The 63,300-nt window shown below is 35.1% G+C and overlaps 6 protein-coding genes across 13 annotated transcripts; 3 read left to right on the top strand and 3 right to left on the bottom strand.

Annotated features, from left to right (window-relative positions):
* Window positions 1-4,907: 4,907 nt before the first annotated feature.
* On the bottom strand, window positions 4,908-5,429 carry LOC110104415. Its single transcript, XM_020833516.1, has one exon. The coding sequence runs from the start codon at window positions 5,427-5,429 to the stop codon at window positions 4,908-4,910; it is 522 nt and encodes a 173-aa protein (XP_020689175.1).
* A 3,224-nt stretch (window positions 5,430-8,653) lies between these two features.
* LOC110104413 lies at window positions 8,654-11,876 on the top strand. Of its 7 annotated transcripts, none has more exons than XM_028697167.1 (6): window positions 8,654-8,922; window positions 9,008-9,267; window positions 9,359-9,532; window positions 9,703-10,023; window positions 10,671-11,057; window positions 11,150-11,876. In XM_028697167.1, exons 2-6 carry the CDS (start codon window positions 9,013-9,015, stop codon window positions 11,744-11,746), a joined length of 1,734 nt encoding a protein of 577 aa, XP_028553000.1. In that variant the 5' UTR covers window positions 8,654-8,922; window positions 9,008-9,012; the 3' UTR covers window positions 11,747-11,876. The 7 variants fall into 7 exon arrangements, with proteins under 7 accessions (XP_028553000.1, XP_020689169.2, XP_020689168.2 ...); XM_020833510.2 differs by having other exon boundaries at window positions 9,043-9,267; window positions 9,775-10,023; window positions 11,150-11,863; XM_020833509.2 differs by having other exon boundaries at window positions 9,043-9,267; window positions 10,686-11,057; window positions 11,150-11,863.
* A 3,124-nt stretch (window positions 11,877-15,000) lies between these two features.
* LOC110104412 (protein FAM133B) lies at window positions 15,001-21,562 on the top strand. Its single transcript, XM_020833506.2, has 6 exons — window positions 15,001-15,273; window positions 18,213-18,288; window positions 18,402-18,464; window positions 20,789-20,833; window positions 21,049-21,105; window positions 21,277-21,562. The coding sequence occupies exons 1-6, from the start codon at window positions 15,068-15,070 to the stop codon at window positions 21,367-21,369; spliced, it is 540 nt and encodes a 179-aa protein (XP_020689165.1). The 5' UTR covers window positions 15,001-15,067; the 3' UTR covers window positions 21,370-21,562.
* A 4,488-nt stretch (window positions 21,563-26,050) lies between these two features.
* Window positions 26,051-26,914, bottom strand: LOC110104397. The gene has a single exon (XM_020833480.2). The coding sequence runs from the start codon at window positions 26,775-26,777 to the stop codon at window positions 26,241-26,243; it is 537 nt and encodes a 178-aa protein (XP_020689139.1). The 5' UTR covers window positions 26,778-26,914; the 3' UTR covers window positions 26,051-26,240.
* Window positions 26,915-33,011: 6,097 nt separating this feature from the next.
* On the top strand, window positions 33,012-34,750 carry LOC110104427 (dnaJ-like protein MG200). 2 transcript variants are annotated; one of them, XM_020833532.2, is made up of 4 exons: window positions 33,012-33,181; window positions 33,276-33,327; window positions 33,476-33,543; window positions 33,787-34,750. In XM_020833532.2, exons 1-4 carry the CDS (start codon window positions 33,038-33,040, stop codon window positions 34,315-34,317), a joined length of 795 nt encoding a protein of 264 aa, XP_020689191.1. In that variant the 5' UTR covers window positions 33,012-33,037; the 3' UTR covers window positions 34,318-34,750. The 2 variants fall into 2 exon arrangements, with proteins under 2 accessions (XP_020689191.1, XP_028552900.1); XM_028697067.1 differs by having other exon boundaries at window positions 33,273-33,327.
* Window positions 34,751-36,772: 2,022 nt separating this feature from the next.
* LOC110104426 (probable acylpyruvase FAHD1, mitochondrial) lies at window positions 36,773-57,219 on the bottom strand. Its single transcript, XM_020833531.2, has 7 exons — window positions 57,008-57,219; window positions 56,697-56,862; window positions 48,464-48,516; window positions 46,194-46,256; window positions 45,372-45,422; window positions 45,147-45,264; window positions 36,773-37,003 (listed from the first exon to the last, which is right to left on the bottom strand). The coding sequence occupies exons 1-7, from the start codon at window positions 57,104-57,106 to the stop codon at window positions 36,891-36,893; spliced, it is 663 nt and encodes a 220-aa protein (XP_020689190.1). The 5' UTR covers window positions 57,107-57,219; the 3' UTR covers window positions 36,773-36,890.
* Between the last annotated feature and the right edge of the window lie 6,081 nt (window positions 57,220-63,300).

Raw genomic sequence — 63,300 nt, 5'->3', positions numbered from 1 at the left:
ACTCTAGAAAAACTATAAACAGAGCCCTCATTCTTCATAAGAGGGGGGGGGAAGTGAAGAGAGAGAAGAAGAAGAGAAGAAGGAGGAGAAGGAAGAAGCTCCTCCTCGACCACGGCCTGAAGACGCCGGAACTCTGCCGGATTTTCGGGAAACGCCAGGAATTTGCAGAACTTTGTAACTTTGTGAGAAGTTGATTGTAAATTGACCGTCTTGATTTGTAAGACGGATCAACCTTTGTACATCAAACAAAAACTAGTGGAACTTTGCAACTGGGCGAGGCCCCGTGGTTTTTTCCCTCTTTCGGGTTTTCCGCGTAAAAACCTTAGTGTTCACTTCTCTTTTTTGCTTGTGTGTTGAATACTCGTACAACGCTAAGACGCAAATTTACAAACTCTACCGCCGCATATATTCTAGCACGCAACAATAATTATGGTTGATATCTAATTTTCTAACTTATATCTAACCTCTATGTATATTATATTTTTGCTCTATAAGATGATCATTGGTATGTCATCCAAAAAATTATCTTGATTGGGCACGAATCTCAATGCAAAATCAAGTTGTAAACTTCCGAAATTAAAATTGGGACCATTCAAACTCCGATTTCAGCAAACTTATAGTCGAACTGAGCATCTCGAGAATACGAACCCAACGACACCAAATCCAACCCAATTCGAGCCCAAACAGGTCCAAATCAAGAGTTAAAAGCGTTATTGGAAGGTTTGAACCACAATTTGGATTACCAAATGGTTTCCAAACATAATGTGCTTATAGTCAAATCGAGCGGCTCGACGAGACGAATCCAACGAGCCTAAGATCACCAAAATATGACATCACTAAGACATTCAAATGTCCATCAACCAATCCATGATCAATGGATTCATCATTGGTCGTCCATCCAACCACTCTCGATTTACCCTTGATTTTTCACTTATTTACGGGCCATGCCACTCCAAAAATCTATAAATAGACCCCTCATTTCTCTTGAAAAGGGATCCAAGCAAGAAGAGAAGAGAAAGAATAAGAGAAGGAAGAAGCTCATCCTCGACCACCGTCAGAGTTTTGCCGGACCACCACCTGAGGCCCTCGCCTTCGCCGGACCATCACTTGAGGCTCTCGCCTTCGCCGGACCACCACCTAAGGCCCGAAGTTCTTTCAAATCACCACCTGAAGCCCGAAGTTCTGTCGGACCATCACCTGACACCCGGACTTTTGTCGTACAATTATTACTTGTAACCTGATCGCCCTTGGAGGCGAGTCAGCCCATTGTAACCAACTCAAGTTCTAGTGGAATCATTTTCAACTAAGCCAAGCCCCGTGGTTTTTCCCCTTTCCAGAGCTTTCCACGTAAAAATCTTGTGTTCTCTGTGTGTGAGCTGAATATCCGTGCAATGCTAAGACGTAGTATTCTAACTCTATCGCCGCATATATTCTAGCCCGCAGCTGTTTAGCGCCGTCTGTGGAAACGCCAGTCGCACTATCCTAAAAGCACCACTGTAATGGCCAACAAGCGCAGTAATCGTATCTTGGGAGCCTCCCACTCCAATTCACATCAATTCCGGAATCAGTCCCTGAATCAGGAACGCCGGACATCTGCCTCTTTTTATCCCGTTGGCCAAAACCCTGCCGAAGAAAGGACTTCAGGACCGTCCCTGGAAGATCGTATCAGAAAGTTTGAGGAGTCTCAGAATGAGATCCTTCAACTCTTGCGAGAGACTCGAGGACCGGCAATAGCACCCCAAGAAGATATTCTTCTCCCTCGAGATCCATCAGGATTCAAAGATGTTCTTCATGTCGAGATTCCCCTTCCGCCACCAAGGATGCGCCCTCCAACACATCCAGAGAATGAGCTTGCTGACACGACAAGCTCTACCCATCCTTCGCGTGCGGGTCACTAGCATCACATTCCTCTAGACGTCCCCGAGGACTTAGCTCAACAACACATCACCGAACTCCCCCGCAATGCCCTACGGCATGAATTACGAAGACTAGTCCGAGAGGAGTTCCCATTTGGAGATATAAGACAATCTCTTCGTCAACGAGACTTTCAGGAGTTGTCACCCCTGACTGAAGCCATCCTTAATACCCTATTCCAGCAAGATTCAAACTACCGAGTATCGATTTGTACAACGGGACATCTGACCCATACAAACATATCGATCACTATAGGATCATAATGCACATCCAACGAGCCTCTAACGTGCTCCTATGCCAAGTCTTTCCAGCTACCCTCAAAGGGCAAGCTCGAACATAGTTTTATTCACTCCCCGCCAGATCCATTCTAACGTTCGTCAAATTAGCCAAAATATTTGTCGAACAATTTGTTGCTAATCGAAGGATGATTAGAGACTCTTCCCACCTCTCAGGAATTCGTTAGAATGAAAATGAGTCCCTCAAGGAGTATTTCCAATAATTTTTTACTGAGGTCCAGCAAATTCCAGGGATAGATCCCGAGTTATTTAGAGGTGTATTCCTCGGAGGGCTTCGTCCTAGCCCCTTCTACTCAGCACTCATGCGATATACGGTCCATTTTTTACGAATCTAATTCATCGAGTAAAGGCTCAAATCTCTGCCAACGAAGCCATTAACGCTCATAGGAAACAATTTGAGCAAACAACTAAAAAGTCAAAGCGCAGCACATTTGGCAAATTTTAAGTGGTATCCGGACCTAATACCTTTTCCCTTTTGTGAGGCTTTTTTTTCTTTTGAGCCATGAAAAAAAAGAAAAAAAGTCTCGCCCTTTTTTGTTGTCCTTGTCTAAGGGACATGTCAGATGGGTCACGAGGCTTGCGGCTGGATAAATGAATGAATCGTTTTCTTCTCCTTGAATCGGCCATGTCTCTATTCAATCCGAAAACAAACCCTTCGTCAAACGGTTGATATTAAATATTGTCTTTGATATTAAATCTCAACCATTGGATTAAGAAAAAAAATTGCCCAATATGAGAAGATAGAAAGAGTGAAATTAAAATAGTTTTGTACCGGTGTCTGATTCGAGTGCAAATAGACTCGTTTGAATGATATCGACAATATGAACGCACTAGGGCTATCTGTTTTGTAAAATGAGGCCCTGAACAAAAGAAATTAAGCACGGAAAGAAGACGCTTGCGAAGGGTTAAATACACACAAAATATTCAACTCGACGTCGACCTAATCATATATATTTTCAAACATAACAACGGGTCATATGTGACCAAAAGGAATAAATCCCAAAGCCGACGACAAATCGAGATAAAATGCATGATTTGATCCTTCAACAAACACAACAACGCTATATGAAAATAAATAGACTACGAGGGCAAGTGAAAAGACAGTGCAATTGACCGGTGCCAAAAATGAGGTCAACAATAGCGGCATATAAAGTCCTATATTTTGACTATTTCCTTTATAAACTTGGCAAATAGGACATCTCTGCACAAATCGGATAACATCACGCCTCAAATGGGGCAAAAAAAAAACGACGTTGCACTTGTTCGATTGTGTTCTCACATCCCACGTGAGCCGCAAGACCACCACTGTTCATTTCCATTATCAATTGATGTCTCAAAGAGGACATAGGAATGCAAAGAGCATTGCCTTTAAAGAGAAAGTTGTGCCTGAGCGTAAATTCTCCATAAGGTTTTTTTGGAAGACATTGCTCTCATGGTATGACAAAATTCTTATCAGTGCAATATAGGTCCTTGAGTGATTCTAATCCTGTAACCTCCATTTGTAGTTGTGTGAGTAACGCTGATCTGCGGCCCAATGCATCAGCTACCCGATTTTTACTTCCTGATTTGTGCTTCAAAATGAAGCTAAACTTTTGGAGAAAGATGATCCATCTAGCATGCATCTTGTTAATATTTTTATGTGTATTAAGGAATTGCAGGGATTGGTGGTCACTGCACAAAACAAAATATTGGAGTAGACAATGTTCCCATTGCTTGAGAGCTCATACGATGGCTTATAGTTCTTGTTCGTAAACCGACCAGTTTTGTCTCGCAGGGCTCAAATTTTTACTAAACAACTCAATTGCTTTACCTTCTTGAGACATGACAGCTCCAATACCAATGGTTGATGAGTCGGTATCCACATTAAAAGGTTTGTTGAAATCAGGAATTGTTAAATCAAGATCTGTCATTAAGGAGTTTTTAACGGTTTCAAAACTTTTTTGTTGTTCTACAGTCAACCAAAATGTCTTCGATCAACTTTAAACAATCTGTTATTGGCGCCATAATCATGCTAAAACTACAAATAAATCTTTAGTAGAAGTTGGTCAATCCGTGGAAGCTACGGATTTCTATTAAGGTTTGAGGGCGAGGCCAATCTTGAATGGATTTAACCTTGCGGGAACCCATACAAATTCCTTCGACGAAAATGGTAAAATCCAAAAAATGAACTGAACTTGTAGCAAACTCACATTTGAACTTATTTAAATATAAAGCATGCTCACATAATAATCCAAATAGTTCATACATATGCTTCTAATGGTCAGCAATAGATGAGCTAAAAACCAATATATCATCAAAATAAACGATACAACACTTACCAATAGTGATTTCAATACGTCGTTCATTAAGCACAAGAATGTAGACGATGCATATCAAAACAACATCACCTTCCACTCGTATAGCCCATTACGAGTCTTAAAGGCAATCTTCCACTCGTTGCCAGATGGGATTCTTATTTGGTGTTATCCACTGTGCAAATCTAAGTTTGAAAATATTTTGGCGCCTGATAAAGAATCTAACATGTCTTCTAATCTTGGTAAAAAAATCGATATTTGATGGTAATTTTATTGATACCACGAGTATCAATTCACATCCACCTCAACACCCATCCTTTTTAGGAACCAACAAAACAGGCACCACACATGGGCTTAGAGTAGGTTGAATCATTTGTTTGTGTAAAAGTTTATCAATAATTTGCTATGAATTTTGACGTTCCATCGGACTCATTTTGTAGTGTGGCAAATTTGGCAATGAAGCACCAGGTTTGAAGTCGATTTGATGCTGTATGGAATGAAGAGGTGGAAGCTGATCTAGTTGATCTATAGATACAACATCTGCAAAATCTGTGAGCGGCTGGAGTAGTTCCAGTGGAGAACTTGTTGCCTCTGTTTCCGAATTCCCTTCAGTCATGTAGACAGTTATTAGGGCCTTCCTTTCACGCCACAACTGCATCAAAGAGTTCCCAGAAATCACACTTAGAGCAGCCTGATCATTGCTTGCAGTTGTCACAGGAGTGTGTTGTGGTTGAGAGTTGGGAATCAAACGTAGCTTCCGTCCCTTCCATTCAAACGAATAAGCATTGGCACACCCATCATATGTTACCCCCGTATCGAATTGCCATGGGCGTCCGAGAATGAGATGGCAAATGTCCATATCAAGGACGTCACATAAGACTTCGGAGGCATAATATTTTCCAATGGAAAAAGTCACCCTACACATTTCTAATACAAGGATATCAATAAGCTTTTTCACCTAACTGATCTTGTAGGGGTTTGAACTTTTTGTAGTCTTAAGGTGTAAGGCATGAACAACAGACTTTGAGATTATATTTTTAATGCAACCATTGTCGATTAATAAGTTACACACCTTAACATTAATTGTGTATTTAGTTTTGAAAATGGCATTCCTTTGTGAGTTCACATGTTGTCGGGGCATGGGCAACAATTTCTGCAAAACACATGCCACAGGCTCCCCCTCGTCACCTGCTACTTCCTCAAAATCATTCTCATTCTCGCCTTCAGCTATGACTTCATTGGTTTATAATTCACCTTCCATTAATTGCAATTGTTGGCAGTTTGGACATTTATTAGATTTGTGACCCGATTGGAAACAACGAAACACTTCAATGTCGTAGGGTTGGCAAATAGGTTTTCTTTTGCTGTTGTTTTGGGTTTATTTGTGGCCTTATTCTCAACGACTTGCATATTATGACCAACATATGCGTTAAACTTTATGTTGGTTTAGTTACTGTTGACGTTTGGCCTTTGTTGTCATAAGTTGTATGATCGTATAGCCATGAGAAGAGCAGTTGATTTGTATTTCAGCCTTCAATGCGAAGTTAACAGCTTGAGATAGCGACAAAACGAAAGTCAGTTCAAGCTTATCTTGAATGGCAACCTTCAATCCCACATTGTAACAAGCCATAATTTGGTTATTAGATTCTTTGAGATTGTTGCTGGCACTAAATCGATAAAACTCTTTCTTATAATCACTAACACTTCTATTCCCTTGAGAACAATGTTGATTTTGCATATAAAGCAATTGTTCGTTGTCAGTGGGTAGAAAGTGTCCCCTGAGCAATTATTTCATCCGAAACCAGTTCCGCACCTCCCCTTTTCCTTCTTTGTGTATGGACTGTAGTACATGTTTCCACCAAGCATTGGCTTCGCCTTTCAATCTACAAGTTACATACTTAACTTGTTTATCGGGAGCAATTTCCATGTACTTAAAAAACATTTCAACTGCCTTTTCCCCATTAAGATAATCTTCTACGTGTAACCTTCCGTCAAAAAATGGAATGTCCATTTTGATGCAAAAATCCCATTGCGGCCTTGGCAGTCCACCAAATCTATGGCGTGGATTATGATATTGTGGGATTTCTCCTTTTGCAAAATCGGAACCATCTCCTTGATGTGGAAGTTCGGCCTCATCATCAAAATCAGAAATTTCAGGTAAGTGAACCAGTGGTCTTCCGCCATTGAGCCCTCGATGATGAGCCATTCTGTGGGTCGGTAATACTGCCGGTTCAGGTGTTTGATGGTTGCCGCTATATGCCTTGCGCTTTTGTGAATCATCACACATTTCTGTGGAAAATCGGCGGAACTCAACTGTGAGTTCATCTGGTTGTCTTATGATCCTGGATTGCACCGTCCATGGAGCATCCACACGAGCATCCACATGCCGATCGTCTTCAGGAGCGTGTTGTCTACTGCTTTTTGCCATATGCTCCCAGTTGGCTCTGATACCTGGTAGCAATGCAATAGGGAAAGAAGATAACAGAACAAGAGAATACTAAGTAACTGGTTTTTAGTAATAATATTCAAGATGTCCTCCGTCCATTACAGTTGCTATATGTATTTTCCTCTGTCAAGGATATCTGATAATTCTAAATGCAGTAAAAGTAATAAAAAAGTATATTATGTACTATATGTCGTATAGTTAGTTATAAAAGCAGAGAAATACTAAGTAGTTGTAAAAACAATAAAGGTTGAGAACGTGGAAGAAGGAAATAAGCCTGCAAAGTAGAATAAGATAAAGTGAGTCCGCATCACTTAATTTTTCATGGTAGAATTGGCCATAAACCCATAAAAATTTTTCTAATAAATTGTTTGAGTGTTGGCCAAAAAAATTTGATGACAAAAGGAATGTTAGAAAAGCTTTCCAACGACTATTTTTGTGCCAAAAAAAGTAACAGTGGATGTTTTAGGGGGACAAGAATGAAATTAATGATCTCAAGTCAATGTTGAATAATTCCATTTGAAAATGCCATAAAAAATATCTATTGTTAATATAAAAATACTGATGAATTATTCAGCCTTTGCAATCCACAGATGACCTGACGCACATCAATTTCCTATGAGCCGCTATAAATCTTGGCATGTCCGGATTTCTAATGAGAAATCCATCATTAACATCTAGCTTTATAACTAGTGAATTGCTCATTCTCATTGATATTTCTTCTGTGCAATAATACAATATAAATAAAATATACATACACACTATCAAAATGGTATTCCAATATTTTCTATTCAGTAAAAGTTTGAGTAGCATCAGTGGCAAATAAGATTAGAGAAAGTTGTCTTAGATGGTTTGGTCACATAAAATGTTAGCTTTCCGATTACCTGGTTAGGAGAGTAGAAGTATTAGATTTGGCGTATACTAAGAAAGGTAGAGGTAAACCCTAAACAGACTTAGTTTGAAAATATTATAAATGACATTTTTATTTGATTTACAGGAGAATTTGACTCTTAACAGGGACACAATGAAGGAGGATTCATATAGCTGACCCCACGTAGGGAATAAATATTTGATGTTGTTGTTGTTGTCATTATTGTTATACTAAAATAATAAACTCATAATATTGTCCAAAATTTAAGTTCATAACAATTAGAATTTATATAAGTTCATATAAAATAAAAATAATTTAATTGATGACTACATCTATATAGTTGATGAGTGATTATTCCTTTTCAATGTCATTTATTATTTCCTCCCAATCATCAATATCCTCAAGCTACTTTGAAGTGGGAGGAGGATACCAAGCATGTGGCAAATTTATCAAACATTGCAACTCTTCGTCAAGTGTCAACCTTGACCTTAGCTCACATCTCTACAATTAATAAACTCTTACACAGCACTCATTCAAATGCACATAAAATTTGATTTCCTCAAAAAAAGCTTACTTTTACCCTACGAGCTTTTAGCCCATACAGTCCTTATTTCCTTATTTACGTCAAGAAAATAAGGCATCAGGTAACTTTATTAATTGTAGAGAGCACCAAACCATCCCATGTTGTATCTAAATAAGCTGAGATGCTATGTCTTTTCTTGTACCAAAAAAATATCTAACAAAGGGCAAAACTATCTGCAGTGCTCTCTATATCTTCTAGTTTTTCATCATATATTTTTTATCGGCATAAGGATACACTGGATGCAATATCGTTCACCTTATTGAATGACTATTACAAAAATTATCTTGCAGAAGAAAATTTCCCAAAATTCGGAAATGGTTATAGCAATAGAAGAAAGAAACTTTGGAGATGGTTTTAAGGATGAAATGTACAATTCCATCCTAGAATTTGTTGTTTCCAGAGCCAAAGAACTGGCAACAAGCCCTCCTGGCGATCAAGATGAAATGAATCAATTAATGGAGGAAAGAGAATCATTTTTTGAAGAGAGTGAGGAAGCAAAGAAGGCGTTGGATATAACACAGGTATCTTGCATATGAGCGTCTTAAATGAAACTTCAACATTACAACGGATTTATTAATCAGTTATTTCTTAATTTTCAAAAAGTAGATCAAATGTCATGTAGTGTGTTTCTCCTTTTCAAGAATGATTCAAGCAAACACCCTGAAATGGTGATAATGGAAGACGGAAGTAGAAAGGAGAGTGGTGGCTTTGAAGATGATGAGAGACTAGATATTTTACTTGTTCAACAAGGCAATGAGGAAAGAGACGAATCTGATGGGAAAATGGTAGAGGGGTCAAGAGATTTATGTGAGCAAACTGTAGCCCTTTCCCATGAATCAAGTTTCACTGCAATTACAGAACCTAAGGTAAGCAGTGTAGAGGCAGAAAACCAATCTCTGAATTTGCTTTTCACATTGCTTTATATATGTCAAATTCATCCTTATTTCTCTTCTTCAGATGAGCAGTTGCAACGACTTGGTTATGATCAAGGCTAAAGAGGATTTTCAATTGATAGATCATAGTAATGGTATTATGCATATTGAAGAAGATAAAAAGGGGGTAGAAGTAATTAACCACCCTTCAGCTGTTGAAGGGGTTGAGGGGTTGATCGATGAAATTCAAGGAACTGAGGTATCTTCCATGGAGAATATTCAACTCATTTATAATCTGCTCTGTCCCCTAAAAATTGTGTGAAGTACTAACCTCTATAGTTTGCACTAATGAATATTCAGCTCATCTAATCTAACTTGTCCCGAAATAACTATTTTAGAAGTACTTCCCTTAAAGTTTTTACTCCACAGCTGATTGTGGCAGTAGAAGAGAAGAACCAGTTGGAAGATAATAGTATTTGTGACCTTAATGATGTTATTCAGGAAGAGAAAACAGAAGAAAACCTGTTAAACGGACTCAAAGAAAATGTGGAATCATCTGAAACTGAAGAGGATTTTCAATTGATATCTCATATTAATGGTGTTACACATACTGAAGAAGACAAAATGGGGGTAGAAGAAAGTAACTACGCTTATGCTGATGAAGGGGTTGATGGATTCATGGATGAAATTCAAGGGAAAACACAACCTCCTTTTGGATCATCATTAAAGAAAGAAGCTTCGCCAACTGAGGTATCTGCCATTAAGAATATTCAACTCGTTATATTCTAGTCTATCCCCCAAAATTTTATTTTTTGAAGTACTAACCTTCACAGTTTTTCCTCCTTTAGAGCTGTACTGTTGAATATTTAGATCATCTAGTTCAACTTGCTCCCCAAAAATTTGTCCTTTTGTTAGAATACCATGAGAGGATAGTTTCAAGAAAGGGAAGAAGAAGAAGTTGAAGGATGAAGAAGGAGAAGTCTGACCGTAACAGAGAAATAGAAAAATGAATTGTATTGAATAATCATACCGTAGATACAAGCCTCTTTATATAGAGGTTACATAAGGTAAAACCGTAATATAGACTAGGTAACATAATTAAATACAAATATATGCTTAGTATGCTAATAATTTCTTCACAGTTTTGCTTTTCAAATAGCTATCAGCCTATCATAATTCTGTTTGGCTATAATTTTTTTATTATATTTAATAAAAATTTAAAAATAGATCTATCAAAGTGTGATAAATGTAAAAAATAATAATAATAAGAGGAAAAAAATCTAATACGTACGTCAGCTTTCATAAAAATATATTTTTTCCATAGTAATTTACTAACTTTTACCGAAATTGTAGCCACCTCAAAAGGACACTTAATTTGCTAGTCCTTATGTTTTCAGTTTTTCCTCCTCCAGAGCTGCACTCATGAGAACCCTGCAATGATTATAGTGGTAGAAGAGAAAACTCAGTTGGAAGAAAATACTACTTGTGACCTTAATGATGTTATTCAAGAAGGGAAGACAGAAGAAAACCTGTTGAATGGATTCAAAGAAAATGTGGAATCATCTGAAGCTGAAGAGAAACTTAGAGAAAATGAAGAATGCCCCTTAACGGAATCCCAAAGAGTCGAATTCTCCTTGGAGCATTATAATCTGATGGCATACAAAGAAAATCCACTGATTCAGTTCCAGGGAATAGAGCCAATTGTAAGAGAAGCGAAAGCATGTTTAGACGATAGATTCCCTCTTTCCATAGAACCAAATATGATAATAGTTCAACCAATCCAGGTAATTTTTTTTTTTGTTATGATCTCTGAGAGCAGTTTTTTCTTCAGCAAAGTATCCAGTAAGTACTTTCTTAACTTTTTCTCCATTTTCAGGATAATAACCTCAGCAAATCTGAGAAGGCTCTTGAAATAGAGGAATCCCATATCGAAGCTGGTGCCGAAGATTCGGAAATTTCTCCAGATGAAGAAGTAGAGGAGATAGAAGATGATTCCGTTTCAGTTCAATACCATGAACTTGAAGCTCCCAAAGATAAATTGGAGAGGGAAATTGAATGCCCACAAACTTTACCAGCAGATAAGAAAGAAGAAGCTGAAATTCACAAAGAATCAGTCGCTCAAATCAAAGAAGAAGAACAAATTTTAAAGCTTTCTTTTGATCTGGTAGAGAAGGGAGTAAAGAAGATAGTGGCCCAAACAGTTAAGCAAGATACAAAGACAGGATTGATTGATGTGGATGAGAAGCACCAACGCAAAGTAGATGGCGATGAAAATACTTTGTCAAGTAAAGAAAAGCAACAAAGGATAGCAACGAAGAAAGTAAAGAGAACAGAATACATGTTCATGGGCTATCCTAACGGTTATTTTTTCTTGTTGACGACAGTAGCAACAGCCTTTGCAGTTTTGGCCTTTCTCTATACAGAAGGTTTTATTACAAGAACCGCCATTTTGGAAAATTTCATCACAAGCTAAGCCTGCTCTTTTATTCATCTTGCAACTACATTATCTATACTTTTCTGGAAATATATGAGTAGATGCTGAAACTTGTAGGTTAAAATGTACTTTTTTATTCATCTTGCAATTATATTATCTATATACTCAATCACTGGGGAAATTATTGGGTTTGGACAGCGGACGCCGTCCGGAGCAAATGAAAATGTGCCACGTCACCCTTTACTCGGTACTGAGTAGTACCAAGCAGTACCGTGCTCAGTACTGTTTAGTACCGAGCTCAGTATGCTTGGTACGGTTGAAGTACCGAACAGTAAGCTATGTCCGGTGTCCGAACCCAATAATTTCCCCAATCTCACTGACTTTTTTATTTTTCTTTCCTCTGAAATTACGTGCATGCAGATGAACAAACTGCCAGTAGAGCCAACCAAATCAATTAAGTAGGAGACTCATTAATTTCAAAAAATATTTAATAGTTGTAAAAGTAATTTATATCTAAATATTAATGTTTTTTTATAAATATAATTTAGTTATTAATTATCATGAAAGTAAAAGTAATTTAGTTAGTAAGTTATGAATATTAATTGTAATTTAGTTATTATAATTGTAATTAATCTATGAATATCTACTTATTAAGTTATGAATATTTATAAAGTTAATTTATTTATTAATTGTTATAAAAGTAAAAGTACTTTAGTTATTAGAAAAATTAAATTATTTAAGGTCGGATTGACGGCAGAAAACTAATAATTGGAAGAGCATGCATAAGAGAAATAGTTTATTTATTTTCTGCTGAAAATGGATTTTATTAAATTTGTTGTCTCAAAACTATTTTAATTATCTAAGTTTTAATTTTGTATAACATTGAATATGTTTATTCTATAATTCATAACATAAATATTTAAATGATTTGTTAATTGACATGAGCACTTGTGTGTGTGTTTGTGTGTTTTTTTTTTTTTTTTTTTTTTTTTTTTTGAGGATACAAAAATCACATCACATATAATGTTACGTTTCATTATATATTATGATGGTGACTTGAATGTTACGAAGAATTTCATCCCTTTAAACAGCGGTGGAAGGACCCGTCCAATCGAAATAAATGAGAATCCTACACTTGTATAGTTAAATGTAAGAATTCTTCGAGCATTGCACCATGATAGTGAGACATGCAGTATTGAACTTGTATGTTGTCTTCCAAATAACGAAGGATACACACCAATTCAAGTCACGGTTAATGAAACTCGAATGCGCATTTTGATTATTTATGTTCAAATTCACAACTGCAAAGATGTGCCATAAGCCTTGGTGCTCCTAATCAGATGGGTTATAATGACCCGTCACCCTCTTCCCAACTTGACAGGTTTGTGCGCACCTAATTTGAACTCGATGTAGATTATAGTCCTACCAAATTGATGAGTTTGAATTTAAACATTACCATTACATTGTACTATGTGTTGCAGACCCACTGCACAGCCCCGCTATTGCACATGACAGTAGCCACTTTAGCGTTAGTGAACGTTCAGTACAACATGCACCAATGTGTGTAGGCCATTTAAGTCTAAGTGAGTGTCCATCATTGTTTGAACAATATGCGAGAGGCGTGCAAGTATTAGTGATCAGACGTCTTCAGGCGTACCGATGTTTGAGCTCCACCAACAAACACAACATTTCCACCAGGGAAATGATGTTGAACGCGAACCTATTGTTGAAGAATATAAGACGATGGATAGCAGAACTAGTGAAAGCTCGAGTGAAACCCCCATAGGGGATGAAAGAAATCCAACTGCAGAAGACTATGATGTCTCATTACTTGGGCATGAGTCGGTCCGTGAGCATGATTTTCGTAACATACCTGAGTTAGGAGCTATTGTGGCAAATAATGAATATGTTAAACGATATGCTCAACATAGGAGTGGGATTGTACCGATGCAGTCGATGCCCCAACTATAAATTTTGTTTGGGAATTAGATGGCATCATTCCATAACAATTGTAAAAGGATAACTTTTAGCAGTAAGAACGCCCTTCAATATGCACTTAATGGGTGGTCAATCATTAATAATGTGGAGCACATCAAAAGCACATCTAATAAAGACAAGACTTACACTTAGGTGTACACAACATGATAACCTCTCCCATCCATGTTTATGGCATTTACATGCTGCAAAAAGAAAGCGACTTGGTGGTATATAAAAAGCCTCATCTAGTGGTCTTCCACATACTTGCATGAATCATATCATGATAACTGGCCATCGTAATTGCAAGTCCAAGTTTATTTTTAACTACATCACTGGCCATTCTTCGACAACAAATAAATATGAAGCCACATGAAATCATTGCTCGGATGGAGTCAAAGTTTGACATTAAGATTCCTTACATTAATGCTTGGGATGCATGGAGGAAGGCTATGAAATCAATCTTCAGTAGTTTTGAGGACTCATACTACTCATTACACCGTTACATGGAAGCCATTAAAATTGCACTTCCATGATCACTTCACAACATACAAGTTATTGAAAATAATCGCTTCAAATAACAATTCTGGGCATTCAGTCCAACGATCGAGGGATGGCAATTCTGTTGCCCGGTGCTTTGCTTGAGACATTTTTATTGGGCAAATACAAAGGGACTCTACTTGCCACTGTGGGCATTGATAGGAACGGTGGACTATAGGCTCTTACATTTGCTATTGTGGAGGCTGAGTCAAATGAGTCTTGGTCTTAATTATTGTAGATGCTCCATAACCTTGTTCCACAAATTTGAGCCTTATGATATATATGCAATGTGTTCTGGTATGACGGTGGGTGTAAGTGGAGCTCATATTTATGCTATTATATAGAACATATGAGGCTTTCATGATATAATGAAATAATCACAATTTGGCTAGACACTAAATCAAAGTGCATATGACATGTCAATTATAGAATTTTGAGCTAGGGTTGATATTCGCAATGAGAGCCACATAAGACTATCGCCAGTCGAATTGCATGTGGTGGTATGACGTCCGCTATTCGCTCCATTTGAACGCTAAATCGTATGTCAAAATTAGGTATGTGAGTAGTGCGATGTAAACATTGACCACCGACGTCAATATTTTATGTTAAGAAATAAATAAATAAATAAATAAGAAAGAATATACATAGAATATTCTTATTTTGATGTTAAAATATAAAATTTAATTAAAAATAAATTATTATATTTTGAAATAAAAAAAAAAATGAATTTTTCAGTTGGAGATGCCCTAAGTCATCATCTTAACCTATTTAACACACGCACATTAGTAAGGGTCGGGCATTCCAGTTTTTACTTCTGTTCTCTCTGAGTTCTCTTCACCTGCCGCTATGGTGGCATCGGTATCGTCTACCGATTCGTACTCTTCCTCGACGGATTCCTCATCCTCGTCGAGACGCGATCACCGCCGCCGTCCGCGCCGGCTATTGGAGAAGGACGATCTCAAGGTCCGCAAGAGACATCGGACGCGGACGAGGAGGAGGCGGAAGCACCGTTCTTCCCATGATTCTTCTTCTTCCAACTCCGATACTTGCAGGCGAGTTTCCTCAATTTTAATTTCTCTCCTTCTATGATTGTTTTATGCATAGGGCATATGTTGGAGTAGGTTATTAGTTTGGGACGTTCTTCGTGATGGATTCTGTGAAATTCTGATCTGATGGAAGGTAGAAAATATTCTGTTTCTATTCGTGTTCTGTTGTTGCCTCAGGCCCCTTTGATAACAAATCACTCTTTTCTCGCATTTCTTATTTTATCAATTAATCTAGTCAAAAGATATGGCTGGGCTGAGATCTTAACTAATTTCTCTGCGTTTGTGTCAAGGTTCCAAGATTGAGTTTAGTTTGTCATTTTTTTTTGGGTGAATTTTACATCAATCCGGGAGAAAAGGGTTTAGTGGCCATTCCCATGCCAAAGGCTGTTTAACCTTGTTTCTTAGACAGCCGTAGGTTCTTTAGGGGCTGTATGGCAACAAGTGGGATTTATTAAATCCTGTAAATCTGGATTTAGTAAATCCTGAAATGATTAAATCCTAAAAATTGTTTGGTATGTCAAGTGATAAATCCAGTTAAATCCTCATAAACTGTTTGGTAACATTTTTAAGGATCATTGGCAGTTAGGGATTTAAAATTGATGGAGATTTTTCTGTAATCAAGTTCATTGCATAAAACATAATACCACTAGTTTGAGTTCATACAATATTAAACAAATTTTAATTAATGAAACTTTAATTGTGTAAAAAAAAAAATTAAACAAATTTCAAATACAGGAAATGCCAAAATAATATTAGCCAAAAAACAAAGAAGATTTCATGACTTCATATATGTAGAATTTCGAAATGAATTTTCTCACGCCGATCGATTTCTTTGACTTGCAATTCTAAATAAAGAAATACAAGGAGTAATTATAAAATATATGCTTTTCACGAGGAATACACGTTCTTGCTTCGCAAACTCTGCAATCAAGAGTGAACCCATATTTTTTGAGATAGATGGCATTAGATGACTCGTTGTCGCTCACCGATTCAACGTTATCTTTGTCAAACCTGGTGTTAAAGATTCGCTTCATTCTGAATTAATTTACCCTAACCATTGTACTACCAAAGAATAGTTTGTCGCGTTAACACAGCAAATATCATATGACAATGGAATACTACAATTAACCTAGCATAGTGATTTTTACAAAATAAATTAAATACAATGCTTGAGGTAGTCAAAAAAATAACAATAATTCACCACTATGTTCATGTTGAGAAGAAATGCTAACAACGAAAATTCAATATATTCATCATTTTTAATTTTTACCTATTTTGCAACATGCACAATATAATTTTCAAACTAGTACAAGCATCTCATTGCATTACACACAAAAATAAGAGAAAAAATTCATTGCGGAAAAAAAAAACTAGCTAACTGTGTTCTGCACAACAAGGAAAGGAAGGAAATTCGCTACCTGACGCCTAAGCCTGACGCAGCGAAGTAGCTTAACGATTATGAGAAGAAAAAATCGCGAGGTTGAGGAAGCTAGGGGAATGAACGTCTGCGTTCATTTGTAGAAATAGGGCGAAGCTGCGCAGTTGACGACACGGGCGCCGCGGGTAACATTTCAGCTTCGACTTTAAATCCCGTTAAATCCGGCTACCCGATGGATTTACTAAATCCCGGATTTAAGCCGTAAATCCGTAAATCCGGGATTTAACGCGCACACAAAAACAGTTTGGCTGGATTTTAGCGTAAATCCAACTTAAATCCCGCTATAAATCCGATACCAAACAGCCCCTTAGGTTGGAATTCGTTCATTGTGTCGATAAATAAGGTCTAGTGGATCCTTGCAAGCTCAATAATAACACAGGTATCCCCTTTGCAAGGGCTCGGCCAAAGGGCTAGGAAGAAGCTTTTAGTTGTCAAAAAGAGAGGAATGAGAGAGATTGCCCTAAGAGAGGTGCAGTCTAGAAGTGGCAAACTAGACCCGGCAGCTTTGATTTTTTTTTTTTTTGGATGAATTTCTTTGCACTTTTTGATTATTTTCCTAAGGCCTGATAAAAGCTACTATTTCTAAGCAAGAGAAAATACAAGATTACTTGAATTTTAAATCAAAGAAAAATATTCCTCCTTTTAGGTTTTCCTCTCTTTGTTACAGTTGATTACCAGTTTATCATAGTGGCGGTGGATTCTGCAATTTTTAATTACTCCTTGTATTCATAAGCTGTACTTTAAATTCTTCCTCTTTGAACTTCTTGTTTTTTCTTTGGCTGATCCTATGCATGCAGAGTGGGTGAGAGAAAAAGGTGCTAAAGCTTGTATTGTGTCCCCATGTAATCTAACTTGCTATGCAATGGTGGTACGCTGCATACATGATTGTTATACTCTCTGTAGCCACTTGGATTAATCAAAACCATCTATTTTTTCTTTAACTCTTATAAATTAAAACTTCTGTAGATTTTATTCTTCTTTTTTATAAATAGCTGGTGTGTTTTTGTTTTGTTAGGTAACAGTTGTTTTTTCTATTTTTAAAGTTTTTATTATATCCATTGTAATTTTATCAGCAACTCATTTATCGTGGTTTATTTATTGCGTTTGAGGAAATTCCATTTTCTTGACTTTTTATTCCTTTTTTTTCATTTCTTTGCTACCGTGAATTTTGAGAGTTGCCTTGTAAAAATTATAAAGGTCCATATCTTATTTAAAACTTGGATACACATGTCATAATAGTTGACATGAAATATGTATTTGTATAAATCTTTATAAGTAGAAAGGAAACAAGGTATATGTAGCATGGATCGAAATTGAAGTTCTTCAAAAAATTACTATTATTATTATTATTATTATTATTATTATTAGATTTCATGTTGAACTTTGATACCAATTATCCTTATTTAATCCGTGCATGGCATATTTCTTCATGTTAAGAAATTTCTTGGCTGATTTCTTTCACAAGGTCATGATGAATTATTGATTATGTGCATTCTTTAATATGTAGTGAGAGCTCGTTAGATAGCAGTCATGTGGAATCAAGCCATTCAAGGAAGCAAAAACATGGGGACAAAGTGAAAAAGGTGAGCTCAAATTACCTCATGATTTTTTACTTCAAATATTTGCATCATGCTTGTCCATGGTATCTTTAAAATGTATTAACTAACCTTTTATATTTTGAATTATAACTTATTAGATCAAGGAGAAGGATAGAAGCAGAAGTCGCAAGCACAAACATGATAACAAACCAGCTAAAAAGGTACAAAACTTTTTTTCTATTATGTTTATCTTCTATGTTATTGGTCTTTATTTTTTCAACTTTACATTTGGCTTTCTGAGTTTAAAGCTAAATGTAATGTGTAGAGAATGCATCGAAGGTTCTGTTTGGGATAGATCTTGTTATCCGTGAAGTCAATTATAAATTTATTGTAGAAAAGTTGTGGTTGAATTAGTTACTATTGTTTGATAATCTACTTTTCATGATGTTGTTTATAAATTCTAAAAATGATTTGTTGTTTGCCCTTATTCTTGTTGGAGCTCACATGAATAAGTTCATTCTTACGAAATTGATTTTGTTTTAAATATATTTTAAACATGCCATTCTTGATAATCCAGGCACTTTCATAAATGTATTGCTAGAATAAAAACTAATGTGTTTTCTCAACATTAAACATAACCATATAAATAACTAAAATATGAAACTTCATTGCTCAAACTAGCACAAGTGTTAAAAGTCTAGATGAAAAAGATTCAGACATACAGATCTTAAGTATATCTATGAAATACAGCACAAAGAAAGTGATTTTTTTCAAGAATGGTTAGATCAGATATTTTTTAAAGGCTAAAAGAACTTATAAAATCAAGAAAACAAAAGAGAAATCCTTCGAAAATACAAACTAAAGCTGGAAGATGAGTACTGGTGGTGTTTTCTGGTGTTGTGGCTCTGGCAAGGAGGATGAAATAGGGTTAAGGAGAATTGAAACATTTATAGCATTGTAAGATTGAGGAAAACTGAGTTGGTTTTTACTAGTCCCCTGGCAAAACAGTTGAACATGCTCTGGAAAAGTGGAACTGCATAAGCTGGCTAGCAAGTTTGGTTTGCAGAATTTGCACACGTCAAGCAAAGGGGCAAGCTGCTTTATACATTGTTCAGTGAGAGTTGAGGGAACATAAGGCAAGTTATCTTGATGAGAGTGAAGGAACTTAGAGGCATTTAATGGGTATGTTCTCAGTTCTCTTTATTTACATAGAGATGGTGGGTAAAGCTCTTTTTAAGGAAATGAGAACTAACGAAGAGGCAGTGTGAAGGAAGGCCACAGCAGTTGGAGAAATAATATTAAGTTATTAACGTTCTCAAGTCAAGAGTAATCCATCAGAATTGGCAATGCTCTTCTCTAGAGGATGCAACAGATTAGGGAGCGATTGTTTACAAGTGCTACTATTTTGTGAAAGATATCAATTTTCTAATAAATGCCCTATTTGTAGCACAGTTTGCTATCTTGCCTTCAACATGGGTCGTGGTGTTAGAGAATGTCTTATAAGGAAACTGTTATGATGCATGTAGTAAAGAAGAAGATGATTAAACATGAGTTATGATTATGTTGATGAGTTCGATTTCAGAAGTAGTTTAATACGAGTTAATACCTAGAATAAGAATATTGTTCAATCAATAATATCGTCTAACATAGTAAGAAAGTTCATACATGAGGTCTATGCGAAGAAAACAAAACCTTACTGAGAATCGAGGTGCCTTTATTCTTATGACAGTTACGTAAAACCTTAAAAGATAAGTTGGGCGATTCAAAATGGATTTTTTTTTTTTAACTGGAAGGCGATTATGTTTTCTTTTGCAATGAGTTAAAAAGGAAATTACTATGTTAGGAAATACTTTCCCAAGTAAAACCTAATTATTTTGATGAAATCAGTGAGAACGATCCACAAATCCAAAGAAAAAATTAGAAAAATAGTAATTTTGTTGCAATAATCAAAACTAACGGAAGAAAAATAACAAGATACAATTGATCCTCTATTAGAGAGGAGGATCTACTCTCCCAAATCTCTAGACGCCGCTAGAGCCCAAAAACATGAACCTAAGCCAAATTCAAGATGTCATAACTCTAGAAAAATAAATAATTTAATGCATACAATCCAAAATAAAATCTCTAAAGTCCCTACATTCAAATTTTCCTCCTAACTCCCTTCAATAAACCTTCCTAAACCGCTCTGTCTGCGCGTCGGATCGCGCAGCATATGCAAGAGTCGGAGAGTTCCGCCTCTGTTTGTTCGTAGGCCAATCCCTTTGGACCGTCTGGACCAGTCTAACATACTATTGAGGCATAACGACGTGTTTCAACTTTTACAATAATGCATTTCACGTTATGTCCAAAACCTGTGAATCTTCATTGTGATTTAATAACTTGAATGCAATTTTTTAATTTATTGTGTTTAGTGTCCTCACATTATTTACTACCTCCTTTTTTGTGGGTTGGCTCTTCGACGTTGGAGCTGGTATCTGTATCCGGGGTAAATGGACTTTGAACTTGCTTGCTGGATGTCATTATGGGCTTTGAGGGCTGTCTACAGAAGCAGCAGTCTGAGCGGAGTGGCAGCCCGGTTCAGCTTTCAAAGGTTACTTCATGGTTTCATTTGGGACGACTTTCTTACTGCTTCTTAAAGAGACTTCTTAGTTCAAATATTAAAGTTTTTACTAGAAAGTTGCTTAAAGAAGCAGTAAGAAAGCCATCCCAAACGAAGCCTATATCTATTAAACCGTTCAATTCGATTTTTTTTTATAGTTTTTTTTCCATTAATGTTCTAATGTTTTTATTTTCTGTTTTCTTCAGCTCCTTGGGCGTGACAAGGATGATAGCGTTCGTCGCAGCGCTGTTTCTGGTAAAAAGGTGAGTATCTACCTACGTTTGAATTGATCTTTTCGGTTTCATTTGGAATGATTTTTTTACTGTTTCTTCAAACGAGCTGCTTTAAAAGCCATAAAAAAATTATCCCAAAACAAAGCCTTATTACTTCAAATTCATCTCCAATTACTCGAGAGTTTTGTTCCCTTTCTCTAGATTCTATTAAAGCTTGAGAAATCAAAGGAGGATAAGAAGGCAGAAACCAATCGCAATGAGTTGCTCAAGTTTTTGAATGCTAGTTATGATTGATTTGATGATTACAGAAATATTTACGCTATGGGGTTTTTTTTTTTGGTTTGCTTCAGATCACAGTCATGCTTGATCTGTTTACATTACTGTTAGTTTAATGAGACATTAGAACTTCTGGTATTCTCAGCTATGGATAATCTATGCTAGTACATGGCTCGTTTCTTTTGTATATTGATGACCATTTTTTTTATTTTTTCTTTCTTCCCTGTGTTCATCATTTTCATTCTAATCATGTCCCAATGCTTTGATGGAGCTTGATGGTGAACTTGTAAAATATGGACGCAACGTGAGGACAAAGGGTTTAGGCAAATAGATTTGAAATCATTAATTTTGAGATTAATATAATATAAATTAGTTATATAAAATATTAATTTCAAAATAATATATAAGGATTTCAAAGCTTATTTTGATATAATTAATAAATTATTTTGTAGATAACAAGAAATACTTCTCCATTTAAGAAAAAAAAAAAAAACCTTAAGAATGTTGAAGTATTTCTTGTTAAATACTTTTTATTAAATATAAAAAATTATATAAGAAACTTTTTACGCTCAGTTTAACTATTAATAATTAGTTTTAAATGAATTAAAGAAAATTATATAACTGCACATATCACGTAAACTTTATTTAAAGATTCTTCTGCAACTACATAAATATAAAAACTTTAAACTATTTCTCCCGTAATTTATAATCTGTATATTGCCATCGCTAAATTTCATATAAAATAATCCGAGAAAACTCGTAGAATAAAATTGAACTTCTCCACATGGCAATTCTCTTCTTAATGGAAATAGCAGATATTTTCCTGATCTAACCAAAAACTAATATAGAAAAGCAGATCTAAATTTATATGTTCACTATTAGGCTTCATTTGGGATAACTGTTTTCTTCTTCTTAAAGCGATTTTTCAATACAAAAATTTTTAATTTTGTACTAAACAGCTTTTTTAAGAAGAAGAAGAAAGAAGTCTCGTTTGAATGAGACGATTTTTTTTAAAAGTTTCTAATTGTAATTTCTCACTAAAAATTTTAATTTAAGAAACAGTAAAAAAATTATCCCAAATAAAATCTTTATTTAGAAAACTGTATTAATAACCATTATTCCATTAAGAAGTAGATGTTAAAGTTACTACTGCACTCCTGTCTTAATGATATTGCTAAAACAGATAAACTCAACATGTAATAACAAGTAAATGGAAAATTCTACGGTTTATAATATAAACCTCTTTGAGCTTCGCGAAAATCCTTACTGCTAGAAATTATTTAAAATCTTTACTTTGTGGCGACAAAATAATTTCGCTAAGTTTCTTAAATCTTTGGATGCCGAACGTGTTCTTACTCGAGGGAAAATCTAGAAGAGCTGGGGTAGGGGTGTCAAAATTCTGACACGACCAGAAACCTGATCCGAACCCGGCCCAGAAAATTTTGGGTTCAGATTAACCCGTTTGTCATATGAATCGGGGTCAGGTTTGTAATTCCGACCCGTTTGTGTAAAATCAAGTCGGGTTCATGTTGACCGAAAACCCGAAACCAACCCAAATTGACCGGTTTATAATATCGTGTGACTTGTCTTCGTCAATCATCACATCACTCGTGTTGCGTCGTCACATCAATGCCACGTCAATCATCGTGTGCCGCTCACTACCACATTGCACCTGAGCTGCCGTTGTCGGCTGCCTCCGTCCCGACCACACTATTGTTGTCGTTGCTGCTTGTAATTCCGCCAGCATTGTCAAGGTCGTCCTGACCGCGCTCCCACCGCCGTCCCTCCCAAATTGCCGTCGCCACTTGACGAGCGGGTTGATTATTACCCTCACAGATCGGGTCGGGTCAACCCGGCAACCCGCACAGGTCAGATCCAGATTGACAATCCTGATTCGTTTGTAAAATTGGGTTGAGTCAACGTCAGCCCATTTACGACCAGGTCAAGCCTGGTTCGACCCGAATTAACACCCCTAAGCAGAGGTGGATCACCCCCAAGGGGAAAGGCACAATGCCACCCCCTAATAGAGGCAGAGCTTGGCCTCGAGGCAGATCAATCTCGAGAGACCGTGCAAGACGCAAATCCCTCTCTTCTAGAATGATCACAATTAAATCATATCCATATAGTTCAAATGAAACACCAAAATCTACGAAGTTCAAAGGGACTTTGAAATCAAAAGGTCAAACTCAAAAGGTCATTCACAATAATCAAGTACAAGCCCGTTCAGCAAATCCAAGGGAAGAATTCTCTCCCCAATAAACTCGTAGAAATCAGAAGAAACGATACCCAAATGAATCAGATTAAAGACCGTCTAAAATGTGTTTTATGAAGGAAAGATGGAGTTATTATTCAAAATGAAAGAAGATGCTATATCACAATCCAACCATTCAAAAGATTAAGAAAAACGTAAAGAATGTATCTTCGAAAGAAAGCAATTGGGAGCTTTCTGCGAACAATTTGCTTGTTCCAGACCATCTACCCAAAAACAATCTTTGAAACAGGCGTATCACCCAAGAGGATATTAGTCCAGAAAAAGATCATTCTCATAAGAAAATATTTATAAAACATTTTAAGAAACATCATAAAGAACATCGGGAAAAAGAATCAAAACCTGATAAGAAAAATATTAGGTCTTTCAAGTGTGGCAAAAAAAAAAAAAAATCAATCAATTAAAAGAAGAAATCAAACTTCTGAAATCAGAACACCTCTCTACTAGAGTTGCTAATCCGGAATTAGGAAACTCTACTGAGTTGATTCTCCCTCAACCAACACTGGAAGAATCTCCTGAACAGGAGGTCAAATGTTCCTGTTTTAGGATCTTTGCAAAAGGCCATTTTACAAAAAAATAGTTTATCACTATAAAATTAGTAATCAATAAATCCTTTGTTCTTACTAATCTCACAGCACTTGTTGATAGCGGTGCTGATATACTTTGACAAAATCACACAGAAACTTACTTCTGCTAGTGGAAGGCTTCATTTGGGACAGATTTCTTACTGCTTCTTAAAACAACTTTTTAGTATTAAAATTTTAATTTTTGAACAAAAAAACTGTTTTAAGAAGTAGTAAGAAAGCCATCCCAAACAAAATTGAAATCAAATAGATTATAATCTTAGCAAAGCTGCTATTTGTCATGATATGTAATGTATTGCCACTCCTTTCCTTTTAGTAAAGAAACTATCCCAACATGTTACTTTGAGAACTCATTTCTTATTTGAAATCATGCCTATTACCACTAATAATATCCCATTATTTCAGATCACTTCACTCATCTGATTAAGTTTGAATTTATCTCTGATCCTAAAGAGAGAATTTTAAACGAGATTCAGAGAATCAATCAAAAGAAATTATGTATCAATTTCTTACAAATAGAAATTAATATGAAAGAAAGTGAGACTCCTCTCCAATCTCCTCAAATGTTAGAACAGATTGTTAAACTTAATCAAGAAATCGTTTCTAAAATCTGTGATGATAATCCTATCAGTTTTTGGAACTGTAAAGTTCATTGTGTAACTTTACCATACATTGAGAGATTTGATGAAAATCAAATTCCTACAAAGGTCAGACCTTCACAAATGAACAAAGTGTATTCAACTCTTTGTCAAAAGAAAATTCAAAATCTTTTGAATAAATATATTATTAGAAGATCTAGCTCACCTTGGGGCTGTACAACTTTTTATGTCATGAATGCAACTGAAGTGTTAGGATTAGTTGTTGGAGTTCAATATTCTTCATCAACTTCTCCACCTTCATTGTCTTCTATCCTTGCACGTTTGTAAATACAAATAGAATGCTTGATAGAAATTAGGATTACTATGCTAGATGATACTTCAATATATAAAAAATCCCCACTTTAATAAATTGATTGATGCTTGTTTTAGGTAGGCTCAAACTCTAGCTCAAGCAAATTTTTTAGGTTGGTCTTAGGTTGGGGGTTGGATCTAGCTATCCTCATATCATTGGCTCTGTATAAAAAATTTATTGGGAAGTAAAACCACGCAACGAAACAAACAAGAAAAGAAAATAGTGGAAATAAACATCACAATTTAGCATGGAAAAACCCAAAATAAAATAAATAAATAAAGATGCAGTTATAAAACACTAAGAGATGCAACCCTTCGAGTTAAGCATGAAAAACAGGGAAGAAAAATACCCAGCCTGATTCAGAGTGTCGATGAAGAAAGATCGATCTATTGCCTAAAGTTACTCGAGAAACTCAACCAATTAGTCAAAAGATTTAAGCTAACGAGTTGTTTGATCAGTAATATTATTGGGGTAAGGCATTCCATTTTCTTAAATTTCCATTTTATTGGTATTCGGTTTGACATAAATAAAATACAAAGTAAAAATTTTGAGGGATTAGAAATCCCCAAAATCTCTATTTTCCCTAAATTTGAAAATCACCCAAATCATACGTTTTCAAAATCTCGCATTACGCCCGTTCATGATTCCCCTTCGTTGCCACCCAATATCACCGCATATGCTTATCGCATTCGTATTTCAATGCACTTGAAATAAATCATAACAAATGCAAACAAATTTTTAATGCATTTCATTTGCATTCAATAAACAACTCCTACATTTTTAAAAATGCATGCCTTCTATTTGCTTTGCATGTTTCAAATGCATGTATTCTAAAAAGCCCCTTCATGCAGAGCGGCTCTGTATTAAGGAACCTCCAAAAAAAATTGAACAGCGCTAACTGTAAACAAATGTACCTTTGCTCGCCTGATCTTTTAAATACTATCCAATAGAGAAGAGCATAAGGAAATAACAAACGAAAAGAAGAAGAGAACATGTAAGATTATGAACATAAAATTTAGACAGGATTAGATTGAGAAAAGACAAAGGGATCACCAATCGGGACCGAATTGGAGGACCCAGGTTCATCAGATAGGCAAGACCAATCTGATCGACACATCTTTCCCCCTTTCCGCTAGGAGCCGGCTCATCTTTTTAAAAGCGAAATGAGCACAATTCGAGAGCGCAATCCAGCAAAGCACCTCATAAACCACATCGAAGGCAGGATCCGCCGACGAAGAAAGCCACGGGCGCCGATCCGGTTCTTCCCACTCCGATCCCCCCGGCCGCCAAGAACCCCATCCCTTTCCACTCCCGCTTCCACCGCCGAAGGGACCGTCGTCACCGTCGCCACCATCAAAGAAGCCGTCCTCGCCACCGTCTTCGGTGGCGCTGCGGCGGCGGATGCGTCGCATCCGGCGGACAAGGGTGCGGGGAACAGCGGCGGGAGGTCGGAAGGGGTCTGATCGGACGGCAGCACGCGGAAGAGCGGAAGAGTCGACGGGGAGTATCGCTGATGCAGACAACGCAAGAACGGAGAGCGTCGCGGGGATGCGGGAGTGGTCGCGCGTGATGTGCCTAGAGAAGTCGACGCCGTCGCCGAAGATCACCGCCGAATATTCCATTTCGCTGCGGCAAGATGCGGTGGAGTCTCTCTCTCTCTCTCTCCCTCCTCCCACACAACCCCGCACCCGGAGAGAAGACTTGAAGAGAAGCCGACACGGAAGCTCGAACCTGAACAGCAAGGCAGATCTCTGAAATTTAAGAGGTTGCGGATGTTAGCAGCGTACATCGTCTTAATTTATTTATTATAGAATTTAAAATTATCAAAATTATTTTTAGATTAATATAATATAAAAAACTAATATATATCTTTTATTTCAAAATAAATATTGATGCATAAATTATTCAATTTTATGGTTATTATTCATGATAAATATGCATTTCCTTAATAATTTTTAGATAATTATTTAACATTACTTAAATAAATTTAATTTTTAATTTGATAAATTAACGATTTTATTGTATTCGATATTGTAGCAAATTTAATGAGATTTTATATAAAATTTACAAACTCAAATACACACATATATAAGGTGTCACATCCTCGAAATCTAATTAGAAAAATTATTTTTAATTTTAATTTATCTCATCAATAATCAACATTTATAGCCAATTAAAACATCCAATTACAATAAGCAAAACATATACAATGTCATTTTATCTCATATATATAATTATATCATGTCATGCTAATAGGAATAATTATCATAAATGTCAGTGCAACTATATCATGTGTTATAACGGTCAAATCATATTATTATGAATTCAAGTATGTCATGCATTGTATGTGAGATATTTTGGAGTATATTGCCATATTAGAATTATCATCACACATAGCAATACTATTATTATGTAAAATAATCATGTGTATAATAATGATATGCAAAACCAGACATTTAAAATTATCATGTATCATCGTAAGGTATATTCATGTGCATCGTGTCATATCATATCGTATTAAGTGAGTCATCGTATATTAACACCACAGTATCATATACATGTAAGGCATGGCTTTTAGCTAATCCTATCAAATTCCTTGTATATAATCATATCTCGTACAATATCATATCAATATAGCATATTAGTATAAACAATTAGGTGGCAACATATACATGAGTCTTACTCCAAACATAATCACATCATATCCCCTTATACCTCCAATTATAACCTATGAATATTTAAAGAAAAATATATATGTCCACTCTCTGATGTAGAGTATCATATCATATCTATGTCAACATGAATCATAGTAGTTAACATTTCTTACATACACATAGTTTATAACATATATAAAAAATAATATCATATACGCATTTCTACTATATCTTCTAATTCTAACAAATAATTCATAACAAGTATGTATGTTATAATAATTGAACTATTTAAAATGAGCATGTCATAATAAATGAAATATTCTAAATATGCATGTCCATCAATTTATTCAAATCAATTGTAGTAATCATTTACCATTTTCTTTATATAGATTTCTTATTCAAATTGGGGAATATGCCTCAAAATGCAAAATTATCCAATAAAAACGTGCTAGTGAAAACTTGTTAGAAATTGATATATCATGACTTTTGCTATTTCTGACTAAATTAAATCTTGGAAACCTTATAGACGTCAAAATCATCAAAAATGGGAGCAGGGTTACTGTATTCACTCTCGAGACGAATAATTTTCGTAATAAATCCAATGGACTAAATCAGCCCAAAGATCTCCGAACTAGCTTTTTCTCTCATCCTTCTATTCTTCCCTCACGGCCAAAATGAAGAAAATGAAATGTTTGATTCTTATAAATGGGACAATTGATTTAGATTTTCTTAAAAAGTTGTGATCTAGCTCCATAGTGTCACCTTTCTCAACACTGCAAAACTCTCCATTAAAATTCCAGAATATCAAAACAGATAGCTTAGCGCCTCATGCAGCACCATCCTCAACATCACTACGCCACCTCCCATAGCCCACAACCATAGAGGGCAACATCTCCTTTACAACGTCACAGCACCCCCTAGGGCAACTTTCAACTTGACATATTTCATTCCAATTTCAATCATTAAGTCCAATTTTAAGCCAAATTAATCTACAAACTTATCAAATTATATTCAGGTCATCAGGTAATCAAATCAGTATAAAAGCATTTATTACATAAGGCTTGGACCCTAAGACCTTTTATCAAAAGCATGCGCTCTAAACCAATAGACTAAAGTGGGTTACATCTCAATGCAATAAGTTATAATAAAATTTTTAAAGTGCTACGTATATCATGCATATTGCAATTAATAGCTAAATTTACTATCTTAAAATTAATAAAATACATTATGTTTCAATAGTAATAGTATGAAAAAATATTATATTTCATTTATATGCTACTTCAAAGAATTTTAGTATTAGGATTTCCTTGATTGAAAACTTATTTTTATGATAAAAAGAGAAAATAAATCATCCTAAGGATAGAATAGACAAAAGGATCATCATCATGTGAAAAGAAACCAAAGAGATGGTATGAACATCATAAACAATATAAATTTCTCATCATATATTTTTTTTAAAATTAGTGCAAACATAATATGGCTTGAGTTATCATATTTTTATCATTTTCCGCATAACATCCAAATTATGAATGAAGGTCATCTTACCATCTTAGATGAGCATCTTAAATGATCTTCATATCAATGTCACTAATAATATCTTATTTACAATTACTCAAAAGATAAATATATAATAACTTGTATTTTAATCTAGATAAATAATTTTTTATGGAGTCAATATATTGAAATGAACTTCTTACTTTTTTAGTGTGATTATTGAAATACATGTTCTTGAAATATTATTTTTGTTACTGTATAGATTTATTATTACTACATGGATTTATTATTATTGTATTATTCTACTGCTCCTATCACTAGATTGTTATTATTATCGATTTAGATACTAATATTATTTGATATTACTAATTCACTATATTGATACTAAGCATGTGATATATTGAGCACGCAATATATAATATTTGGATAGTATGAGTACATTTTATATAATTTTACTACATTGATTTGATTTCAACAATCTTTATTGTTGTTCTAATTCACGTCTCGTTGTAAGAAACCTTTACCCTATTTCTGATTTCAAAAATTTTATTTTTTTGATCAAATTTATATTTCTGTTACAAAAAAATGAAAATAATTTTGTATTATTAATAAAACTTTCACCACTTAACTTTTTATATGTTATAGAGATTGAGATTATTAATTTTTTGAGTATTTATTTGAGATTTTTCATCATGTGATTCTAAAAATAGAACGATTTGTGCCTACTTAAAATTTTATTTTAATGTCTAAAAGTGTTGATTTAGTTCAACAAAAGTTTCATAATATTATTTTATGTAATAATTGATTATTTGGTTAAATTCTAAAAATATGAATTTTTCCTCAGTGTGATTTTTATTATCTACTGTTATGATATTTTTATATTTTTAGAATTAAGCTCAATTATGCTTTATTTACTACAATACATTGAAAATAAATATGGATATGTGTTTGAGATTACTGTTATAGTACTGTGATAATAATATATGTAAAAGACAAGTAAGAACTGGTTGATCTGTTGGTTGGAGGCTGATTAACATCTACATGATTATGAGCTGACGGGCTTTCCTTTAAATATTATGATTTAGTGTTATCCTTTATTGATTCACGTGATATACTAATTGGGAGTTATAAGAAAATAATTGTTGTGCCGACGAACAAAGAGTGATGAGTCTATTAATTGAGTCAACGGTTTACTCATACTTATACAATACTGAAAAATACTGTACTAACAAGAACTACTTCTTACTTTTTTAGTGTGATTATTAAAAAGCATGTTCTTGAAATATTATTTTTGTTAATGTATAGATTTATTATTACTACATGGATTTATTATTATTGTATTATTCTAATGCTCTTGCCACTAGATTTTTATTATTATCGATTTAAATACTAATATTATTTGATATTACTAATTCACTATATTGATACTAATAATGTGATATATTGAGCACATAATATATAATATTTGGATAGTATGGGTACATTCTTATATAGTTTTACTACATTGATTTGATTTCAACAATCTATACTGTTGTTATGATTCAATGTTTTATCCAATTTATGTACTAATTGGTATTACGAATATGACGATTACTTTATAGATTTGACACTAGTACTAGTTTACTTTTTTATTGACTTTTGTTCCGTAGTTTTTTATTGTTTATAGATTATACTACTTGTGCATGTGAATTTTATTGTTTATGCATTGATTCAATGATCATATGAATAATATTATGATTTGATTATTGACATGCATATTGCTTCATTACCATGCTTTGAATTCAGTTGTAGGTTTTGATGATCTGCTAGGCTTTTTAACTCATTATATGTGGTTAAATAATTTCAAGTCGAAGCAGGAAATCAAGAATGTGATGTTGGTTAGGATTCTTTCATGTTTATATTCTTTTTGTTTTAGCTATTATTTTGTACTCATGGCTAAAGAGTTATGATATGACTATGTAGATCCTGAGTAATGTACATGACTCGTTAAAAAATAATTTATAGAATCTATTTTTATTATTTATTATTAATAAATGATATTAGATAACTCTGATTGTTCTGGGACATCACAAGACATCACAAAATATCCTTGTGTTGGCCTTAAACATATAAATAACAGCCCTCCAAATTTTGAAATTGATCAAACTATCATGAATGTCATCGCTCGCAAGACTATCAAAACAAAGTTCCTAGTAAAGTCAGCAACCATCCCCTTTGTATTCCACTTTTTTGACTAGCAAGCCCTTGCATTACTTAGTTGTGATCGAACAAGCTATTGAACTACAAGATTGATCAACAATCATGCCCTTTGTATTCCACTTTTTTGACCGCCAAGCTCTTTCATTACTCAGCTGTGCTCAAGCAAAAGATATAGAAGAATTCAACTTGGTTTCCAATCCGACACAATAATTTGGTCAGCAAATGAGAAACCTAGAAACTGAAAATGGGGAAAAGCTCATGGGAAAAAGCGAGGCCCGGGAAAAAGAAATATAGCCGTATGGGCACCGGTGATCACAGGTCAATCCGAGGATATCACCGGAAGATTATACAGATCCAACTAGGGGGTGTCAATTTTTGGAACTTTTATTTGGTCCAGTGCAAGGACCTAGAGGAAGATTCGGTTTTGCCTCAAAAAGTGCAAATATCGAGTTTTTTGAAAAATTACCGAGTTTTTTCAAAAAACTCGGTATTTGCACTTTTTGACCTATTTTTGCCTAAAATCGAATCTTCCTTTACATCCAGTGAAAGGACCTAATAATTGCTCCAATTTTTTACACCACTTGGTCCGGACCCGGAAAAATCCGGGTTCGGGTCAACCCGTTTGTCAAACGGGTTGGGTTCGGGTTAGTAATTCTAACCCATTTGTAAAATCGGGTATGGTTTGAGTTGACCCGAAAACTCGAAACTAACCCGCCTTGACCGTTTGCAACATCCCGCATGAAGTGAAACCTGTCTCGTCGCGTCAATTCCCAGGCACGTCGTCACGTCACTGCGTCAACGCATCTTGTCTTTGCGTATGGTCGCGTCAGGCACTCAGGCGTCACGAGTGGTTCGAGCGATCGAGTCTTCCAGAAAGCAGGACGCATCAGTGACTACCTGAATGGTCACCACTCACCGCTTTTTTCCGCGACTCCCGCCAACACACATGCCGCAAGCGCTGCTACTACCGCCGTCCCGATTCCGCCTGCAGATGTGCGCTTGATTTTTAGCTCGCGGGTCGGGTCGGGTCGGATCAACCCGGTAACCTGTACGGGTCGGGTCCGGGTTGACAAACCTAACCCGTTTGCAAAACCGGGTTGAGTTAGTGTCAAACAGTTTACGGCCGGGTCAAGTCGGATTCGACCGTTGACCCGAATTGACACCCCCATATCCAACCAGTTCACAAGCGTTAGAAGTTCCAACTTCGAAAGAGCTGTAGCGGGAACACCTCACGTGGAATCCACGTGCTTAACCTTAACGGTAAAATCCATTTATCTCCACCTTCACTCGCTCAAAACTCCATTTTCAAAATCTGCACCGCAAACGCCGCGCCTTCCCCCTTTGAAATCCGCGAAAACCTAAACCGTTCCATCTTCTCCACCCTAATCTAAGGTCTACTATATTTTTTATTTAATGAGACTTTTTGATAAACCAAAAATTATTTTAAATTTGGGAGGAAAAAACTCACTAAGAGCAGTTCCCAATTTTATCATTATTATAAGTATCTTGAACTGGGATTCTGAGATACAGAGAAAATGGGGAGAAGAGAGATGGAAGAGGAGCAGAAAGCAGAGCTTGTGAAGGAGATCTGCTTCATCTCTTCGGCGTTTGCTTCTTGTGAACATCTCAGCTCCAATGCCAGGAACAGAGCATTCGTTGATTGGTACCTTATTCTAAAAGTAAAGCTTGATTTCTTTTTCGTTTTGAATTACTTCAGTTCTCTGTGAATTCTCTCCATTCCTCTCCTTGAATTATGATTTTTCTTTGAAGAAGGTTGATGAGGATTCTGATTTCGATGTGATTCGGCGGAGTTACAGACAACTTGGTGTGTGCTAGATTTATCCACACTGCAACTTTTTTCTTTTTTCTGTTATTTCTTTACTCATTTATGATTTCTAATTGCTTCTGTTTTTGGAAGAAAAAATGTTGTGATAGCAATAATAATCTGTGTTCTTAATGGAAATCCTATGTAGCATTGCAGTTACATCCAGATAAGAACAAGCACCCAAAGGCAGAGGTGGCATTCAAGCTTATCTCAGAGGTGAGCTTCTCTCTTTAGCCTCCTTTTTTATTTCTCTTCTTTCTTCTTGCGAGAGGGAGTTATATGCCAATCTAAACAAAACTGTTTAAAATTATAGTATTGTACGCAAAAAATACTTTTGCTTGCAACTTATAATGAAAATCATGAAACCATTTCTTCCTTGTTGCATCATAGTAGAATCAATAGAAGCTGTAGACTTTACCCAGCGAAAGTTTCAGTTTGATTTCATTTCCCTTTACTCAGGCATATTACTGTCTCTCTGACAAAGCTCGAAGAAAATGCTTTAATGGCGAGAGGAGCAGCAACTTCTGCAAGGATTGCTATCTAAGCTGGAAATCTGATCACCATGAGATTACCAGTAACACCAAAGTTAGCATCAGTAAAAACTATAAGAATAACGATGATGATGCCAACAACAATAACAAGCCAAAGCCTAGAAGACAACAATCTTCAAGGCAAAACCATATTCTGAGGAGATTGAAGCAGGTTCAGAACAGATTCAGAGAAGAATGTCATGTTATTGAGTCTTACCTGAAATCCACCATGATTACCACTGGAAGAGAGTCACCCATATTTGATCCTTATGATCCTAGTAGATTTCCCAATTATCCTTATCGACGGCAAACCATGGAGGCGACGGCAATGGCCACCGGGTATTGCTTCTTTCAGCCTAGTGCAGATTGGGGACAAGTTCCTTGTGAATCACCAGTTTATCAGATAAGATCTGATTGCTGGACAAGAAGAACATCAAAGCCCCAGTCTTCTAAAGTCTGACTGCTTCATTGCAGTTCATTTTCATGAATTTTTTCAGTAAGTTTATACATTTGCTATCTAATTAGAAAGATTGAATTATACAATCATATTATTATTGTATTATAGAGAAGTTGTCCTATCAAATCAGCTATGGCCTGCTATTGATTTTGGTCAACCTAATCCTAACTACTATGAATCTTTCAAATTTTTGTTTGAAATTTTCAATAGGATATTAATGGACATATGCACAATTTTTCTAATGTGATCTCATCATTGGTAGAGTAAGGATATTAAGGTCAAACCCCAACTCCAACAAAACTAAGCCTGGTTTTCCTTTTAGTTTGACAATGGATTTACCTAATGAATCACAATTCTTTACCCACCGTTGCTTAGCTTGGTAGTGGACGAATACGGTTGAGAACCCCCTAACCCTTGCTCGATTCCCCTCGAGCGGCAGCGCCTCTCAAGTGGGGTCCAATCAAGTGCGGGCCATGAGGTTTCTGGGGTGGATGCCTCTTCTAGGTCAGTTGAGGATTAGTCATGCTGTCAAGCGCCATTTCGGAGGTGGAAGCAGGTGAATTCCCCGTTCCAAAAAGAAACACAATTCTTTCATGTATAAATATGTCAAAATATTTGGCACCTAACCTAACCTAATCCATACATATTGGGAAAAGATTTAGATTATAGTTTGACTTAATTTAAATTAGTACATGCCTTTTTTATTATTAAATGGCATGAAATCATATGATTATGAGATGTAAATGATAAAAAATTATAAATATATTTATTTTAAACTTATGACTAAATATTTAGACATGTGCTAAGAATAATTATCATTGAAAGAATGAATATAATAATTTTATAAAGATATTTATCGTCAATTTTATGATAACATAGCAAAATATTAAAATGAAAATCGCTCTTTTTGAAATATTTCGTACCAAGTGTCTTAACTTTATACACTACGTGGTGACTTATTATACAATTGTGAGGCCGACTTAAACTAAGCAGGAGTATATGAAAGTCTTGAGTTCTCTTTAGCCTTTAATATATATTGGCATTTGGCTCAGTCCATGCTAGATCTGGCATAATTCTAGCACACTAGAGAAGCCAAATGAGTAAAATTTGAGCGCTCGCCCCGCCTGCCTGCCCGCCCGAAAAATGTAATTCAAAAGCATAGAAAAGGACCGTAAAATTGAGAAAAAAAAAACCTGCTGAGCCTACCTGGTCCAGATTTTTTTTTTTTTTTTTTTTTTTTGCAGTAATTTAGGTTTCATTTGAGGTGGCTTTCTCATTGCTTCTTAAAATAAATTTTTAATACAAAATTAAAATTTTTATACTAAAAAACTGTTTTAAGAAGCATAAAAAAAAAAAGTCATCCTCAACTAAAGCCTCAGTCCCCATCCATCTATTTTAACGTCAAGAAAAAAATATCAATCATACCCTTTATCTGCAATCAAGGAGAAATTTTCATGCATGAGAAATGCCAGAAGCTTTTCAGAATAAAGATGGAAACATCATGATAAAGTTCCTGCTGAAGAACAGCATAACAAACAATTAAACGGAGATAACTATCAGATGCTCTTAACATAATGTCTATCAAAATGAAACTTCATAATGCTCCCATATAGTTTCAATATTGCATGATATAAATGATTTTATTTAACAAATTTTCTATTAAATTTATCATCCAATTTCTATACATTTATTTATTTATTGAATCTCTCATATTTTTTAAAACAAATATTTAAAAAAAAATACTTAAAATGGCATAAAAATAGATGTACTCATAAATTTTCAATCAAAACCTGGCCGGTTTTTTCCTGGCTTAAAAAGGGATCTTTTTCTTTTTGTTTTTAATTAATTGGCACCTGTATTATACGAACTTTTATTACATCCGGTGCAAGGACGTAGAGGAACGTCCGGTCGGAGCCAAATTTTCGCCAAAAAACTCAGTATTTTCTTGGTACAACTAGGTATTATTTGATAATAATGAGGATACCGTTCTTTGAAGACTAATACCGAGTTATACCAACCTGTACCGAGAATTACAGAGTTGTACCGAGTTTTTCTGGGAAAAACTCGGTACAACTTTTGTATAACTCGGTATTGCTCAAGATAGCTCGAAATAACTCGGTATTGGGTCTTCACATGATGTTATTCCTCGTTATTATTTGATATTGCTCGATGTTTACTCGGTACAACTTCGTATTTGGCGGGAATTTACCTCCGACCGGACATTCCTCTACGTCCGGTCGGAGGACGTAATAATTGTTCGTATTATACAGCAGCAGCAGACAGTAAGTTAAACTAAGATTTCGTTCAGGTCAGCTTTCTTATTACGTTTTAAAGCAGTTTTTTATAAAAAAATTTCTATAGTAAAAAAATTATCCCAACCTTTCTTACTACTTAAAAAAAATTAAATATAAAAATTTTAATTTTTATCTTAAAAAATTACTTATAAGAGTCAATAAAAAATACGTCCCAAACGAAAATCCACTTCATAATGGACAACAAATCTCACCGACGCAATTACAGGTTATGTGTAACAGGTAAAGGAAGCAGGTGGTGGTTAAATAGCAGGTTTTCAGCTTCTAAATGACAAGCTTTTGTCGCCTCTGAACATCAAAGTGGGCATCGATAAAACCTGTAATGCCTGCTGTGATCTTTTGTCCAATCTTCACCGGCCCTACACCTGGAGGCGTACCTGCATGGAAAAAAAATATTGAATAGATGTTTTTCATTGAATAACAAGATAGCAAAATGAGAATGGAAAGTGTAATAAGGAGAATTAATGGCTTTCTTATCACACTTGTATTTCTTCCTTTCTCTATTTACTCGTGTATAATCATCTAATCTGAGATACATTGGATGATGAGAGGTCTCGAATTCGTTAGAAATATCTTGAGAAGAGTGACAGCATTTTATAAAGTTGGTTGTGAAATTATTACGAGGAAAATAATTTAGCTAAACTTTTATTTGATGCATATGAAGACAAATATGTGCTCATTTTCAGTGAAGATGAGATCTCTGTGCTTGTTATGCGAGACTCTTTTTCTATTGTTGATAGATTCTCTTGGGCGGCCTTAATTTTGAGGTTCATGGGAAATTCATGTCAGGTTTACACTTGGTCGGTGACTAATGAGTTAGGCTCATTAACCCTCATCTTAGTATAAGACTATACTTAAAAGCTTATTACACTAAACTTTTTATTTGATGACGCTACTTTGTCAGTGACTATTTGATGCATATACTAAAATGATCTCCCCATTTTGAATTTTTCGAGGAGCCACCTATCACTATTGTTTGAGTTGTATTTGTTGGACCGGTCCCTGTACCGGTCCAGGTTTATAGCAAGAGGTGGAATACTTCCACCTCCATAGTAGTTCGCCCCCTTTCGGGATTTATTATTCTATGCGGAGTCCGGAGCGCATTCGGAGACTAATAAAAATGCACCACGTCACCCCATTGTTGGGTACCGAGCTCGGTACCCGCACTAGGTACCCCTCGGTACCGCTGGGTACCCAGTGCTTAACCGGACGGTTCTCCCAACCGGTGTCCGTACATAATAATAGCTCTCCTTTGGGGGACCTCATGCCATCGCAAAAGGTCTCCTCTCCAGCATTCTTCATTCCACGGTCCAAAAAATCCAGATTACTATTTCTTCTCTTCAAACTAGTCGGCCAGCCAACCTTTCCAATAGTCACAAGCCTCCAGTCTCCCACAATTTGTAGAATCCAATGGTCAAACTTCCTCCGGCGGATCATACTTCTCCATCTTCATCCAGGCGCTGATAATACTCAAGGCCTGCTGTTCTTGATGCCATTCCAACACAACAGTAGCCTTCTTCTATTGATTTTCAATTGCAACAGCCCTTCAGTTCCCAGATTCTAGCTGAATACCTCCACAGCTGAGAAAACTTCACTGAGCTCTCCCTACCCGCAAGATTCACCCACAGGCTTCAACACCTGCTCCAAGTTTCAAGAACAAATTCTACCACCTCCACTAATCCACAATCTACTATAATAACCTGTTTACAAGAACAATAGCGTTGCCAACAAAACCTTCAATTATAAATTCTCGACTCTCCTCCAAGCATACATTAACTTCTAGGTTCCATTATTTCTGTTAGATGTTGGTTCTTATTTGAAATATTAATTCTGGTTATATATTTAGTCTTTATGTTATTTTACTCTTTTGTCCCTTTGAGTTGTTTTAGTATAGATAGGTATGACTTGTATTGTTTACATACATGAAAGTGAATGAATAAAATTTCAATTAAGTTTTTCTTCAAAAATCTGTGAGCTCTTCTCTCTCCCTCTCTCCCTTCTCTTCTCTCTCTCAGTGGAGGTAGCCAGGGAGCAGGTGCAGCTCTCGGTCCAGGCATAAAAAAGGATTTTCTGGGCAAGTGCAGCTCTCGGTCCAAGCGGGAGAAAGGTTGTGCTGGAGGAGAACCTATTGGCTCTCGATGAGGTGCTACAGCAGCAGGTGACCGGTGAAAAAAAGAGAATAAGGTGATGTTGCTGGAGGATTGAAGCAGTGATGGATTCATTCAAAACAGCAAGGTAGATTCAAGAAGCTCTCTTCCTCCAAGTTGTTTTCTCAACAACTGATATCAAAGCTTGGTCAAGAAAGATCAAGGGAAAGGAAGGAAGGAGTTTCTTGAGATCAAGAAAAAAAATTCCAGCCAAGAGGTGAAGTTTCTTGGCTGTCCTTTGAGAACGAGTGTAGGTGATGCGGACATCCAACCGTCCATGGCTATCCGAGGAGCTGAAGATCAACGGCTGTCATCGTCCCACATTATCTTATATTTTATTTGTAATTTTAATTTTTTATTATAAATTTTTCATTTTTACCCTCACTTAAGAGGGTCTCCTATGTAAGCCTTAGGGGCATATGTGTCTTGTTTTAGTTTCTTAGGCATATATATAGAGGCCTGAAATTCAAATTAATTCTAATTGATAGCCCCATTATTGAAAACCTTCCTTTCTTTCAAAATCTGAATTTTAATTCATATTTTATTAAATCTTTGATTAGTAATGTGTGCCTCACTCTACTTATGACAAATAATCTCCTCCCTCTCTCTATGTGGTCGGCCTCCTCATTGGGCATAATCTCTCTCCTATCTTATTAATAGCCCCCCTCATTAAGCCTCCCTAATTACCTCCCACAATTCCCTCTCATCCAATTTAATTCTCCCCATTAAATTTGAATTTAAATTCAAATTCATCCCGCCAATTCCACTTAATCTGAAATTTAATTTCAGATTTCCATTCTCTCTCCCCAAATTGATTTGGGATTTAATTAATCTTGCCACCTAGGCAAGTAAATGACATTTACGTTTTACATCAGTATGAGAAGAGACAACAGGAAGGGAAGACTTTTCTTAGGCTATTCTTTGTGGACAACACATGGAGGAGAAGAGGCAACCGGCGGGGAACTTTTCTTGGGCTGTTCTTTGTGGAAAACATGTGAGGAGTAGATGCAGCCGGCAATGAAGACTTTTCCTTGGCTATTCTTTGGGGGCAATAGGTGGAGGAGAAGAGGCAACCGGTGGAGAAGACTTTCTTGGGTTGTTCTTCATGGAAAGCGGGAGGAGAAGAGGCAACTGATGGTGAAGACTTTTCCTGTGCTGTTCTTTGTGGACATCAAGCGGAGGAGAAGAGGCAACCGACGGGGAAGACTTTTTCTGGGTTGTTCTTTGTGGACAGCGGTTGGAGGAGAAGAGGCAACCGGCGGGGAAGACTTTTCTTTGGTTGTTCATTGAAAACAACAGGTGGAAGGCATGTGACCACAGTTTTTGTGGACAACATGTGGTGTATAGCCTTTTCTAGACTGTTTTTCTGTGGACAACAACATTTTTGAAGGAATGATATCCATGGTTAAGCTTGAAATTGAGAAATTCACAACTCTAAATAATTTTAGTCTATGGAGGTTGAAGATGAAAGCTCTTTTAGTCCATCAAGGTCTTGATGCAGCCCTATCAGAGGAAGAGATCTTAAGAATATAATAAAGATCGCACAGGGATGTGCTTAATATGGCACATAGTGCAATCCTTGTGTGCCTAAGAGATGAAGTTCTAAGGGAGGTTGATAATGAAAGAACGGCTATAGAGATTTAGGAAAAATTAGGATCTCTATGTCTCAAAGCTCTCCAGCCAATAGGCTTTACCTCAAGAAGTTGTATATCTTGCAAATGGATGATTCTAAGCACTTGGATGAATTCAATCCGATTATCTTAGATTTGAAAAGCATGGGAGTGAAGATTGAGGATGAAGATCAAGCAATTATTTTGCTAAGCTCATTACCTTCTAGGTTTGAGCATTTTGTGAACACCTTTTTGTATGGGAAAGAGACTCTTGCTTGGTCAAAGTCAAGGTTGCACTCAACTCCAAAGAGATTCAAAGGGGGGTTAAGGTGAAGCATGAAGGGGCGGTTGATGCCCTTGTCATGAGAGGTAGACCCAAGAAGGAGTCCAAAGCTAAGAACCATGTTATATCCAAGTCTAAAGGCAAGGTGAAGAGCTTCTTTTGTCACAAGGAAGGTCACTTCAAAAGGCAATGCCCAAAATTGAAGAACAAACATCAAAACAAAGAAAAGGAGTAGTGGAGATGTCTCATGTGTGGAGGAAGGGTATGAAAGTTCATATGGCCTTGAAACCTCAAATATCGAGCCTAACAAGAAATGGATACTTGATTCTGGGTGCTCTTACCACATGTTTCCAAATTGTGGATGGTTTGAAGAGTTGAAAAAGAAGGAATGGGGTTTGGTGTTCTTAGGAAACAACAAATCATGCAAGATCCAAGTGCAAGGCAACATTCGGTTGAAGCTCCATGATGGATTGGTAAAGTTCTCAAGCAAGTGAGATATGTACCTTAACTTACAAGAAATCTGATTTCTTTGGGAGAATTTGACAAAAATGGCTACTCATTTAAGTGTGAAGGAGGAAATCTCAAGGTGTAAAGGGTTCACTTGTTATATTCAAAGGTGTGAGGATAAATGATATACACAATGCAAGGTAAAACCATACTTGGTAGACAAGCTAGCTTGGTGAGTTCTCGAGTGGATGAGACTATATTTTGGCACCAAAGGTTGGGACATGTTAGCCAAAGAGGAATGTAGGAGTTACACAGCAAGGAGTGTTTGAGAGCTTGAATGAGATTAACTTTTGTGAGCATTGTATAGTTGGCAAAGCAAAGACGCTAAAATTTTCAAATGCAAGACATGATTCCAAGGGAATTTTGGATTATGTACATGCTAATTTGTGGGGGACAACCTGTAATAGCTTGTAATTTGACTCGAGCAAATAAATTTTTTTAGAGTCATTTTAATCCAAATTTGAAAACCGTCTTCGTCGTAGTATTTATATTGCACTATTTTAATTACATGATTTTTTTTTGTAATTTTAGAGCACTAGTTCAAATCCTTAAAAAAATGACATTTATCGGTACAAGTGAAAATTGTGGAACCGTCGGGTGTCTGTTTTGCAAACCGATTTCACCAATATTTTTTAAATAATGATTTATTTTATGGATATTTTTCTATAATTTTTAAAACTCCAAAATGATTTATATGAAAAATGAGGATAAGTTTATATTAGTAAAATTTTCACCGTATAACTTTTGTATATGATAGATCTCGCCAACATGAACATTTTGACTATAACATATTGAATTTTCACAGTTTAAATTAAAAGATATATTTTTTTTGAAGTAAATGCATAGTCTAGAATTTTGATAGTTTTTTTTGTATTTATATATTTTTTGCATTCCGTACGTGATATTGACTTACATTGCATAAAAAAATATAACATTTGCAATGTACACAAGGAAGGCTGACATTTAACACAATAATGAATATGAGTTAGCTTTAAAAATATAATACCCTACGCATAAGAGTGTGCCGACGGGCTTTCCTTTAAATAAAAAGTTGGTAATGCAATTCTAGTTGTAGCCAATAACTACTTGACTGAATTATGTCGATAGATAGAGGGTGACGACTTTTAAATGATTATTGAAAACCACCAATGAAAATTGACAAATTGAGAGCTATGATAGATAACAGATATACATAAGAAAACACCACATTAATATTGAATGTCATGCCTTACTTTTCATAATTTTACTCATGATGATATTTATCTTATTGATAGCACATTAAAATGATTGACAAATTGATAGCTCATTCTGACATTAATATTGATACAATATAGCATAACATACTGACATGATTCGTTCGATGATACTACTCTTTATCGTATGTCTAATAATTTGATAGATCTCTTTTGATTTCGCTAATCATATTGATTTAATTATTAATTTTTTAAAATTTTTATTGTTTATATTAAATGATGATTAATATTGACTATAAATGAATATACATATGGATTATTTTATTTTGTATTGAAAGTAGTGATAGAGCTTTAGTTTCATGATGGACTTTTTAGCTCATTGTGTGAATTTTTATGATTTTAGGTCAAGGAAGGAAGGGGTTATGACCAATTGGAATGAGATTGTCAGAGATCATCAATTTCTTCTTTACATTTTGCTATGCATGCATGAGTCTCATGGAGGAGCAAGGCACTTTCTTTCTCTAGTTGATGATTATTCTAAAAAACTTTAAATTTTCTTTTTAAAAGGCAAGAATGAAGCCAGAATGGAAGGTTGTGAAGAATCAAGTAGGGAAGAAGGTTAAAAAGCTTAGAACTAATAATGGATTAGAGTTTTTCTCCAATGAGTTCAAGGAGTTTTGCAAGGTGCATAACATAGCAAAACACCTAATTGTGAGACACTCCACAATAGAATGGGTTGGCCGAAAGGTTCACTAGGACCATTCTAGAGAGGGTGAGGTGTATATTGGACAATGCAAGGCCTTCTAAGTTATTTTGGGTAGAAGTAGTTAGCACAACTACATTCCTTATCAATAGATGTGCTTCAAGTGCAATTGACTTCAAAACTCTTCAAGAGATGTGGAGTGGATAGCTAGCATGTTACAAGGAGTTGAGGGTGTTTGGATGTATAGCATATGCTCGCATCAAGTAAGAAAAGCTGGAACCAAGGGCTATCAAATGCATTTTTATAGGCAATCCTGAAAATATGAAGGGCTATAGACTTTGGTGAGTGGAACGAAGACTATCTTAGGTGCATAATCAGCAGGGATGTCACTTCTCATGAACATGAGATGGCTAATCTTATTCCTAAAAGGGTTCTGTCGGTTCCTATGGATGAAACAGATGTTCCTACAACTATTAGAAGGTGTTCAAGGGCTAGTTCTACTTCAAGACAACAACATCATGTAGAAATAAAAGTGTTTGACAACAATTATGAAGGTGTTGTTGCTGCTAAAAATGAAGAAATTGAGGAAGAATTCATTGAGAAGTTGCGAAGGAGTTATGGGCTGGCTAGGGACAGGCCTAAGGGTGTAACCAAGGCTCCTCAAAAGCATGGATTTGTTGATGTGATTTCTTATGCTCTCTTAGCATATTCTATTATTAAAATCTCAGTCATCCCTTGACACTTGATCCCACACCATGGGAAGCTCACTAGGATCACGCCGATCTCTATTAAATCATAGCCGTCCTTACTCGATCCCACGGCCAGGATTGGATCCTAAAATTATAAAAGAAAATTGTGAAGAATGGGCTACCAACATGAAGGACCAACCAATAATCATGAAAGTCTACCAAAGAAGAAAAAAACTCAACAACAATCATTATTGGCAACATAAAAGTTGGTCTACAAATATGTAATGAGCATTTTAGTTTATTTTTATGATTTTTAGTTGAGGTAGATCGGGTCTATCTATTTTATTTTAAGGTATGTATTAGGTAGACCATATCCATGTAGTAGCACAAATTAATAATAATGTAATAATCATATAATAATATAAAATTTTGACAAAAAAATAAACTGAATTCAAACATTAATAATATCTTTTGTAATTTTAATTTTAAATATCTTCAATATTTAAATTTAATTCACATTTAACATAAATTTAATTCACATAAAAAATTATAAATTAAATACAAACCATTATTATATTATGTTATATGTTTAGATATGATTATACCTATAAATTATGTATTAAATTCATATTATAAATTTATATCTATAAATTATTCATATTAGATAATTTATTAATAACAAATGAATAAATAAATTAACTAAAATAAATAAATATTATTTACATTATAAAAATTTATTTAAATTTTTGTTTAAAAATATAGTGTATGTTGTACATTTTTAAGATATTCAACTTATTTAGTCTTACATCACTTAGTAATTTCCTCTGTGTTGTTTATATTATTTTTTTGTGTTTATATGTAGTAACAATTCACATGGAGTGGTGAAGTCATATGAAATACATAGTTGAATTTTCTTTGGCAAATAATTTTTTAGGAATTTAATGATTATTAAAAATTAAAATAAATTTAATTTTAATTAATTTGAAGTTAATTTTTTATTCTAAATATATTAAATTAATTTATTAATTAATTAAATTGTTCATTGAACCGGTTACGATCTGGACAATTTACTTAATGAATTGGATCGGCCATATGATCAGTTCAAGGTTGAACCAGTCAAACCAACGGGTTTGATCCAATTTTTAAAAGCATGGTATAAATAGGCCCCTATTGTAAGCAAAAGGGTATGAAATATGAATGAATAATTTTCTAATTTTCTCTTCCTCTCTATCTCTTTAATTTCACTTAAGAGTTCACACCTACTCTAAAGGCGCCAACATCTTCTTGGATCGCAAAGAAGTATATCATTCCAATTCAACAAACTCAATTTTCCTTTTCTACTTATATATGCATAGCCTCTGCTCACTATAATTTATCAAATAACTTACCAGTTAATATAACATCTCCTTCCATCAGAGTCATGATAGAACTTATATGACTGATCAGGAAAGGAATCTTAAATATCATATCCCTTGTTGAGCCTTTTTGCCTGATTTCATCATCCACCTAAAGAAAGGCAAGCATGAAAGCTTTAACTAAATTGGAAACCTGCAAGAAGCATATTTTCGGTCTTCTCGGATGGAAAATGAAGCATAGAAAAGTGAAACAAGTACCTTCAACCACAGTTCCAGATTGTCAGGGTCCATGATCATAGATTTTGGTAGCTATAAAAGAAAATAAATCAGGTTACAGAAAGAAAAATGAACTTAAAAATTAAAATTATCGCTGACAGTTTATCTGAAGATAAAAGAGATGAACTTAAAAATAACTAGTTTAACCGATTAGGTCAAGTTCCATGCTCTCAACTGCACAGCCATCGAACAACTTTGATCCAATGCAAACATAGTCAATGATTATCTTTGCACACTACTTGCTTCAGGAAGTGATGCCAAATACTTCTAACAAAATCAGTTTTGGATAAATATTTATATTCAAAATGAGAAACTCATATGTGAAAAGATGTGAGAGTAGCACAATGCAAAATAAATTTAGATGAGTTAAACATTCACAAAATAGGGCAAAATGTGATCCAATACTGCGAATATATTGTATTAAAGTTAATAACATGAGCACTCAATGAGAGTGAACAGAGAACAAGTAATCATAAATCAAACATCAGTAGTAAGGGTAGGGATGATGAAGCTATTTAGTGAGGATAATGCTTTAGAAGATAGGATTAAGCAGAGCAGAAAATAAAGACGCATAGATAGAATCAAGTTGGAAGACATAAAAGAATAACAGCAGCAAAAAAATAACTTGCCTAAAATTAGTGAATAAAGACTAAACTAAAGTTAAACTATACATGAAGAAGATGATGGACATCTTAGCCCACTAAGCATGAATGATTTGTGCCTCGAAACTAAACCTTGGAATGATATCTTTAGTTAATCTTATAACACGTTAACAAGAAAAGGTCAAAAGTCATAATTTCTTACAACAGCGCTTATTGGGGTGAATGTGTCCTGCCCTTTAGCTACCGTCCAAGGAAGGCCTGCAGACTACACAAAAGATGATAAACAAGTATCAAATCAGATCAGATCATCAGAGTTGAAGATGCACGCTTGGCAAGGATACTAATACAAATGTCAAAAAATTAATTGTATAGTACAACATTGGGCAAGTATAATTCAAACTCATAGGAATCAACTCAAATAGGCAGTGAAAAAAGAAAAGTCAGTTTAAAGCATAAAGGATGGGAAGGAAAAGCATTGAACAAAATGTGAGGAGAACGAGTTAGGATTTCTATTAAAGGTTTAATAAAAAGTCATTCATAGTCTTCCCTGGAGTGAAGCACCTTCATTTTAACAGAAAAGGTCGATGCTAACTGTTACACTCATGATTCAATACATACAGACAGCTATGAGAACTGAATTTCATGATATTTAATTTTCAAGATAACCGTGAAATTGCATTATATACAACGAAGCGCAACAAATAAATAATGGGAATTTTACATACATACCACTTATTTCATGATACTTATATATCTAACACCCAAAATATTAATATTACATGCCTACCACCCATATACAACTTTAATATCTAATATACCACTCCTATAATTCATTTCTATCGTTAATATCATCCTATAAATTTTAATATTTCATTTCATGAACCCAAATTTGTTCTATGGATGATAGACATATAATATTAATATTTTGAATATTAGATATGTAAATAGCATGAAATAAATAATATAGAATTATTATACGGAGCCAACTGTTACACTCACGAAATTTAGCATGCTTAATTCATGTCTGAACCGTGATTAGTGCGAAGCACGTGAGAAATTCAAGAAACAAATTTCAACTCTCAATCAGATGTTTTATCATAGTACTGTAGAGCTACTAAGAGAAATATGATAACAATGATATTCTTAAAAAATGATTGGGGCAGTATACGGACTAAGAGTTCATATAATGTCGTTGTTTTTGTGTTATGTTGTGCTGTAAAGCTTACAATCGTTTAGTAAGATCATATTAAATTTTCTTTAAAAGGTAAAGTAAGAGGTGTGCCTGTTTGGAAAAAAAAACTTCTATGGCACTGATACAAGTTATTGAATGATAAAAATGAATATTATTAATTTATTATAAATTTCATATAATTATTAAATAATAACCTAATCTTACGTAGTATATACATAATAAAGATAATTAATTAATTTTTATCAAATAAAAAGAAATTCTTAAAAGTTTTATTGGAAACTACCTCAGACAACGTTCTAAGAAAGCTATTCTATAGGTCTCATACAAAAAGACTTTCTCACAACTATTGCACTAAACATCCTAAAACTGCTTTTTACCATTCAAGGAAGCAGAAGCAGCATGAAGCTATGCCAAACGCCAAAGATAGAAACGTAACATATAAAGAACAGCACAACCGCAATTATTTTTGCAGATGATGTAAATCAAGGTTTCAAAAAAGAAAAGACAATCATATCAAAGCTAGAAAAGAGGCCTTTGTATCAAAACAATGCTCGTACATGCTTTGAACGAATGTTGTCCCATCATTCAAATATTTAATCGCCGTATAGTTCATCCAGACAAGCGGCATCTTTTGTTGAAGGCTCATGCATGCACAAGATACATACGTGCATAACCAATCAAAGCAGAGATGAAGAATTTCATTTGAAGATAAAAATAGGCTAAGCATCTAATAAATAATATGACCATCTTTAAATAATAAATTCTTAACAAGCACTTGTACTAAGGAACCATCACAAACGCAATTATTCACATCCTGATGTTGACACCTCCGTAAATATGAAACTGGCTTATTAATACAGTTATATCACTTTTTTTTTATATACAAACTACTTATTTAGAAATGCATTGTATATATGGAATTTGTTGCCATTCTTCGAAGTAATTTAATTTGTGTTGATTTGAGAACTTGAATTTAGATCTGTTCATGTCTAATCCAGTTGACCATATCATTCCACAGCATGCAGGACGCTAAAATAAATGGAGGACAATAGTATTCGACAAATCTTCATTAGAAAAGGATTGCACATCTACAAAAAAAAACTTTATTGTATTTCGGGAAATCAAATAAAAACATAAATGAAAAAAATGAGTGTAACGCAATGTCAATTAAAGTTAAGTTCATGAATAACAAACATAATCATCGTCAATATGTTTGATAAGAAGAAAAAAAAATTCCTAAAAAGCTAGTGCAAAAGAAAATCAATGGTGAAACTTCTCACCTTTGCAGAAGATTGAATCTCCCTTGCGGTCATATCCAATGCAAGAGCATAACCTGAAGCATTAAAAGTCAAATAAATGAAACGAACTCGATGGAGAATCATATAACTGCTAATTCCTGTATAGCTAATTAGGACTCTACAAAATGGAGTTTATGATCAATTGTTATAAGAATCCTTTATTTGGCAAACCTTTCATCAAAAAAAATTTTGCTGGCTTAAGTTTTGTAGCAATCATACTAAAATGGCTTAAGGATTCAAATATGTTTCTATGAATTTTGAAACAAATTATTCAAACAAAAATATTCAGTCAGTGCATGCACGCAGCCTAAATATTGCATCCATAATTTACTGTTCGATTAGGGAATAACTTGCGTAAATTAAATATAATGATTTGATCCAACCAGTGGGATATAAAGAGTACCTAATTTGTAGAATAAGTTAATTAAATCAGCCCGTTTAGTTGGATCAAGATTCATCTTTTACTCATAATCAACCATCATTTTCACCATAAATTCATCCCCATAATGCTAAGCAAAACCCACCTTCCCAAGGATATTCGGCTGTTGATCCTTCTCTTCCCAAGGAGATGATGTGGGAGGTTATAAGATTTGTACCAGAAACTCCTTTCCATTCATTTCTTCTTTATCAATCTTTGGTTACATGCTTTCCTTTAATTACAGTGGCCTATTGCACTCTAGTTCGTTATTGATCTTACCCACATCTATCAATGATTAGATTACAAGCAACACATTAAGTATGAGTCTTAATCTAGCCATGATCTCCACTCCATTATGGTATGTCATTACCTTCATTTATGTTAAAAGGGGCAACGGAAAATGGCAATTGGCAAGTTTGCAAATCATTACCAATAATATAGCTTCCAAACGTGGTAGTCTATCTTAGTAGTTATTCACAATTGGAAATTAAATTCATGTTGCTTAAGATGCGGCATCACATCTATTATCCCATCAAAGAAAACGTTTACACGGTGCCTGAGTGATCCTAACACAAAAAAAAATAAGTGTCCTTCACTTTAGTTTCATCAGCTTCAAAATGTGTTTGAGGATCAATAACCACTCGAGCTTTCTGTCACAATGGAAGACAAAACTAATGATTTTCAGTCAATCTGTTAGCTAATTACATTGCTGGATGATAAAGATAAATCTAGTTTGAGCTGGCTCTCTAGAAGTTATTGGAGTTGACAAATTTGTGTGTACCCACACGTTATATGCACAAATTGTATTGCTTATTTGTTTTGTATTTAATTTCTTCTGATTTCTGTATTAAGGAATGGGTCACAAATACAATTGTCCGTATCCCAGCCACATCAAGCATTTAATTTTGACCATAAATTATAAGAGATTGTAAATATGCCTTTATGCATAGTTACAAGCTATATGCGCTATTTAATGGCGGCATTCACCAATAATATATATAAGAGATTGGAGGTTTCCTCAAATACTAACCAATACAACCCTATTTCTTCCTCATCACTCTTCACTTTTAGTCAATTTGATGCCTTACTTTGAAGAGCATTTTGGAAAGAGCCCTAAAAGTTAATTGGTATCAGTTTTCAACTTCAAGGCTACTAAATAATTGTTGATTGTTCCACAGATATGAGATGATTAAGGTTAAACTTCTTCTCTAATTCTCTTAAAACATTATTCATAGTCTAAGAAAACTAATGGACCAATTAATTTGATTGTGAGGGAATTAAGAAGTTTCCTAATCAAGAAGGAGCTATTTAGGAAGGTTCTTAATTAAAGAAAATTAATTGGGAGATATTTCCTAATTGAAGAGAGCATATTTGCAGGCTGATTAATTAGGAAATATTTCTTAATTGAAGATGATAGATTTAAGGGCTGATTTGGAAGGGATTAATTGGGAAATATTTTTGGGGGCTGATTTGAAGGGGATTAATCATGAAATGTTTCTTAATTGAAAATGACATATTTAGGGGCTAATTTGAGAGCTTATTGGGAGGAAAATAATTAGGAAATGTTTCCTAATTGAAGATGACAGATTTAGTGGTTGATCTGAGAGCTGATTTGGGAGGAAAATAATTAAGGAAATAGGAGGAAATTGGGGCAAGGCTGTTTGGGTATTTATTATTTATTGTTTGCTTTAAATAGGTGATTTTCCTAGGGTTAGGAATAGGTGTTGTTTGCTTAAATTATATTGTTCTTTGGGTGTTTGGGCTCTAGCCAACGGCTAGAGATTTGGGAGAGCCGGATCTCCCTTTTCAATTAAAGATCCACTTGTATCTTGTCTTTTCTTTCATAAAACTTTCAATAAAAAAGCGTTTGTGTGTTTTATTCTTGATTTTCTTATCATTGGTTTTCGGAATTTGCTGAAATCAGATTTCATCCAAGGCTTTTCCTAAATTTCTGCAAGCACTTCCTATCAAATTGGTATCAGAGTTGTTCGATCCGAGCACCCATGACCGAAAGAAAAGTAAAAGTATTGGAAGGCGAGATTGGACAATTAAAATCAGATAGCGAAGAAAAAATTTCAGATTTCAAAAACTTATTTTCAGCCATCCATGAGAAGATTGATGAAAAATTTGTCATCATGGGGGAGATGATAAAGAAGCTGCTTGAGAGCCAAACCAAACCGACAACATTGGAGGTAAGAGCATCGTTGACCAGACAAGAAAATGAGAGTAACCCTAATATAGGGATAATAAGGGAGAATCAGGATGTGAAAATAGTGGGGGAAGAAGACGGGATGCCATTTTTGGAGCCATTTCCAAGGAGAGGAAATCGTGAAGGTGTGAAACTTTTAGTGGAGCTGCATAATTTGGAAGGAGAAAAAGATGGGGACAAGATAGAAGCACCAAACATGATTCTACCACTCCTACAATAGTATCAAGAGGTGTTACAGCAAGTTTAAGGGTTGAATCCTTTGCGGGAACGTGAATATATTATCGTCTTAAAGGAAGGAGTCTCACCTATCAGTGTTCGTCTATACCGTCATCCCCAAATCCAAAACGAAGAGATTGAGAGATTAAACAAGGAGATGCTCAAGGCAAGGATCGTTTGACCTAGTGTCAGTCCATTTTTCAGTACAGTGGTATTAGTTAAGTGCTTCAGCAGCAGATTCGTTCGTTACACCTTGAGGACAATGTAGCACTTTGGGAGGGGAGTATTGATGGACCAGCTGATTTGATTGTGAGGGAATTAAGAAGTTTTCTAATCAAGAGGGGGTTATTTAGAAAGGTTTTTAATCAAAGAAAACTAATTAGGCGATGTTTCCTAATTAAAGAGAGCATATTTGGGGCTGATTAATTAGGAAACATTTCTTAATTGAACAGGGCATATTTATGGGCTGATTTGGAGGGGATTAATTAGAAAATATTTCCTAATTAAATAAGGCGGATTTGGGGGCTGATTTGGGGGTGATTTGAAGGTGATTAATTAGAAAATGTTTCATAATTCAAGATGATAGATTTATGGGCATATTTGAAAGTTGATTTGGGAGGAAAATAATTAGGAAATGTTTCCTAATTGACGATGACATATTTAGGGGCTGACTTGAGAGATGGTTTGGGAGAAAAATAATTAAGGAAATATAAGGGAATTGGGGGAGGGTTCTTTGGGTATTTAATGTTTATTGTTTGCTTTCAATAGGTGATTTTCCTAGGGTTAGGGATAGATGTTGTTTGCTGAAATTAGATTGTTCTTAGGGTATGTGGGCTCTAGCCCACGGCTAGAGATTTGGGAGAGCCGGATCTTCCTCTCCAATTGAAGATCCACTTGTATCTTATCTTTTTTTTTTTCATAAAACTTTCAATAAAAAAAGTGTTCGTATGTTTTATTCTGGATTTTCTGAAATTGCTAAAATCAGATTTCAGCCAAAGCTTTCCATAAATTTTTGCAAGCACTTCCTATCAAAAACCCACTGAGTATAAGGATCACAGGATTCCAAGATACTTAAGCAACTCTAGGTCAACTTTTGTCACATTCCTCTGTTTCAACGCATGCCACTAAAGTGATGCAGGACCACTTGCACTACAAACTATTCCAAAGCAAATACTTAATGGAGTTGACACGACCAACCTATGCTTACGAAGCTCCAGCTATTCACTCATCCAACCTATGACTCAGTTATCCAACATGAACTTCAACAGACATTACATTGTATCCTATATCATCTTGAAAGTCCTCCATTATTCTCTCCCACTTGGCACCCCATAACAACACTAGGGATTTGAATTTATGGCCACTTGGCGTTACCAATAACTACAAAAGTTTAAACTTAGGAAGAAAGCATAACCAAAACTTTTAGATAAATGTTCAAGCGCCTACAAACACAAGTGTGATTAATCGACACTATCCATTGCTAAATCATTAATAATGGTTGATGCAAGTTCATGACTCAATCCTTTACTATAGACTACAAGAGACATTATAGTTGTAATCCTATCCTCTTGCCAAGCCACTTCATAAGATTTGCTTAAATGCAAGATAATTTAACTTGTACCATGTTTGTGGACTAATTTTTCTCCGTTTCAAAGAAAGCATAAACAACTATGAATATATCAATCCCTTTGATTTCCTTCTCAAAATGTCAGAGCATCATTATCACAATTGCAATATTGTTTATGTAAAATATATCTTTTATCTTCAAGGGCAAAGCTTCTACTCCTTAGATTTAATTAGAAGTTCTTGTTTAGTCAATTGAGTAATCTGATGGATTTTTCAACATATGCCTCTTCATATTTAAAAACCTAATTGATATTTTACCATTTGAACCAAATCACCCTCAATATTCATGAGAAAAACCTAATTCTGTAAGAAATAAGCATAGTATTCCATAAATTAAGCTCGTAAACTAGTTTTAAGAATTCTGCTCTAATATATATATAAACATACAGAAACACCACAACACAAATGGGAAAAAGTAAAGAATAAGAAAAAACAACATACCCACATATCATAGCCATGTTTCTCCATGCCCACGACCCTTCTCATATGCCAATAAATACTTGTGGCACTTAGCCACATCGTGAGATACCCACACGCATATTAACCAGGATCTCACCTCCCCTACATTTTCCCACAATGTGTGACCTATTGCTCTCACCCTAACACAATCACAGCTCTTTCTCTGGCGTTCAATATGTCTCTCTTTTCTCGTTGTTTCTTTCTCATACAATTGCCAAACTTTTCCACTCAATTTCCCATCATTCGCATGCCTCCTCCAATTACTCATGCCTCCTGCTCGACACATGCACTATTGAACTCACCCTAGCACCAACTCTATCCCTCACGCTTGACTTTATATCCCACTTTACTACTCACTTGTAGCTAAGACGAACAACCATCTCAATATAGTGTGCCCTCCTATTTGTGAATTTAACCCAAAGACACTTATCTCCGAGTTCTCGCTCAAATTTTCTCAGTCACATGTTCTACTCGTTCTCTATCTCGACTTACCTTACAACTCTGCACCCATTGCTCTATTCCCATTCTCCCTCTTTTGTGTTCTATATCTTGCTAGAAAACCTATATCAGAAATTATGCCCATCCTTTACTACTCACTATAATCTTAATACAACTATTTAATAGCACATGACACTAATTTTGAAATGATAATAGGTATGACCTTCATGAGCTAACTCTTTTTCATGAAACCCTGTAGTGTAAATCATGTATCACACCACCATGACAACAATTAAGGTGAGCCTTATAGCCTTTCCTTTAACATAAATCATGCACAGCCCCAACGAGAACATCAGCTAGAATGAGCCTCATGGCCTTATAGACATGAGAAAACTAACAAAACTTATAAGATGATGTCCACTTGAAAATTTGATTAATGTACACGCCTTGAACATCCAAGGAATAAATAGTGCCTGAACCCATTATGGCATATATTAGGGTGAGCTTTGTAGGCTTTCCTATAGTGTAAATCATGTTATGCTCCACTATGACACTTGTTGGCATATAACTTGTGCTGATCTAAAAAAATAAACAAAAATTATAAGGAGATATTGTTTATTAACAATTCTTTCTTTCTTACAGTAAAAAAAAAACAATCGTAATTATAATACATCTCATTCTCTTTTCCAAAGTATGTGAGTTTTGCCTATTAATGGTGACAAAAAAATAATAATTAAAATCCCACCAGTTAAGAGATCATGAAAATGCATCTCAACACATATGAGACGATTGGTTGTCCGACCATGGAAGGACAGTCTCCTCTTGCTTTTGACAGACTAAAAGTAAACAATCAACTATTGGTTTTTTTTTAATTACATAGTAGGCCATGCCAAAAATACATATATAATTATAGAATAGCTCCTTGTTGTAAATTTTTATATAAATGTTTTAGCGTATAACATGTCCAACTTCTATTCAATTCTCGTTGGACTCTAATATGTTTCTTTGCTTTGAGAAGTAGCTTTTCACCAAACCTATAAAATAAATAACTTCTAAAATTTATGCCAATTTCATACATTCCAAATCTAACAAATTGTTCATATACTAAAAAATATGAGATAAAACAACCTCTATGCAATACCCTAAATATTTATTTTTTTCTTAAAAAGTGTGATGCAGCTCCAAACAATTCAAAAGATGTTCAAGGGAAAAAGAAGCATCATGCGCATACCTAGTGTTTGCACCAACATCAACAATGGTACCAATGAATTAATGAATGTGTTGATGCGTCAAACTATGTGCAACTAAACTCTTGAATTCTAAATGATCTTATCTTAAAACAAGGGATTTTAGTAGATCCTTAGGGTGACCCAAGAGAACTTTAGTGTCCTCTTGCGGATAACAAATCACCCAAGTACCATCTCAAGAACTAAATTATTATAATACCCTCATGATCCTAACTTAGACACATTTAATGTTGACTCAACTCAATTACTCTGACAGATGAGCCAAGTACCTTATTTTGATTTTCTTATCTCCCAATTGATCTAATGATCCTATAGTTAATGCATCACTATAGACGTTAAAATGTGCAGTATGTCAAAAATCAAAATCAAATCAATTTAACTACTCAGGACACCTTACCTATAGGGTAAGGTGCTAAGACAATAAACTTTCCTTATCCTCGAAGTTTGTAAGTCTCACTTATGGGCCTTCTAATGAATATAAACTCCAACTCAATTAATATGGCATGCATAAAATCAACCAAGAAAATTCAATTACTCGCATCACCTTATCTATAGGGTGCAGTCGTAATAACCATTATTAGGCGTTCCTTCTCCATACAACCCCAAGGTTGTATGTATCACTTATAGGTCTTCCAATAGATGTAAGCCTCAACCCAGCCTAAACTCGAGCCAACTCTCATGATAGCAAGAATATCTCATTATCACTACATCCTTCATAATACACCGCCTATCTACTTCTAGGAGAATTGAAAGCACTACATAAGTCTGTCTCTCTATTATCTCCTTCATGAACACCAAAGAACATAAAGATATGTGCTTATTCAACTCTTCAAGGAAAAGTTCATCACAACCCTTGCAAATTGATGCACTGCACAATCATCCAAAGACTACTACAGTCTGTTTTATATTTTAATATTGCATGAAAGATCGGCAAAGCGTTCTTTATTTAAGAGGGACCATGAAGACATTTCCTTCTTGGACAATCCCTCTTAATGTCTTTCTTTATTTGTTTGTTTCCTCATTACTTGAACCATTATAAATAGGGGGCTAAATGAAAAAGTTTTTCCATGAATACAGCATTAATGAATGATTATTCAAAGGGCTGAAATTTTTTCAAAGGGAGAGTACACATTAGCCGATCTGGGTTCTTGTCTTTCTCTCCTCTCTTTTACTGCTCTCTCTTTATCTCTCTCATTCACGAGCTTCCCCACTACCCCAAGACCAACTCTTTTTCTCTCTCAACCAAGGCAGCATCAAGAACAAAACAATACCGCCTCTGCATCACTTTAACATTCTCTTGTTTCAATTACCTGTAACCTCAGTCATCCAAATCCTCTACCGCTTCACTTTTTGCACTTCTTCATTCTGTGAATAAGATTCTACCAATGCCCTGCCAATGTTTCTTTTCCAAATGAAATTTAAGCTTATACCCTTTTTTATTCACTCAAGAAACTGCGATGCGGATCCATTATCCAACGAGACCTCCGATTTTCATACTCCAAGGATAATCCACTTATAAACCGTTCAACGTTCGCCCAGAAATATGAATAAAAAATTCAGCGTCTTTTCAGCAGAGCATCTTGACTATGGAATGAAAAGTACCTCCAACAAAATCCATGGCCCCAGTTTCGGAAACATCGCGAGCCTTCTGACTGATGACAACGGCGAGCTCGACCTCGTGATCGAGCGACTCCAAAGGGGTAGGGACCTCGATGGTACCTCCGTTCTGGAGATAAGACGAGGTCGGCTTCAAAAACAGCACCGGCTCCTGCAAATCCATCGCCAGTGACAAAATTGGTGATCTAACGTACATGGTTGAGTGGATATATGTATGGGTGAGAGAGAGAGAGAGAGAGAGAGAGAGAGAGAGATGTTGTGTAATGCCTAGGGTTTATGGACTAAGGTAGGAAGACCTTGGGAACAGCGTTGCCGAGCTCCTTGGCGTGGGCGGCATAGTTGCGGCCGACAGCGACGATCTTCGTCCCCAGATTCAGGAGAGATTGGGAGGCCATTTGGGGAATCCTACGTCTACCTCTCCGAGATTACGGTTGAAACATGAAATAGCTTTTCAACTTCGAGACCACGATGGTATTATAAAAACATGTGAGTAATCACTAATATCACCCACGATCTCGTGTGGTTGGTGAGAGAGCACTATTAGAAATTTCGATACGAATCTCCTCTATTATAGGCTACTCTCTTTAGTGGGATAAAGCAAGTGTGGGTTCGATGCTGGTCGGTGGCCTTATTAGATTCCGCAGATGGATTAATTATGCTGTCAAACACTTCCTTTAGAATAGTAACGGGTAGATACCCCGTTCCCACAAATTGACACTTCTCAAAACAATTTTAAATGTCTATAAAATTTATGTTGTCTAACAAAAAAATTGAGAGAAACAGAGAAATTTGGGAATAAAAAAAAAGATATTATTAGGGTAATAATTTTAAGATAATTGTTAATGTTACATTATGAAATATTAAAGGTGATAAAAAATTTTATTATCTCAACATCCTATAAAAATCTCTGATATATTTAAATATTTAAATTGAGAATTACTCGCATGAGGCTTTATATGAAATGTTGAACAAAGGAAAAAATTATAGGATTAACTTAGTTGAAATGATTTAACTAATACAATTCATGAGTTATAAATGATATCATTCCTCATAATTCGAGAATAAATATGCAAAGCAGTCGAGTAAGTGTTGTCGTGTTGCCTCGGTGGCGACAACATGCGTTAGGTTTGTTAGTAATATGAGAGTCAATTTTGCTGGTAAAAAGAGAAGTTGACCTACGTGTTGATGTCAAGTATCAAAGAAATTATTGTGTGTGGAGTCTAGGCGTAGCTCTGCGTCCAAATTCCAATGAAACTGTGACACGTGGATTGGATAAGTGGATATTCAATATAGATTTTGTCTTTTAGTTTTTTCTTGTCAGCCCAACCGACTTGGACAAGAAAATTTTGAATTCGCAGGAGATCAAAAGCCTCAAAGCCTGTTTATTATGCATCATCGCATTCACTATTCATCTTCGGCATTCATTGTTCACTTTTTGCTTCGGCATTCTATACAATTAATTGTTCAATTGCATTCAGGTGCTAAGTTCATCATCCACCAATAAGGTTTGTCCATAATTCTTGTTTAGTTCATCTTCAAAGAGATACTTCTTCTTATCTCTCAAAATGGGCTTTAGGGTTTAACGTTTATGGTTTTTAGGGTTTACTGTGTATTTACTATGTATGAATTGCCTATTAATTGTGTATTTATTACGTATGAACTGTGTATTAACTATATATTTATTGTATATTAACTGCATATGTATTGTGTATTTGCTGCTTATTCACTTTTATTGACGTTGTATCAACTATGTATTGGCTATCTTCAATTTCCAAATTTATGTTGGACAATTTTCAAATTTCTATGAGATATTTTTGTTCAGTTTGTGTATCTTTTCCTAATTGCGTATTAACTGCATATAAACTGATTATTAATTGTATATTTATTTTGCATTCATTGATATCGACTTTGTATCAACAGTGTATCAATTGTCTTCCCTTTTCAAAATAACGTTGCACATTTTTCAATTTTTTTTTTAGTTTTATTTATTTATTTTGTGTATCTTTTTCAAAATACATATTTACTGCATATTCATTGTGTATTTACTGCATATTTTTTTACATATTTATTACGTATTTTTTTCTGATGTCTGTAGATGTATCATCGACCTATTACGTCTTATTGTTGTTATGCATCAAGTTTTAGAACTATCTGCGCTCTTTCATCATGATAGTAAATAAGGATGTCAAGGACACCTTGAAGAGATTAATCATCTATCAATTTCTGAAGTTCCCACCATTCCAGCATAATGTTCCACTAATATTCGAGCTGCTCAAATTTTGGAATATTCCTCAATAATAATTTATTATCAAGCGTCATGAGATAAAATTCACCCTATATGAAGTGGCTCTACTTACAGGATTGTCAAACAAAGGTGTTGAGATCTACTAGCAGAGCGAGCCACTTACAATATACATATAAAATGGATATTAAGAGTGAAATAATATAAATCAACAAGTCACTGACCCTTCCATTATGTTAAAGACATTTATCATTTTTTTATTATCACGTTTATTTTCTCCTCTTAAGAAGGTTCCTTATTATTGCAAATAATATATATGAGTTCTCATCTATCAACTGGGTCGGGACCATAAGAGATTTCTTAGTTAATGTGTTTAATAAAATTATATGAAAGCTTGTTATACAGAAGTCGTCGGGTTATATAAATGATTTTCTACATCTATTAATTGTGAATGCTAAGAGTATCTAAGTATCATTCTAATTATTAATTCATTTTACTACTTCACTAACTAATATTATATTTGATCTTATACTGATTTAATTTCTGGTGCAGTTTCAATAAATTGCCACTAGATACCCTAACTTACGAGACCCCATTTCCTTTGATGGGGCGATGTCTATATATTTTATAATGCTCAAAAGGCCTCCAATTTATTTCATACACTAAAGGAAGGGCATGTATGCATGTAGATTTATCCTAGAGCATATTTCAATTAATGGCCCTTGCTTTAGTGGCGGGGTAATTAATCTCATTCTTAATTATAACATTCACTCTATCTTGCATATTTAGAGAGACTTGGAGTCATGGATTTAAATGCTTTTAGATGGGTTTAGACGGGTGTCCTTTCCAAGAAGGATAATAAGTTCATGTTGGGGCTACTTATGTCCCTGGTGGGATTTAAATTATAAGTCCCCTTGTCATCTTGTATTAGTTAAGTCAAGGGCTTTAGTAGTTAAGTCAAGGGCTTTAGTACTCAGAGTATATTACATTCTCTATAGATTTAGGATGAAAGGTTGGGATTATAAGTATATTGATGTATGTCTTATCATTGGGTGAGCTCTTCATTCTTGGGAGGTAATGAATACCACTTATTTACATCACACTTATGATGACTTTTTTATCTCTCTCTCTCTCTCTCTCTCTCTCTCTCTCTACTTATTTACATCACACTTATGTTTCTTTTTTTATCTCTCTCTCTCTCTCTCTCTCTCTCTCTCTCTCTCTCTCTCTCTCTCTCTCTCTCTTATATGCCTTATGTGTGATTTTCCTTATCTTCCCCTTTCCTTTTTTTTTTCTCTTCACTTCTCTTGACTTGTTCTCTTTAGACCAATTGAATGACTGAATAACCTTTGTGTGTGTTGAACAGCTCATTAGGCATATATCCTTTGAATTAGAAGAAATAAGGAATCTCACTGTGCACCAAATCAAGAAGAGAATAAAAATGGTCATAATCAAGAGTGTTCTTAGGTTGAAGCCTAAGATGTAATTAATTACAGAGGCTTACGCCCATGAGAAATTGACACCCATATAAAATAAACAACATTCGAGATGATGTATTGAATAAAAGAAATCTTGTTACTCTTGAATCATACATATCATTGTCCATCGAGAAGTGTAGGCGAAAGCGGCTATTTTTCATGGGTAATCATATGTATGATTCAACCTACTCTTCTATTGGCCTACATGTGTAGAGTGCAAAGGTCTGTGACTATTTATCTTATGGGATAGTGCAATCACATCTTTTGCATTCTAACCCCCACGAACATCCCTTTCGGAGCCCACAATCTAGATAGCTCACATTACATAATTGAAGTATGTCAAATCTATTTTGATCTTTGTATTTATCCAAATAGATCATCTATTTAAAAAATTCTTGATGTCATTCAAACACATTATATGTCTTAAGCACTCCACATTTATATATAGATAGGCCAAATCGACTCCCTTATATTTAAATACATCATATTTATCTGAACATCTCACAATCTTATATGAGCAAGCCAAATCATCTTAAATGAGTCCCTTTTATATATTGCCAAATATATTTGAGAATTCCCCTTTGTTAAGTGACCCAATTCCGCTTAAGAATTCATATGTTTTGTTGATTCATATCCGCATGAGAACTTCTAGCGTATGAGTAAATCATATTTGTTTAAACATTTTTTCTTACATTCTAGAGGTGTAAGTCAAATTTAGTTATATAATCATCTAGGGTTGTTGAACATGCAATCAAATAAAATTTATGTGAGTGACAACATTATTCTTTGTCTCCAAGACAAATCTAGACATATAGGCCTTTGATTATATATGTAAACCATCTATTTAGACACTCAAATTATCTCCCCCTTAATGAAAAGAAATCTACAAGAAGAATGTTAGCTATCTGCAAGAGGAATGTTAGCTACCAAGGTAAGTGAAAACAGAGAAGAAGAATTTCAGTTTTTTTTCATTTCTCCTTATTGCCTCTTCGTCAACAGTACATGTATATATATTTGAATTAATAACAGAAACTATTATGAGAGAAAGTGCTTTTGCCAAGCTCAATTGTGGGTCATGTAAGAAATCTGCTTATATCACTAGTGGGCATATTTTGGTGGTGTGTTGACTGCCAGAATATGTTAAAAGCCCCCCCTCAAGCTGATGGCGTAGGAGATACCAGAAGCTTGTTTCTAAGAGTAGTAAATCGAAGGCGAGGAAGAGCCATAGTAAAAAATATCAGCAATTTGATCTTGGGAATTGATGTGGTGTATATTAATTGTACCCGACTTAATGCAATCATGTATAAAGTGATAATCCGCTTATATATGCTTAGTACGAGCATGAAACATAGAATTGTGAGCAAGAGTGATGATTGATGCGGCATTATCACAATAAAGAGAGATAGATGTTGAAACGGTGAATTAAAAATTAGCCAAGAGGCAATGAATCCAAATGATATCAGTGGCGACAGTAGCTAATGCATGATATTCAGCTTCCATGGAAGATCGAGCAACTCTTGACACACTAAGAAATAAGTGTATCACCAAGAAATAAGCAATATCATGTTATATATATTCTATCTAAGGGATTACCCGCCAAATATGAATCAGAATAAGCATGCAAAGTGGAGGAGTTTTCATTGATTGGTAAACTAAAATTTATGGTACCTTTAAGATATTGAAGTAGATGCTTGAGTGATTGAAAGTGAAGTTGTAAAGGACAATGCATGGATTGTCACAACTTATTAACGGCATAAGCGTCGTGTGATAGTTAAATATTGTAAAGAACTAAGTAGATGCCGAAATATTTATGGATTTTCAAATAATGTTAACGAAGAAGCATCACCAACTGGTTTTAATGGGAGAGGAGTGACAACTGGATTGCAATTATTCATGTCGGTTCTATGAAGTATATCCAATGCATATTTGGATTGGTGAAGATGGTAGCCCATGGTTGTAGAAACAACTTGTATACCAAGAAAATAGCTTTGAGTCCCCAAGTTGCGAAGCTAAAAATATTGATGAAGATTGTGAAGCAAATCAGCAATTATTTGTGGATTGTTTCCGGTGACTAAAATATCATTAACATATACTAAAAATATATATGAGATGAGAATTATGATTGTAGACTAGCAAAGATCTGCATCACTATGCTGAATGCCCCAAGTTTGCAAATGCGTTGTGAGTTTTGCAAATCATTGACGTGGAGACTGTTTAAGTCCATAAATTTTGCTTTATGTAAACGACAAACATAGTCTGGATGCTGAGAATCTTTGAAGCCCAGGGGTTGAAGCATGTAAACCACTTCATATAAATCTCCATGGAGAAAAGCATTTGAAACATCTAATTGAATAATTGACCAATGCCTTTTAACCGCTGTTGTAATAAAAATATGAATGGTTGGTAGCTTTGCCACTACACTGAAAGTTTTAGTATAATCAATTTCATACTCTTGGTGATAGCCTTGTGCAACAATGTGAGCTTTATAACGAGCTATTGAGCCCTTTGGCTGTCTCTTAGTTTTATAAATCCTTTTACAACCAAAAAAATAAAATAAAATAATAATAATAATAATAATAATAATAATAATAAATCCTTTTACAACCAAGCACTATTTGAGAGACTGATAGTTTAACTAGATCCCATGTCCCTTATTGTTGTAGAGCCTAAAACTCCATTGACATGGCATCACGCCAGCATTTATGTTTAATGGCCGCCAAAAAACAAGTTGGATCAGTTTCTTCAACAAGGACATGTTGAAGATTAAACATTGTTGTTGGATTAAGCTTTCCAGTTTGCAACCTAGTCACCATTGGATATCGGGGAGGAAGCATTTAGTGGTTTGGAGGTGGTGAAATTGATATGTTTG

The sequence above is a fragment of the Dendrobium catenatum genome, unplaced genomic scaffold, assembly GCF_001605985.2.
Source record: "Dendrobium catenatum unplaced genomic scaffold, ASM160598v2 fragScaff_scaffold_104, whole genome shotgun sequence".
In the NCBI taxonomy this organism is placed as follows: Eukaryota; Viridiplantae; Streptophyta; class Magnoliopsida; order Asparagales; family Orchidaceae; genus Dendrobium; species Dendrobium catenatum.
The sequence above is the reverse complement of the archived record's forward strand: the minus strand, read 5'-3'. Positions and strand labels throughout refer to the sequence as shown.

What these genes read in the sequence shown, in the direction of transcription:
- LOC110104415 (XM_020833516.1), bottom strand. Translation starts at nt 5,429, where the DNA reads ATGTGTAGGGTGACTTTTTCCATTGGAAAATATTATGCCTCCGAAGTC.
- LOC110104413 (XM_020833508.2), top strand. Translation starts at nt 8,665, where the DNA reads ATGACTATTACAAAAATTATCTTGCAGAAGAAAATTTCCCAAAATTCG. An exon ending in AGGCGTTGGATATAACACAG is followed by an intron (nt 8,923 to 9,042) that starts GTATCTTGCATA and finishes CTCCTTTTCAAG; the next exon opens with AATGATTCAAGCAAACACCC. An exon ending in TAATAGTTCAACCAATCCAG is followed by an intron (nt 11,058 to 11,149) that starts GTAATTTTTTTT and finishes CTCCATTTTCAG; the next exon opens with GATAATAACCTCAGCAAATC.
- LOC110104412 (XM_020833506.2), top strand. Translation starts at nt 15,068, where the DNA reads ATGGTGGCATCGGTATCGTCTACCGATTCGTACTCTTCCTCGACGGAT. An exon ending in ATGGGGACAAAGTGAAAAAG is followed by an intron (nt 18,289 to 18,401) that starts GTGAGCTCAAAT and finishes ATAACTTATTAG; the next exon opens with ATCAAGGAGAAGGATAGAAG. An exon ending in GCCCGGTTCAGCTTTCAAAG is followed by an intron (nt 20,834 to 21,048) that starts GTTACTTCATGG and finishes TGTTTTCTTCAG; the next exon opens with CTCCTTGGGCGTGACAAGGA.
- LOC110104397 (XM_020833480.2), bottom strand. Translation starts at nt 26,777, where the DNA reads ATGGAATATTCGGCGGTGATCTTCGGCGACGGCGTCGACTTCTCTAGG.
- LOC110104427 (XM_028697067.1), top strand. Translation starts at nt 33,038, where the DNA reads ATGGGGAGAAGAGAGATGGAAGAGGAGCAGAAAGCAGAGCTTGTGAAG. An exon ending in GCGGAGTTACAGACAACTTG is followed by an intron (nt 33,328 to 33,475) that starts GTGTGTGCTAGA and finishes AATCCTATGTAG; the next exon opens with CATTGCAGTTACATCCAGAT. An exon ending in CATTCAAGCTTATCTCAGAG is followed by an intron (nt 33,544 to 33,786) that starts GTGAGCTTCTCT and finishes CCCTTTACTCAG; the next exon opens with GCATATTACTGTCTCTCTGA.
- LOC110104426 (XM_020833531.2), bottom strand. Translation starts at nt 57,106, where the DNA reads ATGGCCTCCCAATCTCTCCTGAATCTGGGGACGAAGATCGTCGCTGTC. An exon ending in TCGGCAACGCTGTTCCCAAG is followed by an intron (nt 56,863 to 57,007) that starts GTCTTCCTACCT and finishes ATGGATTTGCAG; the next exon opens with GAGCCGGTGCTGTTTTTGAA. An exon ending in GGCCATGGATTTTGTTGGAG is followed by an intron (nt 48,517 to 56,696) that starts GTACTTTTCATT and finishes TTAATGCTTCAG; the next exon opens with GTTATGCTCTTGCATTGGAT.